Source organism: Nansenia antarctica (genome assembly GCF_963989245.1).
Source record: "Nansenia antarctica genome assembly, chromosome: 5".
Taxonomy (NCBI): domain Eukaryota; kingdom Metazoa; phylum Chordata; class Actinopteri; order Argentiniformes; family Microstomatidae; genus Nansenia; species Nansenia antarctica.
Genome location: NC_137690.1, coordinates 60,966,497 through 61,033,273, shown reverse-complemented (window position 1 = coordinate 61,033,273; position 66,777 = coordinate 60,966,497). Strand labels below are relative to the sequence as shown.

The 66,777-nt window shown below is 41.5% G+C and overlaps 8 protein-coding genes across 10 annotated transcripts in view; 5 read left to right on the top strand and 3 right to left on the bottom strand.

Moving 5' to 3' along the window:
• Positions 1–6,753: 6,753 nt before the first annotated feature.
• On the bottom strand, positions 6,754–9,964 carry chrac1 (chromatin accessibility complex subunit 1). Of its 2 annotated transcripts, none has more exons than XM_080531263.1 (3): positions 9,803–9,964; positions 9,465–9,591; positions 6,754–7,970 (listed from the first exon to the last, which is right to left on the bottom strand). In XM_080531263.1, exons 1-3 carry the CDS (start codon positions 9,956–9,958, stop codon positions 7,894–7,896), a joined length of 360 nt encoding a protein of 119 aa, XP_080387389.1. In that variant the 5' UTR covers positions 9,959–9,964; the 3' UTR covers positions 6,754–7,893. The 2 variants fall into 2 exon arrangements, with proteins under 2 accessions (XP_080387389.1, XP_080387390.1); XM_080531264.1 differs by lacking the exon at positions 6,754–7,970 and adding an exon at positions 9,048–9,218.
• A 1,070-nt stretch (positions 9,965–11,034) lies between these two features.
• Positions 11,035–13,149, top strand: gatad1 (GATA zinc finger domain containing 1; the record flags this gene model as incomplete). The annotated part of the gene is made up of 5 exons (XM_080530957.1): positions 11,035–11,214; positions 11,838–11,960; positions 12,131–12,190; positions 12,286–12,469; positions 12,611–13,149. The coding sequence occupies 5 exons, from the start codon at positions 11,035–11,037 to the stop codon at positions 12,799–12,801; spliced, it is 738 nt and encodes a 245-aa protein (XP_080387083.1). The 3' UTR covers positions 12,802–13,149.
• A 1,576-nt stretch (positions 13,150–14,725) lies between these two features.
• Positions 14,726–23,680, top strand: LOC308158206 (protein naked cuticle homolog 2; the record flags this gene model as incomplete). Its single annotated transcript, XM_080531801.1, has 9 exons — positions 14,726–14,750; positions 14,870–14,896; positions 14,995–15,077; positions 20,992–21,052; positions 21,583–21,668; positions 21,901–21,999; positions 22,487–22,550; positions 22,816–22,941; positions 23,142–23,680. 9 exons carry the CDS (start codon positions 14,726–14,728, stop codon positions 23,678–23,680), a joined length of 1,110 nt encoding a protein of 369 aa, XP_080387927.1.
• Positions 23,681–25,744: 2,064 nt separating this feature from the next.
• lrrc14b (leucine rich repeat containing 14B) lies at positions 25,745–29,683 on the top strand (the record flags this gene model as incomplete). Its single annotated transcript, XM_080531800.1, has 3 exons — positions 25,745–26,020; positions 26,351–26,979; positions 29,005–29,683. The coding sequence occupies 3 exons, from the start codon at positions 25,745–25,747 to the stop codon at positions 29,681–29,683; spliced, it is 1,584 nt and encodes a 527-aa protein (XP_080387926.1).
• Positions 29,684–30,165: 482 nt separating this feature from the next.
• Positions 30,166–32,219, bottom strand: uqcrb (ubiquinol-cytochrome c reductase binding protein). The gene is made up of 4 exons (XM_080530838.1): positions 32,195–32,219; positions 31,284–31,352; positions 30,723–30,889; positions 30,166–30,361 (listed from the first exon to the last, which is right to left on the bottom strand). Exons 1-4 carry the CDS (start codon positions 32,211–32,213, stop codon positions 30,284–30,286), a joined length of 333 nt encoding a protein of 110 aa, XP_080386964.1. The 5' UTR covers positions 32,214–32,219; the 3' UTR covers positions 30,166–30,283.
• Positions 32,220–50,247: 18,028 nt separating this feature from the next.
• Positions 50,248–52,061, top strand: LOC308159002 (E3 ubiquitin-protein ligase TRIM21-like; the record flags this gene model as incomplete). The annotated part of the gene is made up of 1 exon (XM_080532735.1): positions 50,248–52,061. One exon carries the CDS (start codon positions 50,248–50,250, stop codon positions 51,889–51,891), a length of 1,644 nt encoding a protein of 547 aa, XP_080388861.1. The 3' UTR covers positions 51,892–52,061.
• Positions 52,062–54,607: 2,546 nt separating this feature from the next.
• mterf3 (mitochondrial transcription termination factor 3) lies at positions 54,608–58,040 on the bottom strand. Of its 2 annotated transcripts, none has more exons than XM_080530933.1 (7): positions 57,722–58,040; positions 57,401–57,553; positions 57,090–57,279; positions 55,729–55,876; positions 55,396–55,467; positions 55,141–55,302; positions 54,608–54,850 (listed from the first exon to the last, which is right to left on the bottom strand). In XM_080530933.1, the coding sequence occupies exons 1-7, from the start codon at positions 57,924–57,926 to the stop codon at positions 54,656–54,658; spliced, it is 1,125 nt and encodes a 374-aa protein (XP_080387059.1). In that variant the 5' UTR covers positions 57,927–58,040; the 3' UTR covers positions 54,608–54,655. The 2 variants fall into 2 exon arrangements, with proteins under 2 accessions (XP_080387059.1, XP_080387060.1); XM_080530934.1 differs by having other exon boundaries at positions 55,729–55,861.
• Positions 58,041–61,258: 3,218 nt separating this feature from the next.
• The window catches only part of nup153 (nucleoporin 153), a gene marked incomplete at its 5' end in the record, with an annotated part of 15,206 nt that continues 9,687 nt past the window's right edge, over positions 61,259–66,777 (top strand). Inside the window, 5 exons of the mRNA XM_080532762.1 lie at positions 61,259–61,336; positions 65,159–65,375; positions 65,777–66,073; positions 66,170–66,309; positions 66,600–66,728. Of these exons, the coding sequence (XP_080388888.1) occupies positions 61,259–61,336; positions 65,159–65,375; positions 65,777–66,073; positions 66,170–66,309; positions 66,600–66,728 (861 nt within the window). The remainder of the gene's footprint in view (positions 61,337–65,158; positions 65,376–65,776; positions 66,074–66,169; positions 66,310–66,599; positions 66,729–66,777) is intronic.

The following is a 66,777-nucleotide window of genomic DNA, read 5'->3' as shown; positions in this document are numbered from 1 at the left end:
GCGCAAAACGGAGCCATTGGGGTGAAAACGGAGCCGTAGGGGTGAATTGGGATCGTGCCCATGAGTTTGGCATGAGGGCCGACATCCTGCTGGTCTCTGACAGGGACATATTGCAGGTGGAAAAAGCGCTAAGCACTGAACTGAGTAGAATCTGCATCTGGCTAGCTGACAATAAACTATCAATACACCTAGGTAAAACTGAAACCATCCTATACGGATCCCCATCTAAACTCAGAAAGGCTGTAAATTACAATATAAAAGTGGGTAACATTACTATCACAAGAAAAGAGGATATTACATACCTGGGCTCCATCTTAGAGGCAAATCTTTCCGGAGATAAAATGGCAGCAAAAGTAATCAAAAAAGTCAACCATAGAACTAGATTATTGTACAGGATATCCTCACTTGTCAGTAAAAATACACTGAGGACCCTATCAGGAGCTCTCATTCAATGTCACTTCGACTATGCCGTAACATCATGGTACTATAGAACCACAAAGGCCCTAAAAACAAGACTCCAGACAGCCCAAAATAAACTGGTTAGGCTTCTGCTAGGCCTCAACCCTAGGACACATCTAACCGCTGCTCATTTTTTGAGCCTTGATTGGCTACGAGTAGTTGACAGAGTGCAGCAGCTTGCACTGGGCCTGGTCTTCAAGATACGCTACACCACAAAGACACCCAAGTACCTGTCAACATACTTCCAAAAAGTGAACAACGTCCACACATACAATACCAGAGGAAGCTCCACGAACCACGTTCAACCGCGTTGCACCACAAACAAGGGGTTAAACTCGTTTGCAAACTATGCAGTAAAAATGTGGACCGCCCTTCCTATAATCTTAAAGGAGTGCAAAACACTGCCCACCTTCAAAACCACTCTCAAAAAACATTTACAGGAGGCTGCAATCCGTAACTGGACCCTCTAAATCAAAAATCAAATTAAAAGACTACACCCCCACCTGGACTACCCTCTATATATTCTTGTTGTTTTGTTGTTATGTCTCCCCCCCCCCCCCCCACCTGAAATACCCTCTGCACATACTAGTTGTTTTGTCCCACCCCCCTACCTGGTCTACACTCTGAGCAAACGCAATGTTATTATTAAATCTACTGGTGTTTTTGTACCCCCCCCCCCCACCATGACCACACACTGTACATACTTGTTGTTTTGTCCCCCCGCCCGAACTACCCATTGTACATATTATATGTCTGTCCCCCTGCCCGAACTACCCACTGTACATACTTTGTGTTTTGTCCCCCGCCCCCACCTGTGGTGTATGTCCCCACCTGTCCTACCCGCTGTACATACCTTATGTTTTGTTGTATTGTTCTTCCCATGTTGGATGTATGTTTATCTTGTAGATAGTACTAGTTATTTGTCTGTATTATCTTGTAGATAGTACGTGTCCGTCTTACATGAACGATGAATTGAGAATCAAGGACCCCAATTGAAATAAGCCAGTGGCTTTCTTGGGTTTTTATCCTGTTAGTTGACCTTGTATGTAATATGTACTTTCATGTACCTACTTCTGCAAATCTTCTAATAAAGTTTTCAATCAATCAATCAAAGTGGGAGCCCAGCACCGTGCAGCTCGATTGGCATTTGCCAGAGAACACCAGAATTGGCAGGTTCGCCATTGGCGCCCTGTTCTCTTCCCAGATGAGAGCAGGTTCACACTGAGCACATGTGACAGACGTGGAAGAGTCTGGAGCCGCCGTGGTGAACGTTATGCTGTCTGCAACATCATCCAGCATGACCGCTTTGGCGTGTCAGTGATGGTCTGGGGAGGCATATCCTTGAAGTGTTCCCTTCATTTCTTTGAGCAGTGTATTTGCCTGGCAGGTTTAGGAATGATATGTTCCTCCTTGAACCTGCATACAACAGGTTCCAATTACCTGCAAATAACAGGTTGTTTTGGAACTGGTTCCCAAGCAGGTTTAGAATGAAAACCTGGTAGCTGGAAGTTTAGAATTAAAACCTGGTAGCAACAGGTTTAGAAATAAAATCTGGTAGCAACAGCCTGGTTTAGAATTCAAATGTGGTAGTGACATGTTTAGAATTAAAACCTGGTAGCAGTAGGTTTAGGATAAGACAGACACTGTTTTGGCAACAAAAGGCACGGAGTATATGAAAAATAGCGACATACAACTAAACATGATTGATTTCATGATATACAGCTAACCATATAACCATAACTATGTAATGTCATAGCATGTTTTCCTTTGTATGTTTTGTATGTTTTATCCTTTAGAGCCCCTGCTACTTTGCTCTGAGTATCGACGAAAAAACGCAGCTCACAAATGTTTTCGAACATGTGTTCTGAACATAAAAACCCGAACTTGTATCTTCACTTTCTGAAGGGGGAAGGGTATGGGGCAGGAGCGGAATCGATGATGCACTAACCGCACAGTGAATGGAAGAAATGTAGCCTATGTTGTCATGAAAAGCGCTCCCAACAAAATAATATGTCAAGCTCTCAATTTAATTAACTAACTAGAAATAGTTGGTGAGTACCACTAGTCCAGGCCCACTGAATGGCATTTATCGGTAACAAATATATACAAATTGAGTCGCAGTGGAATTCGGCAAGTAAATGGTGCAGCATGTTCTGCGTTAGAGCGCGAGTCAGATTTTCCGACAGCTCGTTATATGGGGGGCTGACTTCACTCGCACACGCAGACTGAACTGGATTCGCCTCTGGGTTTTTCTCCAAAAGGTAATACCGGTATGCATGAAACCGTTTTACAATAGGCTATCACTGCATTGTGAAGGCGCCCGTAAGTATATCTTTTGCCTTAAACAGAATTTGTGAATAATCAGAATTATCCGGAGCATCTATAGGCTATAAGACATTGTTTGCAAAATAAAGCGGCTGTCAGGATCATTTATCCAGCAGAGCGGCATCGACTCGTTTGCATTAGTATTTCTTTCGGTTGCGAAAATGCATATGGTTTGGTTTAGATCTTCTTCTTTTTTTACTGAATGATTTGTATTTCTTTATCCAACTTGTCCCATTGACATTCACTAAAAGAAAATAAATGTTTGCCATACAAAAACGTAAAAAAGAGAACATTAATTAGTGAGAATCTCTATTGTTTGCCTACACTGACTTTTATGAAACGTTGACTGTCTGCAGCATATGTTGACAAGAAATAAGTAAAATAAATTCTAATGTCTAAAGCAACACTCCTATGGCTAAGTGTGAGCTCCCGTTTTAGATGATTAATTGTGTATAGACTTAGACCATGTTTGTTTCTCATCTGAATAATGTCTGATCTGAATAATCCATTATGCCTCATCCAGCCTTGTAATGCTGTTGCTCCAGAGGGGAATGAGCTGGCCATGGCTTTGCCTGTGGTACTGCCTCCTGTTGAGTGTCTGGTGCCCAGTGGAGGGGGAAGATGTGGGTCTGGGGCCAGAGTCAGAGCCTGAATCAGGGGAACCAGAGCAGGGAGATTGGGAGTGGGGCTCCGGGTCCTTGCTCCTCCAGGAACTCCTACACAGCTTCCCCGCTGACAGCCCTTTTGTGACAGAGACCCCAGGGAACCCCGTCAACTGCTCCCAGCGCTTTTGGCTGCCCCCCTCCTCGCCAGTCTGCTGGGATAACATCGCCGAGCCAGAGGAGTTTGAGCGTTCCCGTCTCCTGGTTCTGCAGAACAGGGCAGCACTCCAAGCAGTATCTGACGCCAGTGGGATGGAAGATGGGGAGGCGTCCTACAACCTGCAAGCACATGAGGATGTGGAGGGGGTCCGGGCTGACCACCTGAGTGTGCAGGAGACGCTGGAGACTATGCAGAAGGTCTTCTTCTCGCTGGAGGAGAAGAGGAGGGAAGGAAAGGAGCACTGGACCTTCTCAAGGTGAGGGGAGATATTTTCCAGCTTCTAAACCACAGATGCGTAGAAAGCCTCGAGGCCTGGTATATGGGTTTCCTGCATACAGTATATAGTAGGTGTCTCATCCATGCACTTACTGCTCTTACTTCTCCTGCTCTGCTGTGTGAGGGATGATTTTGGGGTTAAAACCGTTATTAAGCAAAACTTCTAGGATGTTGTTCCTTTTGAGTGATTGCCCAAAATATTTTTCTCCTAGCTAGAATTGCATCATATGAATGCTGTTTTACAATAGAATACATTCAATTCATACATTATGCATAGATTTTATTACATTCCAAGGCAAAGTGAACTATCATAAGGCAGATAACTCATATGCTTGAGTTAGTTGATCAAAATGCAACTGATCAGTGCAGTGAGGGAAAGAAAGACAAAGGATTATGGAACTTTTCACCAGCATTGTTGAATTCCTAGGAGTAATGCGTAATCAGCCACTAGTCAGGACCTGTTCCACTGTGTAGAGGTGTCCAAAAACAGAGTGGAAACAGTTGTCCAGATACCGCCTGAATCATTTCACATGTTTTACTTTAGCTATCTGCACATCTGGCTAAACCAAAATCTGCCACAGTAATCAGTACACATTACAATACAATGGGCTTTATAGATGTTAAAGAACAGCAACAACTAAAATCACACTTACACCTTTGACTGAACTTGCTGTTAACTCCAAACATCTGGCCAGACCCCAATACTGAAAACATTGAAAAAGCCACAATCTTTTTTCTTTCATAATCATTTAAAACAACAGAAATGATTCGTTCCAAAAAAAGGTTTAACAATGTACACACATAAATAGTTTATAAGATAAAAACCAATGGGAGTGAAAGGGATCAAACATTTCAAAAAGATTTCAAAAAGGAAAACAAAAATCTAACAAAATTCAAAAAGATTTCACATGCCCCAAATCTTTAAAATCTCTTAAAAACGAATTGTTTTTATTTACAGGCAGTGCCATGACAAGTTGCCATGCCCAAATGTAATGTCAATCAAGACATATTTTTTCACCTCCCATAGGCTTAATTAAGTGAATTGTGCCTTTTTGTTGCCTGAACCCATAACATTGAATTGGAACACAGTTTCAAACACATTTTTACACCGTAAAAGTACCATATGGGGTCTGACCAGATATTTAGGGATTCAAGATTACATTTAGGTAAAGTAGCATTATTGGATTATTAACCTGTTTATATTTAGATCACAGGTGTTTTAATGGGACTTGTTTGTCAGGTTCTGTTTAATGGTATGTCATCTTTTTTTCAGTATAAAGGAGCAAATGGCCAACACGAAGGACTCCATCAATGGGAGAGAGTATGCAGCAGACCTTCTTGAGAAGCGATTCTCCAGCCTAGAAAGGTCCCTACATATTATGCAACTACGACTTGACAAACTTATGGCACAATGATTATTTTCAGGTCTTTTCTGTTTGCTTTTTATAATGAATGTACCAGGTACCATGATTACCTCACATACCGGAAGCAATGCATGCACATTCAGAATACAAACCCCATACAAAGAATGAGGAGTAATGAATGAGGATATTAGGACACGTGTCTTTTTAGTAACACTTTTTCTCTACCTGTCTCTACCATCATGTTGTTACAAAATCATTTTGTATTATTTGCTTTGTAGTAATGCTTTTTTAAAACCATACTGTACATGTATGTTATTAGTAATTACTATATCTCTATGAAAAAACATGTTATCAATGTTGTCACCAGAATGATTACAGCATTACTATACAACAGTATTCTCCCTATTTCTTAGTTTAGCTTGTGTGTATTTCAGCCTAATGTATCTGTATACCCCTTACTGCATACACATATTGATGAACATAAGGCAATAAAATCTATTTTTATACTCCCAGCCTGCAGACTTGGTCCATAAAGAAATGTAACAAATGTTTTTATTGAATCAAGCCAGCAAGTACAACTTTATGACATGTAGTGCTTGGGATATAATGGGGAAGGTTATTATACAGATAATCTAAAACACATATTGTACAATTTAGAAATGTAAATACTACTGTAGATCTCTCCAACGTGGTGCTGCAACACGGGAGGGGCATCATAAATACAGTCACTTCCATGTGTCTGAACAGTGGAACATTTTAGCTCAAATGATGACTACAGCAAAAGTACCGGTACAGAATATGAATGAATGAATGAATGGTCTTTATTGTCATTGATATAGTACAGGTACCAAACAACGAAATTTGGGAGGGGGGCTCCCCTGTGCTAGGAAAAAAAAACTAAAAACAAGAAGGGAAAAGAGCTGGTTTACATAAATAAAGGCTAGTTGAGTGTATTGGCATACATACTGTATCTGTTTTAACTTAAGAAGATTTACATTTACATTTTTGCCATTTAACAAATGCCTTAATCCGAGATGGAGAGCAACACTATCATAGAATCTCGACGACAGTTGTTGGCAGTACATTGGCTGTGACTTTACTGTAACTTAAGCCACCACTAACAAAAATACAATGGGAATGATTGGGGTGCAACAAAAATGGTTCAACATTTGTGGCCAAATCATATGAAACTATTATACTGCCAGCAGAAATTGAATTGTATTTTACAGATTGAATTGAATGAGCACAAGCTGAATTGTATTTGACAGAATCTAATTGAATTTGCTTTCAACTTGAAGTTGGGGGGTGGGGGGAGATGACTTTCAAGCTGAGGAACCTATATGTTGACCAATCCTCAACAACCCTGAACCAATTTATCCAAATACTAAATTGGGGACGTGATAGATAACATGATTATATTTCTGTTTTATATCGTAAAACAGATGCATTAAAATAACCTAAAACTTAATTTGATCTTAAACCCGAATTGCTTGTATAGTATAGCTCTGCCAAAAACGGTCTCACAATAAAGGGAGAATGACATACAATTACTAGAATGTACAAAGTTTATTTCAAATAACAAAACAAAAATAATTGTACACAACTTCTTACAAAATGAAAATGTCTCATTTGTTAGGAGGCAAAAAACCTGCTGTTACACTAGTAGGAAAAACATTCACAGCTATTAGCCTGTTAAGTTCAGTGCATTTCTTTTTTTTTGAGACAGTAGCCTACATGTAAACACTTGTAGCATCCTCTGCTTATTAGTTTACCTGCGAAAACACAGTAGCATCTATAGTATAGGCTACCTTTGATTAATTCAATCGCCATGATAAATCTGCTAGTGTGAACATGTTAAAAACAATGTGAAGTCTTCACATTAAAACCTAAATGTGATATGCAAAAACACTACAAAACTACAAAAACAAGAGGAAAATAAATTTCATAATCAGGGTTTGCTACCATTCAGGAATGATACTGTCATATGACTACGGTTGTGACACAAACAAAACAAAAAAGACAGTTAAAACATATGTAATCTAAATTCTCACCCTGCACACAGCAGAGAATAAGTCTTTCAAAGACACCTCATAACCCCTGAGACAGTCATCATGGTACCACATGTTGTCATTAGGAATGATTTTCAATGTCTAAACTTCTGCTTATCAGCAATCCATGTCAGTAACAGCACACATGATTACAAAATATCAAACAGAACGAAACCAAAGCAGAGTACTGGATGGATGCTGTTACATCATTTAAAAGCACCTGATGTGGTCATCCTTTTCTTTACAGGATATCCTTGTCGAAAGATAATGCCCAAAAGAACCTATGGAGGCCCCCATGTATGTGATTACCATCGATTTAATCTGGTAACAAAAGCAAACTTTCTTTGGCAGCAAATCATTGGTTAAATTGGGTGTTTCTGAAGTGTCTCTGTCACTGGCCATGACCATGATTACACATACAGATTTTTTTATGACACAAAAAAATGGCTGTCCAGCATCTGGATGTCTATGTAGTAAATGGAACTAATAACCTCTTGTAGCCTACATCTCAGAGATTAAGCTCTAAAATAAGCGGTATAGATTTTCTGCTGGTGTGAGAAGAAGAAAAACATTTCCCAGGCCCAAAGCAAACTCTGGGCTCAATTGTCTGCTGCTTCTTGTCCTTCCTCCAGGGTCTTCAAGTAATCTCGAGCCAAGATCTTCTTTGGTAGTATATCTGTAAAGTTAAAATGAAACATTTGCTTCATATTTAGTTACACTTATCCTCTTTTTAATTAATAGTATGTTTGATTACTCTGTAGTTTACAAAACACAGGGATGCAAACTGATGGCCCAAAAAGGTGACTTTTTTTTTAATGAAAATTCTTGACCTATTTTGAGGTAAAAACGGCTAAAACGGCTAAAAGGTGACACGTTTGCACCCCTGAAAACAGTAAAGTTCTCAGATCCAGGCTCCCAGAAAGTAAAAATGTGACTATTTGAAGTCTGACTAGGTCTGGTGTACTCCCTGTTCACCCATGACTGTTAGGGCTTTCACACCGGCAAAGAACCGTGCCGGCCCGGTTCGCATTCGCGTTCGGGAACCTCCGAACGTTGGTGCTGTCTGGCGAACGAGCCCGCATTCATACCAGTGTAACCAGAACCATCCGCGTCATCAACAATGGGTGATGAAGGGGCAGGATAAACAAAAATGTCACAACTAGATGGCAGCTACTTCACTGGAAAAGCGGATAATACCTTCCGTGTGTGTGTTTGCTGAGCAATGAGGAAGATAGAGAGAATAATGAAACTTTTGATATTGTTTTTGATCACTAATGATTAGATTACATTTTGTCTACTTCCTTATTGCTGGTCTCTGCAGCCTAGAATATAACACCCACTGACGACGTGACTGTTCTACGTTTTGGTTCGCGCTTGAGAACCACTATTATCTGGTTCCCGCTGCGAACCAACTTTTCAGGCTCCGAACCAATTGAGTTTCAGTCTGAACGCGCCAGCCCGTTCCAGACTTGGTTCGCCGCACGGTTCTTTGCCGGTGTGAACGCCCCATCAGTGGCCACGCACAGCTCTCACTCCATAATCAAGTTTGCTGATGACACCACTGTGGTTGGCCTGATCACTGACAACGATGAGACTGCCTACTGGGTCTGGGATGAGGTAAGGGCCCTGGCGGACTGGTGCCAAGATAATAATCTCTCCCTCAACATCAGAAAAACTAAGGAGCTGATCGTGGACTTCAGGATGAAACTGGGGGAGGGCCACACCCCCATCGGCAGTGCTGCAGTGACGAGTCAGCAGCTTCAAGTTCCTCAGGGTCCACTTCACTTAACATGGTCACACCACAGCCATACAGCGATCAAGAGGCTCAGGTGGTGATTTATTCCGTCATGGCCCCCCAGATCCTCACAAACGTCTACACTTCACCGCCTGGTATGGCAGCAGCACCGCCCTCGACCGTAAGGCTCTATAAAGGGTGATGAAAATGGCCCAGTTTTCATCAAGTGAGCTCCCAGCAATACACAATATCTACTCTACTCCGGGAGGTGTAAGAGGAAGGCCGGGGAAGATCATCAAGGTCCGGCCCAGAGATCATCAAGTACATCAACCCCCCTCCCCCAGAACTATAACTCAGGTCTTCCTCTCCCCCTCCCTGTGTTCTGCTACTATATACACTTTGCCAGCTTCAAACTTTGATTTATGTGTCTCTTACCTGTGAGAAACTGAAAAGTCTCTGTGTCCTCTGCAGTATGGGCCAGATCACTGTATGACAGTGTTTTCTTTTTATTACCAGACCCATTGGTGTACGAGGACTGAGCCAGATACTGAACAAACAGCTCCTATTTAAGAAAGAGAAGGAAACAGGTGCATCTTGTTAGATGTGTAACTGAAAGTCAGGAACAGGTGGTACTACAATATATAAGTTGTAATATTACCCAGTGGGCAAACACTGGTAAAAAAAACTAAGTAGCTATCTAGCTAGTAAAAGTAGCTAGCCAGAGTGGCTATGCAGCATTTGCAAGCCAGTAAACCGATTTCAAGGGAACGTACTGTTGCTTTGGTGGTTAGAAAAAGAGCCTCCTGGTTTATGCACGAGACGTCCGGAGAACTTTTCATGATCAGTTTCACGCGCGACATTGGAAGTGAGACATTATTTTTGCTATTGGCTGACTGATTAACTTTGTCTTCCACATTGTTCCCAGACATCTTGACCTGGACAGGCTTTCCTCAGGGCAACGCGGTGGTCTGACACACGCACCAACGCGAGTTTGGCGGAAGTTCTCTGACAGTTTAGAGAGGTGACGTAGGCTGTTTTTTTTCCTCCAATAAATACAAAACAAATCTTTTTGTCTGTTACAGAGAATTATCATTCTAGAAATATATTGTTTTGTATTTTATTTTGACTTTTCACAAGGCCAGAGAGCTGAGAGTTTATCAACAACTGAGAGTTTATCAACAACAGCTCTCAACCTATCACCATAATGACAGCTGTCGTACACACTCCAGCCCAGTAGAAGGCGCTGTGAATTGGTGAGGACTAATAACAGCTGAAACTCCATCTGAGGCGTTCTTCAAGTAGTTTCAACCGGTTTCAAGGACCATCATTTTGGATAGGCAACAACTTCATTAACATGAACATTAGACTTCCGGTTTTGTTTTTGTGACTTAAAAATAAAAGCGCGAGGTAAGCGATGAATGGAAAGTGATTATCACAATCATTTCATTAACATGGACTTTCTCGGGACAATGCGGTTGTCTGACTATGCTCTCTTTAGACTGCATAGGGTAAATATAAAGGATTGTACAAACATATTTTCCATTATATTTCCCCTGTGCAGCGTTTCATTATTTAATGAAAAGTTTGAGGGAAATAATGTGATCACTTTCCCTGTGTCTCCTGTTCTACTTCTCCCCTTGTACTGTTTCTCCAGTGTAATGCTTTTTTATTTTATTGTTCTTTCTTTCTTCTTCCAATGGCCCCTGGCCTGAGCTAGATTACTCTTCATGCTACGACTGGTGAATGATTTACTTTCTTAGTCTAATGTATCGATTGTAAGTCGCTTTGGAATAAGGCGTCTGCTTAAATGCCAAAAATGTAAATGTAACATTCCATTGATCGCTTACCTCCCGCTTTTATTTTGAAGTGGCAAAAAAATAAACCGGAAGTCTTAATCTGGTCATTTGTTGTTGACTATCGCTCACGGAACACAAATCTAACTAGGCTTGTGTGTATATTTGTGCATTCATTTCGTTGGCATTTTGGCACCCACTTATGCCTGGAGATGCCGCTCGGTTTAAAACCATGTTGCGCGGTCTGCAAAACAAACTCGTCCTCCATGTGGAAAAAGGGGAACCAAGGAGAGATCTTGTGCAATAACTGTACAGGGAAGAGCCTCAGCAGTGGAGCATCAGGACCCTCGGCGTCCTCCAACACACAACAGAATAATGGCGGGGGCAAGCAGGTCTGTGGTCGTCTGGAGCATACATACAGTATGACTGGGTCGCTGTCCTTATCTGGCTAACTAGGCCAGATCACTTGTGTTTGAAAGATGCTGTACTAGTTGAATGAATGAATGGTCTTTATTGTCATTGATATAGTACAGGTACCAAACAACGACATTTGGGAGGGGGGGCTCCCCTGGTGCTAGGAAAGAAAACTAAAAACAAGAAGGGAAAAGAGCTGGTTTACATAAATAAAGGCTATGTACACTATCCACTATACTATACTATACAAATAAAACACTGTGCTGTACTCTATGCTATACCTATTCTAACATTTCCTATCTCTGAACCTTATGTACCCGAGGGTTGTCATATTGCACATAGTGTTATTGCACATTCATTTAAAGTGTCGCAGTTTGCCGGTTTGAAATGTTCACAGTTGTGTTTCAGTATTGCACTTGATTTCAATCTAGTAGCTGCCATCAAATTGTCTAGATTGTCCAGGGCCTAGAACCTAGGTCTTTGCTGTGTTCAGGGCCTGAATCTAGGATAAATGTCAACTGAGTATCCAGATGCATACTACTCCTGACTGTTGTATCGTTATGTTGTGTTGTTGAATGAAAACACGGACTTGTTTCTCCAGTCGAAACAGGAGATCCATAGAAGGTCGGCACGGTTGAGAAGTACCAAGTACAAAGCACCCGCCTCCGAGAAGAAGGTCTCCACGAAAGGAAAGGGAAGGAGACACATCTTCAAACTCAAAAACGTAAGTTGAATCATGCAGAAGGTTTCATGTGTCCTTTCACATTCATTCATTAGACATCATATCATGTGTATCCTGTGGAATATTTATGATCAAAACTCAGTACTACCAAAGCTTCTATATACAATCTCTGGTAATACTAAAATCATTTCAATGTGACATTTCCTCAACAGCCAATCAAAGCACCAGAATCTGTTTCCACTATTATCACATCAGAATCAGTCTTTTATAAGGTATGTTTGATTCCATTTCTCTCTACCCTCTGTCAAAGTTGTCAGCAGTTTCATGCCACTAACACAAAGTTGTGCATTGGTTTGTCTTTGTGCAGGGTGTGTATTATCAGATAGGAGATGTCATCAAAGTAACAGACGAGGAGGATGGGAGGCCTTACTATGCACAGATCAGAGGTTTCGTCCAAGACCAGTACTGTGAGAAGAGTGCAGCATTGACGTGGTTGATACCAACCCAGGCCAGCCCCAAAGACCAGTTTGATCCTGGCACATACATTGTGGGTAAGCGATAACACTGAAGTAACTGTGCAGTTTATGCTGGACAATGTTTCATTAGAGCTCACCAAATGTTGTCATTCGTGTCACAATCGTGAACACTTGTGTTGGGGAGAGTATGCTGAATGATGGGATTGTTTTGTTTAGGTCCAGAAGAGGATCTACCCCGAAAAATGGAGTACCTTGAATTTGTGTGCCATGCTCCCTCTGAATACTTCAAGTCCAGGAGCTGTCCGTTCCCCACGATTCCCATTCGTCCAGAGAAAGGCTACATCTGGACCCATATTGGACCCACGCCTGCCATTGCAATCAAAGAATCTGTTGGCAATAGCAATTAGCTGGACTATTTATTTACAGTGATATGGACTTTTTCCTGTTGGATTGCTAACAGACACATGTACATTTATGGAATGTAATGAAGCCAAGTTAGATGTCTGTGTAAGACAGTAATAGCCTTTTACGATGAAAAATGTTTGTAATTTGACGTTTACAATCTCCCAAATGCCACATCTTGTACTTGGCAAGGTGAAGCCAAGAATTGATGATGTTAAGAAAATACTCTATTTGAATTTTGTATTTAGTAATAACGGACACATTTTTTAATGTAAAAAAGATTATTGTTCTTAAACAGTCCTGTTGGTACCCTATACACATCAGTGCAATAGATGTGTTGTTCCTTATTCGATTGAAACCAACTGTTTCCGAAGAATAAAGTTGCTCATACGGTACTTTTGATCTTTTTTCACGTTGGGTATATTTTATTGAAAAGCTTTTTTTATTGAAACCTAAATATCAATAATCAGCTAGACTTAGAAACGGAATCCACCATCTGTCATATTACACTGTCAATGTTGATATGAATGGCATGCGTGTGCAAAATGTATCAGCACAATGGTTTATGAAAACACCAGTAATGTGTGTGATGCTCTCCTGGTGAGTGAGTGCTACTGTGGTCCCATATCTGATCCATGTCTGGAAGCAGACGGGTGGTGCTCAGAGTTTCCCATGGACAGCCTCTTAGCTGCATGCCGCATGCCCATTTGGAACAGGGCAGGGGACGCTGTGCCTGAGTCTATTACATGAGCCTGAAACACAGAGACAATACTGACATTCAGAGAGTGAACAGATGTAGTCATAATGTGTTGATCGGTAGATATAAATTCCTGATTGTATGCATTTCCAAATCTCAGTATACATTTCCAAATGTCTGCTCTCTGACCTTAGTCTGGACAGCATGTCCCCTGTGCGGCCAATGGCAATCTGGTTCTTTAGCAGGTTGTCCTGAAGGGTTGCAGCAATCTGGTTCCTCATAATCACCTCCTGCTCTTGCTCCCTGTTGAATGAGAGGTTGCGCACCTCTTCCACAATGCTGCACGAATAAACACATACTATGTTCACACACAGTGAAATATGGGTTCTTGTTTTGGAAAGGGAAGCGGCTTTGGAATTAAAAACAAAAAATGTGCAAGATCCCCTCTTGATCTTTGTTTTTACGGTTTAAAACACCATGGCTGTAATAATTGTATTATCCTTGTTTTTATATATCAGGTTGTTGTGTTGCATCTATGTACAGTATGAAATGTGTTATATAAATAAAGTTTGATTCCATTTTATTGTTTTGTTTTTCTTCCTAAATGATCAAGCTAGGGACTACAGGCTGGTGTGACGGTACCTCTCCAGCTCCTGACTTATCTCCCTGTAGGCCACCATATTCTTCTGCATAGCAGACAGCACCAGAATCAGCTCCTCAAAGGTGTCCATGGTCAGGTTCTCCAGGCCAGTGGCCTTCCAGGGCTTCTGAAGGCGGGTAATGTCGGTGTTGGCCACAACCTCCTCCATGCGGATCATGCACTGGTCCCTGGAGAGGCCTCCATTGTCCGCTGGCAGCAGCTGTTTAGTGATTAGGTTGGTTATAGAGGATGATGTAATGAGAGGCAGTGTACTGTGTGTACAGTTACTTACTTACTGCTTTCTCTTGATCATATTTCCATCATAGTTCTCCCTAATGACCAGCAGGGGGTACTGTCCGCCATGTAATAGGCGTCATGTATTCTGCCCAATGTAGTGCGTTCTCTCCGAAAGCGTCTGGGATTGTTTTCAACCTCATCAAACTCAAGACTAACCCTTAAACATTGTTCTTGGTGGAAACATGCATCTGTCCGCTTCATACTTTTCCTACTGGATGCGCCTTACTCACTCTCTTGGTATGAATGGGAAATTATAAAGTTGTGTTGATGCGCATAAAAGGGAATATCGAGGAATATGGGCAAACTCCAATCTAAACATGGTAATAACAAGACACATTTAATTAAGTCAATTTTATGTATAATATATGAATTTCTGCTTGTCAACATAAACGACACTTTCTCTTTTGTTTATCTTTGTATGTATGTATGATTTGGATAGCCTGCAAACTCAGAGAGAATCCAGAGGGTAAGATCCAACATTTAAAACAATGTCATTATTTTTTGTCATATTTACAATGTCAAAACTGCAGATTGTTTCCATACGTTTAACCCTAACCCTTTCAGGTGGTAGTTTTGCTACAAACGCTCTCACCTGTCACAGAGAATTGGACCATGCAGACTTTCACACCCACAGCAAATTGAAACAGGTACAGTGTTGAATATTAGTATTTTATATTAATTATAGTTAATATAATGTTATATTATTTATATATTTTGCTTGGCAGAGACAGCTTTTCAAACAGACATGCTAAGAGTGGTGTGTGTGTGTGTGTGTGTGTGTGTGTGTGTGTGTGTGTGTGTGTGTGTGTGTCATTAATTATTTTTAGGATAGCTAACTGGAAAGAGTTTAATTGTTTAGCAAGCTTCCTCTGTATTATCAGGGTTGTTTGCAACCTGGGGGATTGGCCATGTTTAGGTTCCCATATGCTTCAGGGTTTTGTGTTGCTTGTAAACTGATGGTAGGATAGACACATGTGGAACATTAGAGGACATTTTAATAGGAGGGGCATGAACCTGGTTAATGATGTTAATGGGAACCAGGATGGTGGAGTCATGGGATGGAATGGGACTGAGGAACCTAATGAAAAGTTGAATGACCAGATGAATACAGAATGTTGTCTATACATCTTTATGGCTAAGGCATATTTTCTGTCACATTTCTTCCAATTAAGACACAACAAATGTACATAATCGTCAAATTGTCCAACTAGCAGCTGTCGTGTTATTACCCCGATTCAACCATCAATAAAATGGATAGACACAGTTGATCACCCCATAGTTTCTACATCCAGACTCAAATTCTGTTCACATGGGTTTACATTTGGGTTCCATCACCCCGAATGTCCTTTATGTTTCAGGTCAGACACTGGATGATACACTAGCCAGACATGGCCCCTCCCAGCTAAGCCAATCATCACAGGATGAACAGAGGAACTCACAGCTAGGGACTTGAAAGGTGTTTGGAGAGTTATAGTTTTTTCTTTGCTCCTTCCTTTGCTCTCTCTGTGAGAGAAGGCGACCATGTCTGTGTGAAGTGCATTGGCCGCCTTTCTGAACAGCGGGGTCTTTCAGTGATGCCACACTGAAACCAAACATCTGGTACTGCTTTTCTGCAACAGAGACAGGCTGTGCTGGGAAGAAAACGTTAGAGGGGGACTGAGGGGTTGGTTGGTTGCAGTTGGATTGGGGAAGGAGGTGTGGTAGGAAGAGCTTTTAGTGGAAAGTACACCTCACGTGACTATTTATTTTTGTTGAGATGGTCACAGTTGGGTGGATACCTGTTGGCATTCCTGTTCCTTTCTCTTAATAATAATAATAATAATAATAATAATAATAATAATAATAATACATTTTATTTATAAAAGCACTTTACATAAGACATCTCAAAGTGCTACAATTAAAAACAAGAAGATAAAACAATAAACATTTTCAATTAAAAGGCTAAAAAAAAGATGATTATATCCAATATGATTGATTGATGATCGCCACACAGGGATGAGTAAAGCATTTAAAATAATTTATTAACCATAAAATATATTTTGGAGTCAGATATAACATAATGTGAACTTATGTTATTTTGTCATCTGGCCACTTGTGTAGAGTTAGCTTCATCATGTCCATAACCGTCTGAAGTTGTAGCCTACTTGGGAATACATTTATGTTTTATTCTTAACCCGCCCTCTATTCCTCTTTTTTATTTCCGATTCTTCAACAGGATGTGCAACAATTTCAGACTTGTAGAACAATTAACCTCAATGTTGACATACTGTGTCTGTCAAATTACAGAGACTTGGGGCGGGGTGTTGACAATATCACCTGATGACATAACAAAGGCACCTTTCATGATCAAAACTGTTTGTCTAAGGCAGAGCTGGATGGGGTTCTAGTTCAGAGTGTGTCAGGACAGTCAGTGTGTGTTAAATTTAAGAAATGTACAGACTGTTATAAAATGAATATAAGTTGCTCCTATTGTATTGTATATTGTAATTACGATTGCATTACTCTAGTAAGGTATTTAATCCACTTGTGTTGTAACACAAACTACTGAATTACAGCATTTTACTACGATGTTATTACTATAGTTGCAGAGTTACTACATAGGTATACTGTAGACAGATTGATATTAAAAGAGATCTCAAATTCTGCAGCCAAGCCCATCAGAGGGATGTTTATTGTCTTCTATAAGAACTGGTTTCTGTCTTAGTCCATTGTTTACTGTACTCTATGTATGGATTTGTAACTGCAGCATTGAGGTGAGCCAACAATTCTGTTTTGTTTGGACAAGGAATCCTCTTAAACACCCCATGTTATTGTTACCACCAAGGTGTTTCTCTCCTGTTTGTTCACCTAGATTTTGTGTTTGTTATTATAACTGCTGGAGACTGTTCAGACTCTGTGTGATCATAGAGGGCTCAAATTGCCTCCTAGAACATTCCAGGTTTAAGCCAGGGAAGCTGGTTTTACCAAACACGTATTGGATTGTTCAGTGGCACCCTTTCGTGTTTTGTTACTTGGAGAAGCTTCAAGTATTTTAGAAAAACAATTGTTTACTGTTTAAGCTCTGACAAACAATATTTATATATGTTCGGACATGCAAATTGTGTGTACTGTAAATATTAGATTAGATTAGATTTGATTCAACTTTATTGTCATCGCAGTGTACAAGTACTGTACAATGAAACGCAGTTTAGCATCCAACCAAAAATGGCAAATAGTGATATAAGGGCATGATATAAATAGAACAAGAATTGTAGTGAAAGGTAACTTATACAGTATGTTCTGAGGTAGTATTGTAAACATCAGTTTAGTTTAGAGGTATATACAGTTATGAGCTATGTACAGTTAGGTAGATAGTACAGTGAGGTAGTTTATGTACAGTATATAATGTGCAGAAGTATAAAATAAGCTTTATCAGGAGACATGTGCAATGTGCAATATACAGTATGTTCAAAGGTAGTAATGTAAACATCAGTAGTGCAAAGGTAGGTTATAGAGTGATCACATTAACCAGGGATGAGCAGCCAACAAAGTATTGTATATACGTAGATATTGAAACAACCCTGTATAAGGCAAGCTAGCATCTCCACTAATGGAGTTAATTATCCTGGGACAGAAACTAGCGGGGCAGGTTGGCAAGTGGAAGGTTGTGAGTTTGATCCCCTCGGGCAAGCTATTTTACTCTGCCTTTTACTACATTATGCTAACTGGAAGGAGGTTTGTAGGGAAATCTGGCAAGGCCTGTATTAAGTGTGTCCTGTATTAAGTGTGTGTGTGTGTGTGTGTGTGTGTGTGAGAGAGAGAGAGAGAGAGAGATATAGAGAGAGAGAAAGAGAGAGAGTCTCCACCGTGTCATCGGATTGTGAGCAGAGTCCTTACACTTCCTGCCTCAATGATCTGAATATTCACACTGCGATAGCAAGGCCAGCACATCTGACTGGCCAATTGGGGAGTTGCACGATTCTATCTAGCCAACAAAGACCTGGACACTGGAGGTGTTTGCTTTCTTTTATTCCTCAGAAATTAACTGGGTTTCATCAGCCAAACAAACCACCCGTCCAGAATGCTGCATTTCCTCACCCAACCACAGCTCATCATCGACATCCCTCCTCCAACTCCCTTCTTCTAGGAATCCCTCACATCTGGTTTCTGTGAGCCCAGACCTCTGGAAATTAGGATTTCTTAATGATTACTCTCTGTCTTTACTCTGCTTGGTTGGAAAACAACCTCTTGCTCGTGTCCCTGGCCTCTTTCAGTTTGCACATCCGACATGTAATGGGATGGGATATCTGTTTTCCCAATATGGTGATGTTTGGCAATCTTCCTCTATTGGGTGACTTAGTGTAACCTTCTGTAACATAAAATAAATTACAGCCAACAGGAGTAGTTATGTATATCACACAACACTATTGTGTCATTTCTTGTATTGTGTTGTTACTATCAAAACTGCCAACAACCATACACAGATGTATTTACTGATTTAGGATTGGTTAAATCGAGAGAAACAGACTCGCATAAGCTCAGTAATGAAGCAACTATCCTTCCCCAGCCCCACCCCCCTAACTGTGAAACTACCTATCCAGGTATTAGTTCACACAACTTGAAACAAAGCCCTGAACTGTTCCCAGGACTCTTGTGTTGAGCTAAAGAGGAGATGGGGAGGGGGGGGGGAGGGGGTACAGGATGCTAGCTGTGACACCCAGTTCAGGCAAGGAAAAGTGCTCCACCCCCCTCTCTGCTTGTAACCCTACCCCACATGAAAGCTCCACAGCAGGCCACGCGTGGCAAAGGATGGTGGGGGTTTGGCAGTGATGTTGGGTGAAACCATCGACAGGCAGAGTTGTCTGTCAGTGCGATTCTCTCCTTTGTTGCTCATCTCCATCTGGGCTAGGGGCGCAAGGCCTTTTTTGTGGGGGAGTGGTGTCATGCCTCTTAATGTTGTTTCAGACTTGTTGCAACACAGGGTGTGATATATGCAAAATAGAATGCATTCTGGTTGAATACATCCAAAAAGACACAGTGGACATACTGTACAGAGCACAGCAAAGGTTAGTACCTGCCTGTACATATAGACAATGTACATAGCTGTGTCCAAGTGTCTGCTCTCCAACAACGTCACTATTGTAGAATCAGTTTGAAGTTGACCAGATATTAATGCTCCCCTCCCATGTACAGCACTCCCTTCATGCAGATGCTATACTCCATTGTTCCCATGTTTATCAATTATCAGAATAGCAAGAAGTGTTGGTGCACCACTGACTGAATGTAAGGGAATGTGCAATATCTATTATGTAGATGGCTATATGCAAAGTGCGTATGGTGTATGTTAAATATGTAATGTATAGTGTCTATTTTTTATACAGCGTTGTGTGTCCCTTTGGGACATGATTTCATCCTATTCTATACAGATCAGTCATCAGTGTAGTTTAGTTTCATATCACTCTTTTGTTATAAGGTTAATAATATACATGCCAAATTCTGAGAAGATTTAAGGTTGATCAGGTTGGCCCAAATATCCACTCATGGTTTATAGCATTAATGCATTGATAACAAAGATTTAGTTACGACCAATAAGATGCTATCATATCCAAAGGTTTCAGTGTCAATAATATTTTGAAAAGTCTGTTAAATCAGTGTGTTATTGTTTCCATATAGTATGCTTAGTCTTGCTCATATATGAGAACAGTGGGTGATATTACTGTATTTTATTACCATGTGACTAAATGGATTTCATTTGACAGCTTAGAGAGTGATGTCAAAGCTGGCATGGCGGGCAATGTCTGCCTGCTGAGGTATGCCTTAGGTAGTCATCAAGGAGGGGAATATTGAATATTTATAAAGCTTACATGTTCTTATATATGATACTTTTTATGCTCCTGTATGGCATAAATATGATATTATTCTGTCTTTGATGTAAACTACATAATTACAGTATGTTAGAGAGTGTTAGCAAATGTCTATACCTGAATTGGACTGTACTATTTTGCTCTTCAAATGTTAGGAAAACAGACACTGGCAGATTTAATCTCTCCCTAAGGTCAACTGGGAAACAAGAGAGGGAGAGAGATGGACAGAAAAGGTCTCTGTGGCTCCTGTGTGCTGGGGTGTGACAAATTGACCTTTCTAATTAAGTTTAACTGACCCAAAACACTAGAATAAGACACTCTCTCACTGTGTGGATGAGGTCAGGGGTGAAATATATAGAGAGGTTCAGCTTTCATCCCTAAGGGGAAATTAGTTAGGTCTTGTGCTAGTTACTTGTATATAGTGTGTGTATGTGTGTATGTGTGTGTGTGTGTGTGTGTGTGTGTGTGTGTGTGTGTTTGTGAGCACTATCTGGGTTGATTGTGCCCTGAGTATTTTTCACATAGGTATTAGGTAGTAACACAGCAGGCAATCCATCTCGACAGGCAATTTGTTTCTCTGTATCAGTCAATGAGCAGGAGATTCATTGTATCACTTACTATCTCTCTGCCTGTCTTTCTCCTTCTCCCTCTGTCTGTCCTCCCGCTCTTTCATGACTTCATGGTCTCTCCTTTATGCTGTTTCCCCCTCTTCCGACAGGAGTTGTGTAGGAGAGAGGTGAGAGATGAACAGCACCTGGACCATGACCGCCCCCTAGAGGGTAAGTAGAGAGATACTCTCTACAGTACATCAAATTCATGTTAAGCTTAGCTAAATGTGAAGTGAAACTCATCACAGAGCTATTATTCAGAGGGTTTATATAGAAGTATTTGATTCAGGAGTTGGATGATTCCTAGCTTCACTACAGATGCCATTTGCTTGCCTGGGAAAGAGGAAATTGCTAACATGTCCACATCTGTTTGATATTTGTTTGGGAATGTCTGAATCCAAGGATGCTTGTGCCATTCAACCAATACAGTTGAGATTAAGAGAAAGGTTACATTTTCCTAATACCTTGCTGTGGTATAGTAAAAGTGATCAACTCTATTGCAGGATAACACTAAAACAATGTGTCGCAGTTCTTTAGAAGTCCTCAAATGAGAATATGTGCACAGGATATATCTATATCTGATATAGTTATGTATATCAGAATTGTAGCAATTGTTTTGACAGTACTGTATCTATTCTCTTAAGTAAGACACTTGCATGTCTTACTGCAGGACTGATGATAACACACTGCATGTTTTTCAGTGGCACTGCCGCCAGATAGGGGAGCAGAGAAGGAGAAACACAATGTTCCCAACAGACACTCCAGGAAGAGGAATAGCCATGTTGATGTGAGTCCACTCCATTCTTACTGCACAGCTCAATGTACAATAGCACTGCAATGGGATGTAATGTTATGAGTATAGTAAGGTTTCATTTGATGTCCAATAGTGTTGCAGGCTGCAGCAAAAGTGACATATGTAGCTAACATTGTTGCATCTGATCATCTTCAGTTTGGCATTGCTTAGAATTTCAGTTACGTCCGTGCAGTCATGTGATTGTCTCATGTCGTTATGGTTACAGCAGGACATGGAGTGCAACATGGTGTTGGAGGATGACACTCAGCAAGAGTGGGTCTTCACATTGTATGACATTGACAACAGTGGCAAAGTCACCAAGGAGGTACAGGCGCCCTCTTTCAGCAAGCAACTGCCAATCTTCCCCCCTCTTCCCCCCCCCCCCCCCCCCCACACACACACACACACACACACACACACACACACACACACACACACAAGGTCTTTCTTTTGAACAGCTCTAGAACTAGCACATGCTGCTGTCTGGGAATCACAGATGTAGTAGAGCTGGGTCAGAGTGCAAAAACTCTCTTGGACGTATTTTAACTGGGTATGAGACATTTTAGGAAGTAAACACAGACTTTGCATTTCAATAGCTATGATGCAGCTGTATGTGAAATGGTGATAATGTGAGGTGGTATGCATTGTGGATTGACCAGGAATACACATGAAAATGTATCCAGCATAAACCTCCCCTTAAAGATTATGTAAGACGAGTCTGTAGCCCTGCTAACAGTGTGTGTTTTGTGTGTGTGTGTGTGTATGTGTATTGGTGGTGGTGGTGTGTATATGTGTGAATATGCACATTGCAGGATATGTCCAGTCTAATGCACTCCATTAATGAAGTGCTTGAGGCATCAGTCAAGCAGCCTTCCTGTAATAGAACAGCCCTGGGACTCAAATTCGTTGTGACCTCATCAATGAACACAGTACAGAGCACCAGAACAGGTCAGCTGAAAGAAAATCACCATTTAGCACTTCACTGGTAATAACCGAGGATTAAATCATAACTTGAGATTGTCTGATAAACTCAGATTTTTTTAAATTCAGCCTCCAAAAAACGGTTCCTTGTTAACCAACTGACTGGGAATTGCTTAAGTTAGTTACTTATGATAATGCTATTTTCTTTTCACTGGTCCAGCCCAGCAGGAGGAAGCAGGGAGCCGTGAGAGGACGTTTTACTGTCTGGATGAAAACACAGAACGTAGGAATCACTATCTGGACCTGGCTGGTATAGAAAACTACTCCTCCAAGTTTGACGACACAGGTACACTATAATAATTCATTTGCAACTTCTATTCTATACAGTTACATCAACATGGTTTTATTGCAACTACAACAAAAAAGGAATAGCATTAGCAATAGAAAACCATGTCATTGCTACATCTGTTCAATATATAGACAATAGTTTCTATATTTCACTAGAATCATTCAGAAGAATCAAAACCAAACATGTTCCTCTCCCAGACTCCCCCTCACAGGAGCCTAGACAAGACTCTCACTCAGCTCAGCAGCGGCGCTCAGTGGGGATGGGGGAGAACTGCCGCTCATCTGAATCCCGAGAGAGGGGCCTCTCTTTCCTAAGGCCCCGCCGTGGCCAGGCCAAGGCAGCATGGGGAGACGGAGGAGGTGGTGGAGGAAAAACAACCAAGATCCATGGCCACCACCCCACCTTGTGGTTCCACCCCTCCCAGCCCCAGCCCCAGCCCCAGCCCCAGCCCCAGCCCCAGCCCCAGCTCCATCTTCAGCCCATGCTCCACTTACAGCACAGCCACAGGCTTCGCTCCAGGACCAGAGAGGCTGGTTCCCCTTCTAGAACCCCCCTGGATCAGCCTGGTTCCCAAGCCCAGTCAGGAGGAGCAAGGGACACCCTGGCTAACCTGCCTGCCTCTCATGGGGGCTTTTTCCCTGTGGCCCAGAGGCATGAGCACCACCACCACCATGAGCATCATCACCACCATCACCACCACCACCATCACCACCACCACCACTATCACCCGGCATGACTGGACTGCTCTCAAGGCCTCTCTGTGGTATACTGTTGGACTGTGAAACACCACTGCCCTCCACTGTATTTAATGAAAGCAAACTCCTCCAAAACTGAACTGCTAAATCCTGTAGGTCTAATGATAACTGCCTTTCAGGTTGAATGTGCCATGTTGAATATGTATAATGCTAATCACCTACTAAACTGGACTGCAATATCTTCTCAGGTTTCTATAGATTATCATAACATGAAAATCTTAAAAGTGGTAACGAATAGCTTCATGAATGGAATACAATGGAATGGACTTTATTTTGTCATTGCTACAGTACAGGTACCAAACAACGAAATTTAGGAACTAGAATCTAGAATGCAAAGGTTCATACAGTCTAGGTATAAGAGTTTATGCTATTTAATTGGACTGTAATTTCATGAAAGAGTTAGATAGCATTTGCTCTTGGTTATTACATAATATCAATTGAAAATCCTCATGTCCTAGTGAAGGTGGATGTTTTCATATTTGTAAAGACATACACACATCATCAAAGTATGTAATAAAATAATGAATGTTTCTATGTAGTGACCCAAATAAAACCTTGTAACATGATATGACTGTATGGAACAATATTGAATGGATGTTCTATTTCACTCTCATTAAATGCATAAAGTTTCTGTAGCTGCTGGTCGTGTTACACAAGAGCATTAGTGGCCTGACCCGTGATTGCTATGCTCTTGATCGGGATGTAAGCTTCCAGGAAATCTATATAGTTTTGGTGTTGGCAGACTTCCAATGTTGCAGTGCAACCACAGTACAAAGTCACATGTTATGCCTTGTTGTGTCTGCAGTGCCATGTCTATCTTTATTGGCTTTATTGAATTACTACAAGGTTAAAGTAGAGATTCTCAGATTTTATTTGATGGTATTTGTGTACATATTGGTTTCACCATTCAGAAATTACAACACTTTTTATGCATATCTCTATTTGAGGCTACCCAAAAGTAATGGGACAGATGTATCAAATGTCCAAATACTTGGCTAATCAACAACTTTACACTTTTTGGCCCTGAAAAACTATTGTTGCAAAAACCAATGAGTCTGGAGACATTTGCTTGTACTTGGGCTGTCAAGATGTTTCTGTACACTTCATCCTGCTGCTACTGTCAGCAGTTACATCATCAATGAAGACAAGTGATCCAGTTCTAGTGTAAGCCATACCCCCCCCTCCATCATATTCAGATACGGTGTTATGCTGTAGATATTGGGTATCTCTTTTTCTCTCTCAGTCCACAATTAACTCTTTCCATCTTTCTGGTACATAATAGTGAAGTGAAGTGAAGTGAAACTTTATCATCTGTCCACAAAACCTTTTTCCAGAACTATGCAGGCTCTTTTAGGTACTTTTTAGCCAACTGTAACCTGGCCATCCTGTTATTGTGGCTAACTAGTGGTTTGCACCTTTTATCTCATTTTCTCCTTTCTCTTTTCTGTCTCTGGTGGCCACTTCTTTGTGCAAGCATGCAAAAACAGCTAATGTCCAACACTGCAAGTCCATTTCGGGGGTGGTTATATTATAATTTGGGAGGATGTTGTTTGAAAATACAAACACAACTTTGCCACGGTGGACAGAGGAGGCAGATTTCCAACAAACATACTGCTTTTAAGCTTTTAATCTGCTTCAACACTTCAGAATAACAGCTATGAATAGAACAATGTTTACACTGGTGCTTATATATAGCCTCCAGACAGGTCATTTGAATGATGAGGGATGGAGGAGGGAGGCGTCATTTTGTAAGCGGTTGTTGTTGCACGACCCGTGGTGAAAGTTGCAAATAGAATCCCGTGGGGCGAAGTGCATGAGACAGCTGTTTCTAAAAATACCTACCACGTGTCTGAGTCTCACTCCTACCATACCACAGCAAACACAGTCCCAGACACTCACCCAGATAGACTCTTGGAGGGAGACAACATCAAAACACAGGGGCACTCTGATTGCTCAGCACACAAGCACACCCAGCCACAAGAACGGGGCTGATTGATACCAGTTCCGTGAGCTCAAGACCTTGAGGAGTGGGAGAACACAGAACCATGAAGACCTTGAGGTTCCTCGCTGCTGAGGGCTTTGCCCAGAGCGGCATGAGCGCCAGTGAGAACCTCAACTGTGTGTCGTTCAACCTCTACCCTCTCCTGTTCAAAGCCTGCTACCTGCGTGAGGAGGCTCACCTGCTTCACAACCTAGTCCAGACCTGGCCCCTCCCCGAACTCAACCTGCAAAGGCTCCTGGGAAGCACGGCAGACTGCCAGGAGGACCTTACCTCACGCACCTGCCGTCTGTGTCTGGAGGCTCTGTTAACTGGCCTGAAGGTAGAGAATCTATGCATGCTGGGGCAATTGTTTTAAAAGAAATATTTGCTAAGCCACAAGCCAGGGTTACAATTCTCAGGTTTTCAATGGTTTTAATTGAATGATTATGATTAATATGACGTGTAACCTTTAAGAGAGCAGTGCAAGTGCTTACTTAGCAGTGCAAGTTACTTCATAACTAAGGTAATAAGGACGTGTTACTGTTATAGTTGTTATAGTTTTTTGTCAACAGAAGATTTTGTAAAGGCATCCCTGCCCTCACAGTATAATTACCATGTTTTGATGTGAAATTTCAATATGGGCAATAAAGTTCAGTCCTATCACCCTAAGGCCTACGTGCTGCGCCCCCAAACCACCTATGCCAAGATCCTCCGTGTGGTTGACCTGACTGGGCTGAAGGACACTGAGCATCAGGCCTGTTCCTGTGGGGCCACCCTGGGCCGCTGGGGGCGCACCCAGCTGCTCACCAAGATGTGCTATGAGACCATGGTGGCCATGCAGGCGGACGACACCTCTCCCTCCGCCTTCGAGACTACAGTGGATGTGCGGTTGAACGGGTTCGTCACTGGGCGGAACTACGAGATGGTGTCCCAGGCCTTCATGCTCCTCCATGATTGCCCCCTCAAGCTGCGTTTCGTGGGCTTCCGTGCCGACTCCCTGGCCCTGAAGCAGCTGTTCTACGTGCTGCGACTGGCTGAGCCGGAGTACATGAGGAAATTAGAGGTGGTCCACAATGTGCATCTGGAGGCCCCTCATCTGGAGGTGCTGCTTTCGCGGGTGAAGTTTACCAAGCTGCAGTCCCTTACTCTGCCTGCAGGTGCGCTGGACGTGCGCAGACTGGGCTCTGACGAGGAGGACCTGCTGGCGATCATCGGGGAGCTGCTGAGCCATCTGACTGAGTTGTCTGAGCTCTCCATGGGCTTCTCTACCATCACCGGACACCTGCGCAGACTGCTAAAGTGAGGGACTCACCTGCATGTGTACGTGTGTGCATGTGTGTGTATGGGGCAGATTACAGTATATCTCCCAATCCCTTCGGATTTGAAATGTTTGCTGGTGTCTCTGAGTTTGCCACCTTACGAACTGCAGAATGTAAAACGATATACTACGGGGCGAGACTAGAAAGCCAGCTCATACTGTACTTATCATTTCATAACTGTACATATCCTATCCTAATATCCTATCCCTATTGCGTATGTAACTTTTGGACTATAGGATAGTAGTTAGGATAGGATATGTAGTGTCTGAGGAGAGTCCACACTCTGAATTTGACCAGTGTGTAAAGCGGGTAGCCTACGGCGTATCCCCAAATGGAACTCTGAAAGGAGACTTCTGTAAGTAACCAACACTGGATCTTGAACAAAACACACATTTTTGCGGGTTTGCAGATTATATATATATATATTTTAAAAAAAATCCCAGATTTTATCCCTTTTTCACCCAATTTGGTAGCCCATTGAACCCAACCTAGCATCCAATTATCCCCTGCCTATTGCGAAGGATCCGCCGCACGACCCCATGGCCGGCAGTCCCAGAGGAGGCCGCCAGGCAGACTAGCTGACTGGCTCCTCGAGCCCAGCACCCCGGGGGCGCTGTTGCGCGACGGATCCTTGTCCGGAACTACTCCTATACCGCCCTCGGGAGCGGCCGCCCAATATGCCGCTCCCCGTGTGTGCCCCAGCCATATCCGGATCTGGCGAGCTGGGATACGATCCCAGTCCCCGGTGGGCAGCTTGCACTAGTGGCCAGTGCTTAGACCGCTACACCACCGCGGGGCACGGGTTTGCAGATTTTGTACCAGGGTTTAACGACAGTTCGGCTGCATGCTTGCCTACAATGCCTATTTGGGTCACCTGCTCGGCTGACTTTTATTTGATCACTAATTTTTTTAGGTTTATCCAATAATTAATAATTAATAATAATTAATTTTGCCATTTAGCAGACGCTTTTATCCAAAGCGACTTACAATTACGAATTACAGGGACATTCCCCCTGGAGTAACTGAGGGCTGAGTGCCTTACCCAAGGGCACACTAGTAGTGGTGTGGCTTCAGGCGGGATTTGAACTCACAACCTTCCGATCACAAGTCCAACTCACTATCCACTAGACCACCACTACCCCACCATTATCCCTCCTATATGTCACATTTCTTCAATCATGAATTAGATTTTGACTACAATAACATTCAATGCGATTTACGCATGAAATGTTCATGCTAGCAGATGTTTTAATATAAAAAGGCCATGCCAACATAAAAGCTATAGCTGACTTGTGAGCTTGCATCAACCTTAATGCTAAATGCATTCAAGTGTGAGATGATTACATTTGTCAAACCAATTTAAGATACACCACATTAATCTGTGGTAGTGAGCACACAGTGAGTGGTGGAATGTCTGGAATACCCGTCGGCATAACCACGGCGTTTGATTACACCACCCGGACACATTTTGGCACACAGACACTATTTGCCATGACAGCAACATAAATCGTAAACTGATTTTCCTCCACCTTCTGCCATTCTCGCTCTGTGCGGAAGGTACCGCTGCAGCACAGTGATAAGAGGATCCAGAGAGTTCACTCGACATCCATTTCCGTCAGCGGTCTGTAAAAAATAAGCAGACCTGGCCGGATTGTCAATACTGGTAAAATAAAAGAGTGATTATTTCGTTAATCCTTATTGATGAGCTAAACATGTGTGTCTAGGATCATACAATATTTTTGCCACACAAAATGGAACAAGTTAGTAAACGTAATTTTGTACAAAATAAATATTTTACTTTGTTTAAGGAGAGTGACTGCTGTCCTTGTGAATAATAATTAATTATTAAATTATTACATTTTATAGAATACATTCCTAACCCTGCATAACCGTATAGCCTATCATCTGCACCCATCATCACTTCTTAGTAACTTAAGAGACTGCGAACTATGGAACAATCACAGTATATTACACTGATTATCCCTTTAATGTCTCCACTCTACAGTCCCCTGACCACTCCACTACAGTGTCTGGACCTTGCATACTGTAACTTGAACCGTGTAGACATGGTCTACCTGGCCAACAGCCTGCACAGTGAGTACCTGGTCCGTCTGGACTTAAGTGGGCACGACGTGGCTGCCCTATTCCCCACCACCTTCCACAAGCTCCTCCAACGCAGCTCTGCCACCCTGGCCAGTCTGGCCCTGGAGGAGTGTGGCCTGGAGGACGAGCACATGGACATCCTGACCCAGGCTCTGGCCCCCTGCCACTGCCTGGAGGAGCTCAAGATCCTTGGGAACCCATTAAGCTCCATCGCCCTTCGCCGGCTCTTCTCTACCCTAGCCACAGGGTTCCCGGCCCTCAGGTATGTGGAACTGCCAGTGCCCCGTGACTGTTACCCCACGGATGTCACCTACCCTCTGGATGAGAATGTGCTGCAACAGTACAACATAGAGATGTTCCAGGAGGTGAGGGGTCAGCTGATGGGGATCCTGCAGGGGGCCGGGAAGGGGAACGTGGAGGTGTGCAGCCCCCTACTGGGGGCTTATGACCCAGAGATCAACGAGACCGGCAACGAATTAAGCGTGTCCATGCTGACCTCCTTTAATAGTGTTATTGGGAACTTTATTGAAACCATAACAACCGTTGACAACAGGCGATCTCAAAGAGAGTGCTCTTCTTAGAAAGGAGCCAGTGAGAACTGTAAAACACCACTTCTATCTGACGTACATAGCCCTTGATTTACACACAACAATCATGTTGCATTTTATTACAGACTAGCGAGATCCAGGGCCAGTCTGACTAAAAATCTATCCATGTCATAATTTATACTGATTTATCAGTATTTCTAGCAGATATTTTGACTGCCGCTGCCTCTTATCTGGTTATCTTTTGCAAGACAAATTATTTGAGTTACTACTTGCTAATTGAACATGTGTATATATTCTGGCTTACATGGTTTTGTATCTTCTTGAATATGTGATTTGTATATTAGTAAAGGTTTCATATGAGTGAGTGAATTTCACCATGAATTAAAGTGCATTTATGATTGTGGGACGAGCGCAAAGCACAATGATTTCCACTAGCGGTTTCCGTAAATAAAACCATGTGAGAATTCTGCACACAGCATAAACATCACAGACTATTGTACAGCTTTTCCAAAACAGTAAACATTTTAATAAAACAGACACTTTGAACAGGTTACATTTTATTTTAAATATTACAATAGAGGACAATCATACAACAGACCAGAGAGAAGTGGCATCAGCTCCTCCAAACCCATCTCATTTCTTTTGCCACTCCTCTATTTCTTTCCTTTCTCGGATGACCTCAACCAGGTAAGGCTCCAGGTAATGAACATCCTGTGTGGTAATAAACAGAGTTGTATTCAGCCAGCACACCCATACATATAATTATAATATTTGCTAAGATCTTGATTTCTGCATTAATTTACATCTTAATGCAAACCTTTTATGTATTCCAGTTACTCATCTCAAACTGTATTCAATACAAGTGCAATTAGCACATGTCATATTGAATCAGTGATCCTTGATCATGGTCCTGGTTACAGCTTAGCAGTGAAGCACCTAATTCAGCTAAGGTTTTAAAGATCAGTTGATATGTGGAATCAGGTGTTATAGCCCAAACGCCTGCATAAACTGCAGCTCTCAAGTGCCAGGATTGAGGATCATTGATTCAGTATGGTTATTATAAGAAGCTTACCTTTTCGTATTGAGTCCATTGATCTTTTGGCAGAATCTGCTGCTTCAGACTGAGATCAAGGGCTCTCTTCACCCGGAACATCCTGTCGTTGTACACGGTCTCTGGGAGCCTCCGGAGGGCCTCTTTCACATCATCGTCCTCATGGATGGTGTCGTCACGCATTAATCCTGGGACACACAAGCATCAACAAACAATATCAATGTGCCCCAAATAGATATCAGGTACATATTGAGTCGCCAAAACAATAATCACCATTTTGCACAAAGACTCCATTTAGTCAATGGTCAACGTTTAACAGACATAGACGTGCAATGGGGAAGTACAGTACTCAAAGACACAACATAAGCCGTCTCAAAAGCTCCACGTTGATTTAAAGAGGTGCAGTGTTTGTGTGGGACATTGTCCTAAAAACAGTACAGGAACATAGACAGACGCAGTTCTCTATTCCTCCATCTACCATTATATTGACATATTGTGTTCACTCTGTTTTGTAATGCTTCTGATGACGTTGAGTACATTTCTCAGGCAATATGCATTATTGGGTACAAGACAGACACTTACCTATTTTGTTGAAACCGCAGGCATTGTAGTACCATTTCTTGAAGCCTACCAGGAGTCTTCCAGTAGCCGCTGTGTAGTAGAGCAAAAGCAGAGTTAAAGGTTGACTAGATATGAAGTCAATAGGACAACAGTGGGGCGACGCTACCAGAGATCATTTCAAAAGAGGAGACGATCAATTCTGGCACGGATATGCCGCCATCTCAGGAATGCCTAGCGTTGGTGATCTCAGGAGTGCCTAGCGTTGGTGATGTCTACTTATGTTCTGTTCGTTTGGGTTCTCCAGAACTCGCAGTTCCTAGTTGGTGAAGACAACATGCATTCAAGTGCTTTTGAAGTGGGAACGACTCTTCAACCAATCGAATTAAGTTTGCAATTCATAATGAACGTAAAAAAAACTACAAACATAGATAGATATATACGTTTGTTGTTAACTGTTCACCATTTGGATAAATAAGACGAAATTGTACAGAAAGATCAACACTGCTGAACAACAGACCGCTGGTCTACATGGCTGTAGAGATAGCCTAGCTGTGCTTTGACCAATTGGAGTTTGAAGGTTGACGACAACACCTAATGGTTAGCCTATTTATCGTGCATTTTCCGGCAGCTAAGGAGAAGCCCCTGAACATGTCAGAATACATTTCATTACAATCCAATAATAATCAAATATAGTTTTGTCTTCATTCAAAGATTGTCCTAATTCGACCCTAGCGCTGGGGACAATCTGGCGACGACACTCAGATAGAGGACACAAGAGCTATACGTCATTATATAAGGTTAAACACACCAAAACACACCACATTGTCTTTCCATGATTCAGAAAGATATGATCCCACCGTTGACAACAATGTATTGAATGTATCATGTCGATTTAAGGCTAAATAAATGCCTAAAACGGGTGTGTATATTACCTGGTGCCCTCGACGCCATTTTTTCGTATGGGTAAGAACGAGGTGAATTGTGGGTAGAAATTACATACTAGGAAATGGGCTGTGTTCGGAATGGCATACTAGTATACTACTCATACTAGATATGACGTAGATGAGTATGCGAGAGCGTTCACACTGTACAGTATGCGAAATTTGAGTATGCGAGAAATGTAGTATATATGTTACGGTACATGTGGGAATACGGTACATGTGGGAAAACTAGGATTAGGGTTAGGTGCTACGTTATGGTGACCAGACGCCCCCGATTTCCGGGGTCAGTCCCCGGTTTGGATGACCTGTCCCCGGCAACAAACGGTCCCCGGAAAAGTCCCAGTTTCAAGCATTTCTTTTTTTAAATTTTATTTTATTTTTTTGGTGTAAAAAGCAAATTACAGAATTCAGAAATATTAAAACGGAAAAAACGGAATTTGGGAAAAAATAAAATGCCTAATTTCCATCAAGCATACAGCCGGTCCTCCACCAAGTGCATCAGCCGCCCGCCAAACTTTACCTGCTGAATAAACTGTGGTAAGTGCTGTGAATCTTGATGACAGTAAGCACCAGAATGTTCATGACACGTTATAAATACAGAATAATCTGCTGATTTTGAGCTGACAATGCTTCGTGGTGTTTGTAAAGAGCATTGATCATTTACTTTAGCTAGTGATCACTTAACCAGCCTAATATTGGTAGCTATAACTATAACTGCCAGTGCAGGTGTTCCCAGTGTCACCACCTTCTTTAAAAGGGTAGAGCCTACCCAACATGAGTATGATCTGGCCATAAAGGAGGGAATCTTGGCATATCATACATTGAAACATAATCATAGTCACCGCTCCCTCGACTGCACTGCTCAACTGACAAGGAAGCTTTATGAGCCGAAGTTTACCTGTGCCAGGACAAAAGGTGATGCTATTATTCAGAATGTTTTTGCACCTTGGGCAACCACTATGGTAACACAGGACCTAGATAGAGTTGAATTTGTGTCCATTTCAACTGATGCTTCAAATCATGGACATGTTAAGCTGATGCCAGTACTAGTCAGGTACTGCAAAATATATGATGGGAGCCTGTCAGTAGAAACAAAGCTACTTGATTTTGTTGAGCTTAAGGGGGAAACAGCAGAGCAACTGGCAGCTGAGATCCTTGTTGTCATAGAGAAATACACTCTTCAGAACAAAGTGGTGGCATTATACTATGCTTACCCGGAAGTAATGCACCCGTAGAGAGGGTGTTCTCTCTTATGAATGATATATGGACTGATAGTAGGAATAGATTCACAGTGGACACAGTCAAGGCCATGCTTACTGTCAAGACAAACATCAACCTTCCCTGTCATGAGTTCATGGATCTCCTATCCAAAGACAAGGCCATCCAGAGGAAAATACATTCTTCTGAGAAGTATGATTAGGTAAGGGGTGAGTGAGAGAGATTCTCTATACAGAAGCTGTGAATATGTTTCTCTGATGAGTGAATCTTACCAGTGCTAGTTATGAATGTTTTTTTTTAAATTGAATACATTACCATTATGTTGTTTGACCTTTCTGGTGCTATTGCATGGTTAAATTAGTTAATGGTACATTTCAAATCACTATTCTCTCAGTTTTGCACTCATGTTCTCTCCTACTGTGATTCTATCCATTCCAGACTACCAGGACCCAGTGGCGTGTCTAGGAGGTGGCCTAGGGTGGCACGTGAGCAGTGGTGTCTTCCACATTAGTTTGACAGTTCCATTTATAGTTGTAAAATAGTTTGCCATGGAAAGTGAAAGTGCTATCTGGGGCCACAGGCGAGCTCTTGTTCTGAGAAGTCTGTTACTCTAGAGCAGGGGTCACCAACTACATTTGTCCAAGGGCCAGAATTTTTCGAAGCTTACACTGTGGGGACCGGACTTGTTTTTATTTATTCTATTTAGGCATAATTAGCATATTATTGTTTAATATCTTCACTTTCTTACAAAATGTATGTTATTGATTTATTATCAGTGTTAACAGACTCCTGACACCTATACTGCAGCCAGCCACCCGGGGGCGATCAAGATATTTTGGCTTCACTTCATTGTAATCATTTTCAGTTATCAATCAAGCAAAATGTCACTCTCAAAGAACCTGAAGCGTAAAATTGATGTGGAAAAACGCAGCTTTAATGAGGAATGGACTGACAAGTACACATTCATCTGCCAACATTTAGTAACGCAAAACCTGTATTTCACATCATTATTTTGTTCACTGCAATAAAAACATTTTTAAAAATTATAATAATTATCACAACATACACAACCAGTACAGGCCCGCCAGTGACATCTCCGAGTTGTGCATCCAACCAACCAGCCACCCAGCCATGAATTCATTCATCAATTCATTCATGCCTTCATTAGTCTCGTTAATCTCTCTCTCTCTCTCTCTCTCTCTCTCTCTCTCTCTCTCTCTCTCTCTCTCTCTCTCTCTCTCTCTCTCTCTCTCTCTCTCTCTCTCTCTCTCGTATTATTAAGCAATATATAAACATATTTTGTTTAGGCCATTTTTACTCGGAACATTCCATTCAATAGAATTTAAACAATGTGGGCTTGTAGTCAAATGGCATGCAATTATAAATATAGCAATTATAGATAGCATCGCCTACGTATTTATACAGAGAAAATGCAACTGACTAGAATTTTATTTTTTACATTTAGCATGAATTTCAGAATTATGTGAACATATTACTGAAATCCTGTATTGCTTATTGGTTACATGGTGCATGAGTACCGTAGAATTAGTCTCAATTCGGCTATCGAAGCCTATGCCCCTGGCACATCATGTATCTGAAAAGGTTGGAAATAAAGCCACAAGTTAATAGCTTTGCATTGCCCTCTAAAAGGTTAAATGTAATCATTTGGCATTGGCCAAGAAATATCGCATTCTACTCCATAACACACTAGTTGATCCACGCAGGACGTTCATATAGTTTTGCCAAACAGGTGGCTCAAAATTGTAAACGTTTATTCACACCGTAGCGCTGAATATGATATTTCAGTCCATCCCTTTCCTGATATAGTATGCTTCTGTAAAGGGATAGTACAAGCAAAATTCAATTAAAAGTTTGTGGGGTGTTATGTTATGTTATGTTATGTTATGTTAAGTTATGTCCAGCAGATGTTGGTTCTATATATGTTTTAAAATGCATTTTATTTTTGTAAATAACAACCGTACCTCTCTATTGCCTATCATCTCTATATATTTCAACACCCACAAAATAATAACGATTGATATTTTTCCTTTTTTCAATATTATAATATATATATTCTATTTTTTCATTAATTAAATATATTAATTAATTAAATATATATATATTTTATATTTTATATCTTTTATATCTTTTTTGTTTATAAAAACGTTAGCAACGTGACATTTGGACACCTAGACCATTGGTCCATTCAGATTTGTGGTGCAATGAAAAAAATTTGTTTTCCTCAAAATGTCATACAATTGTGCCCTCTAGTGGTTAAATCTACTAAAACTCTAGACCAGTCAGACTTCAATCATCTCCACTACTTCCTGAAAGGCACCTTGCATGAACATATCCTGTCTCACTCTATTGGTTTAATTTATTACTACATGAATCATGTAGATGTTCAGTAGATCAGTCAAAACTATCTTTTTGGGAGTTTACAAATATTAACAAACAAAAAAGTAACCCTACATTATGCTGTCTGGCTGTGATGTCATAATGGGTGATCATAGTGGAGTTAGAGTCTTGGGTGTGCCAACATTTTGGAAGACAGGCAGTTGCAGAAAGATGGCACCTTGGTAAGTACTGCATCAACTTGTCTTATATATATATATATATATATATATATATATATATATATATATATATATATATATATATATATAATAACATCTGTGACCAAGCCATTGATTGGATGTTTTTTGGGGAAAAATACAATTCTATCTATTTTGACACTAAACAGAGAATATTCAAGTTGTTCTGTCGGTGTAAATTAACATTCCCAAGACCAAATAATTGGTAAACATGAGTTTCTCATGAGACTTTCCTTAACTTAGGTGGCTGATAAGGTTCAAATGGATAGCTATGTTTTCAGGTTATTTATTATCTGATATGGCCCATACGCAACATTTAGTTTTACTTTGGGCTGACTAGGTAGGATAAGGAGAAGTTTGTATAATTGTTTGGTTACACATGAGTGGATTACTTGAATACTCTTGTTGGCCTCTAATAGTATTTTTTCAACACTGAAAATGTTTATGTATGTAAAGCCTACTGTAGTTGTACTACATAAGCGTCTTTGAGTGTCTAGAAAAGGGCTATTTAAGTCTAATGTATTATTATTATTATTATTATTATTATCAAGTCAAGTCAAGTCAAAAGTCACTTTATTGTCCCAAGCACTGGGAAATTTGTATTGGGCTTGCACCCCACAGCAGCCAACAAAGAGCAACAGACAATACAGAATGTTAACACACAAACAGAAGGCAGTCCTGATTAAAACAAGAGTGGAAATAAAACGATAAGCAAGATATGTTCACATTCATCTGGTGCAGTTTAAAAGTTTAACAGAAACGGGAATAAAAGATTTTTAAAATCTATTTAATCTAGCGTGGGGGACTCTGAACCTCCTCCCAGAGGGCAGCAGTTCATACTCTGCATGTAGGACATGGGAGGGATTCATGAGAATTCTATTAGCCTGTCTGAGAGTAGCCTGTTCAAAAATAGACTGCAGGGATGAGTGGTCTTTCACCCCTATGATCTTCCATGCAGTCTGTATCAGTCGGACCAGTTTGGACCTTAGTTGTACAGATAGGTTACCAAACCAAGATGTAATGCCGTATCTGATGAGACTCTCTAAGACAGACTGGTAGAAGAGTAGCATACATTTTTGGTCAACACCATGAACTCTAAGGCGGCGTAGGAAGTGTAGTCGTTGTTGTAATCTGCTACAAAGGCTGTCTACATGAGTGCTCCAGGTGAGTGAGTTGTCAATGAAAACCCCAAGATACTTGTAAGAGGCGACCTGAGAGATGGATTGTTTGTGGATGACCACAGGCCTGTGGTTCCCAACACCTCTGGGGTCGAACACCATCTCCTCAATCTTCTTAACATTTAAAACCAGGCAGTTAACATCACACCATTTAACAAACCTCTGGATTTCAGAATAATAGTCAATTAGGTCACTGTCACTTCCGGTAATGGCGGCGTGCTGAGAAGACTGGTTTTCTCACCTCCACTAAAATCGTCAAACAAATTCTGTTACAAACCTAGCTAAAGTCAACGAAAATCAGCCATACCACTCGTAAAAGATGTCGTCTACACAAGGGAAACCGAGTACCCGAAAGAACCCACAAGTACAATCTAAAATTATGGACTTCAGCTCTCCTAAAAACAAGGACGATGCTAAAGCTAACTCGAGCAGCGCGGGGATCACAGAAACTGCCGAGGAAGACGGGGGAAAATATGACAGGATTCTGGAAGCTATCAGAGAATTGGGGTCCGAGTCTGCAAACCGACATGAAGAAATGTTGGTCGCAATTGATGGACTGAGGAAAGATATGGGAGAATGTACGGAACGAATTACACATGCAGAGGTCCGTATTTCCAACATGGAGGATGAGGTGAATGTCCTCCAGGCTAAGGTCCACTCTCTGGAGGGAAAGAAACACGAGCTAGAAGACAAGGTGACAGACCTAGAATCAAGAGCCAGGCGGTCTAATCTGAGACTCGTTGGCCTGCGGGAGGGAGAGGAGGGAGACGACGCCTGCACCTTTCTCGAGAGTTGGATACCGGAGACACTGGGGCTCACAGCACTAAGATCCAAACTCACACTGGAGAGAGCTCATCGCATTGGTCAGAGACGGGAACCCAACGCGCCTCCGAGAACGATGATCATGAAATTCCTGAACGACAGAGATAAGGTGACTGTATTAAGAGCAGCCAGAGCCCGAAAACAAATCCTACACAAGGACAAACCAGTACGTTTCTACCCCGACCTAGCGACAGGAGAACACAAGAAGCAGAAGGAATTCGACTCGGCCAGACAGAAATTACGTAGCATGGGGATAAAACATGGCATGTTGATCCCGGCTAGATTGCTGGTGACACACAAGGACAAAACACAAACTTTTGGCACACCGACAGAAGTGGAAAGTTTCATCAAACGAATCCAAGAAGAGAACGGTAGTGGATGAGTATATGAGACACTACTGCTGGCTTTGATAACGAGCAACGTCATGTTAGACCTCTAACACTGGTTTATATTGTTCTTTTTTCTTATATGTTTATTTGCAAACCAGTTAAACTGTGTGTGTCTAGGTGATTTAACATACTATTATGTTTTCGGAGAAAATATTGGGGTCATTCAGTTGAGAGTAGTTCAGAAATTAGCACGTTAAGACTCAATGTCCCAAAATGCACTACTCGAACACAGTTCACCGTCAACAATGATTCAATGCTACGCTAGACCCATGATACGGGTTTACAATGTTATTTCACAGTTATTCGTTTTTTCAAGTTACATGAAACAAGTTGAATTGTGTCTATTTAAGCGATTAATATGCCAATGTGTTTCCCTTGAGGATATTAGAGTAGATGGGTAGGTCAGAAAGTAACAAAAAAAGTACACTAAAACTCATAATCCCACAATGCACTATTCGAGCAGCACTGTTTCCTGAACAACGGAGATAGAATGGAGAGAAAACAGCCCTGAACGAACCTCAGATCAGATTGGCAACATATCATTTTGGTTACTAAATTCAACCAGGGGGCCAGGAAATTTTCATAATAGGGCATGTTAAGCACTGTGTATGTGTGTGTGGGTGTGGGTGTGGGTGTGTGTGTGTGTGTGTGTGTGTGTGTGTGTGTGTGTGTGTGTGTGTGTGTGTGTGTGTGTGTGTGTGTGTGTGTGTGTGTGTACTATAACAGCAACACCCCATAACATGCCGCTCAAACTCAGTTTGGGCTCAGTTATTTTCAGGGTGTCAACTGCTGATCCACATTCTTTAGTTATTATAATATACAATTCACAATGGGCTTCTATACTTAACATTTAGTGGTGGTTGACCAATATACCAACTTTGTTAATTAGGTTTTTATTTCACATTTAGTGGAGGGAGAAGGTTACTCTTTATAAGGAGATTAATCAGTTCAGCCTCACTACTCCTCACTCGGTGTGGAGTAGTTTTCAGCGTTATGGGAGTGAACAGGTGGGTGGGGGGAATGCTCAGTTCTGGAGCATTGGGGGGGTCTCGGTTAGTTTGTTGAGAGACCCAGTTTGTTTGTTTGTTTTTCTTCGTTTTTCTCTTTTGACCTCTTTTTTTTTCTTCTTTACATTATTGCACAATGATACAAGGAATTTACAAATGTATTGCTATCTATGACTGGTAAATTAGACATCAAGTTCACATCCTGGAACTGCAGAGGGCTACAAAAAATAAAAAAGGTAAAGCAGGTGATGGGGAGATTAAAAAGTATTAATTCCCAAATAATTTTTCTTCAAGAAACACATCTTTCAAAAGACAAAGACATTGGGATTAGGAGGAGGTGGCAGGGTAAGGTATTCTCAGCGCCCTTTAACACTCAAGCAAGAGGGGTCATGACTCTTGTACATAAATCTATTCCTCTTAATGTCACAAAGATAATTGCTGATACGGCAGGTAGATACCTAATAATTCAAGGCATGCTTCTGACAGAACTTCTCAACCTGGTCAACATTTATGCGCCAAATAATGATGACCCTGAATTTTTCAGTAATTTGTTTTTCACTCTATCAACCCTCAAAGGTCAATATATAATAGCAGGAGATTTCAACTGTACACTAGATCCCTCTAAAGATAGGTTAACACATATTGATAAGTCCCATAATAAAAGCAGAGGAATTATACATCAGTTTATCAAGACATTAAATCTTAGAGATATATGGAGAGACAGAAACCCTGAGGTATTATTCTATTCGTGTTTTTCCAGTACACATAAAACATACTCCCGAATTGATTATTTCTTAATTTCTGTAGGCCTGGTGTCTAGAATCAAGGAATGTAATTATGACAGTATTCTGATATCAGATCATGCCCCAAATAATTTGTGTTATGTAGACCCAGGCTTGAAAAAGGATCCACCAAAATGGAGATTGCAGCAAAGTTGGCTACGGGACCCAGATCTAATCTCTTTCCTTGAGGTACAAATTGATGTATTTTTCATAATCAACACAGATGAGACTTCTGCAAGCACCAGATGGGAAGCTTTTAAAGCTTACATTAGGGGCCAGATTATTAGTTTTACAAGTTCTAAATCTAAAAGAGCTAAACAAAAATTTACATTGTTAGAGTCAAAAATCAAAGTTTTGGAGAGAAATTATTATCAAAATCCCGATCCAAAAACTCACCAGGAATTGTTATTGTTGAGAACACAGTATAATGAAATGTCAACTGCAAAAGCTACAGATAATCTCTTAAAACTTAAACAAACTATATTTGACCAAGGGGAAAAATCAGGAAAAATCTTGGCATGGCGCTTAAAACAACTTCAAACCGAAAGAGCTATTACCAACCTCAAGACTCATAATGATGACTCTATTATAGATCCTATTAAAATTAATGAGGCATTTAGAGAATATTATGGAAAACTATATAGCTCCGAAAGAGCTCCAGAATTACCAGACCAAAAGCTATTCCTAAATAATATTGATATCCCTAGTATATCAGAGGAAGAAAGGATGGAACTGGGTGACGACTTATCCTTAGAAGACATCACTATGGCAATAAAGAGCATGAAATCTGGGAAGGTGGCAGGACCAGACGGCCTACCCATCGATTTGTATAAGAAATTTGAATCTAAATTAAGGAAACCTCTTCTTGAGATGTTTAATGAATCATTTCGGGAAGGGATCCTCCCTCCCTCCTTGAGAGGGGCTTTGATTACTCTCCTTCCTAAACCTGGAAAATCAAATGATAAATGCGAAAACATGAGGCCAATCAGCCTCCTCAACTCAGATTTAAAAGTACTCTGCAAAATTCTAGCAAAAAGATTAGAGATTATTCTACCAGATATCATAAAGGGAGACCAAAATGGGTTCATTGTGGGTCGTCAGGGATTTCATAACGTAAGAAGGGTTTTAAATATCTTACATTCCCAAAGAGAGTTACCAGATACAGCTTTCCTGTCATTGGATGCTGAGAAAGCATTTGACAGGGTGGAATGGGCATACCTGTTTGAGCTTCTCGAACGATTTGGGCTGGGAGAAAACTTTTGTAAATGGGTGAAATTATTATATAAAGAACCATATGCAGAAATAATTACTAACAACAATATATCTATGCCAATTAAAATCAACAGGGGATGCAGACAGGGGTGTCCATTGAGCCCTCTCATATTTACGATGGCAATTGAGCCCTTAGCAATTGCAATACGAAATCACACATCAATATCAGGCATACCTATAGGTCAACTTGAACATCGCATAGCTCTCTATGCGGATGACGTAATCCTGTTCCTTAAAAATCTGGGAGAATCGATCCCGGCTCTTATGGACCTCATTAAAAGATTCGGCAATATTTCTGGGTACAAAGTTAATAGCCATAAATCTGCCATATTACTGCTTAATTCGAATGAGAGAGAGAACCCACCCAATTATATTGGTCACTTTAAGTCAGTTGACAGCTTTACATATTTAGGAATACAAATTACTCACAGGTTAGAAGAAGTGGTACAGACTAATTATAGCCCTGTTGTAAATTCTATTTGCGAATCAATTGATAGATGGTCATCTCTTCCTATTTCCCAGATAGGCAGAATTAATATATTGAAAATGAACACTCTCCCAAAGCTATTATATCTCTTTCAAAACATCCCCTTGCCGCCTCCCCCAAACTTATTTCCTAGACTAAGGACATTATTCACGAACTTTATATGGAAAAATAGACGCCCCAGACTTCGCCTGTCTCTTCTGTATTTACCTTATGACAGAGGTGGCCTACAATGCCCAAACATGTTGTGGTATTACTGGGCAACTCAAATCAGAACTATGAGGTTTTACTACTCGACAGAAGGACTACTTTCACCAGCATGGAAAGACATTGAGTGTAACTCTATAGGGCTCCAACTGCCGACATATATATACTCTGATAATCCGAAAAACCTTAAAAGGAAAACATCGAACCCTATATTGAGAAACATGATTTCTGTATGGTATGAGGTACAAAAATACTTGTCGGAAACACCTGTTCTCTCTCGCTATAGTCCCATTTGGGGCAATAATTACTTTGTGCCAGGTAGGGCAGACGGGGGCTTTAAATTATGGGCTGACAAAGGAATAACACAAATTAATGACATATTCGACTCAAAGGATGAGCATATGGAATCATTTGAAATTCTAGTAAACAAACATTCTATCCCTCGCAAGCATTTCTTTAAGTACTTACAGCTCAGGAACTTTATTTATTCTAATCAAAATCACTCCCTGGCCATACCCGCTCTATCCTCATTGGAGAAAGTTTTAATTAAAAATCCTTTCGGAAAGGGAATTATTTCGGATGTATATGATTTGTTGATTGCTAGATCACTAGAATCTTCAGAACCCAAATTGAAAGCATGGAGGAGTGACCTTCAAGAGGATATATCAGTGGAAAAATGGAACAAGGCATGCAAAAGAGCTCAAACCCAGACCGCTAACACTCGTTTAAAGCTTCTACAGTACAATTGGATAATGAGAGTATATATAACACCAGAAAAACTCAATAAATTTAACCCCAACATTCCAGACTTATGTAACAGGTGTAGAGAGGACAAGGGTACATTCTTTCATTGTATATGGGAATGTCCAAGAATTCAAGAATTCTGGGAAGAACTTGGAATAATAATACAGGACATTCTGTCAATTAAAATTACTGTTGAGCCTAAGCTGTTTATTCTTGGCATTTATCCAGAGGGACACAGGATGAAATGCAGTGAACAGATCTTTATGGATATGTGTATTTTACAGGCCAAAAGATCAATAGCACTAACGTGGAAAAGCACAGGTAAACCAAGTATTGTGCAATGGTTTAGGGAGATGTCTCGGTGTCTACCATTAGAGAAAATTTCATACACACTCAAAGACAGGCAGGAAAGATTCCAAAGTATTTGGGGCCCATTCATAAAATATCTGGAGGACAAGGACTTATCACACTGGATGGACGAACCTGGGCGTGAACAAATGTAAACTCTGCAATAAACCATTTGAACAGGTGTGTGAATTGACCAGGAGTAGAGTAGGAGTTGGATATAATTAATGTATCTGTTGCAATGTACCCTTTTCTTTATTATATATATAATTATATTTTTTATTTTTATTTTTTTTTACAGTTTCATGTTTTTATTATTACCTTCATTTTATTTTTTCTCTCCCTTTTATTTTGTATGTGTATATATGAGCTCAGTTATATGATTGCCTCTCCATCAATGTACGTACTATATATAGGCCTACATGTGTATGGCAATTCTGGTGAGTTATCTGCTTGTATGTACAGTATATACATATATCATTATTACTAATTATTTATTGTTATATTATTGTTTTATCTTTTTCAAAAACTCAATAAATATATTGTTGAAAAAAAAATTAGGTCACTGTCCTTTTTAATTAAAGCAAGGATGGCAGTGTCATCCGAACATTTTATGATGCGATTGCTAGGGTAGGTGCTTCTGCACTCGTTTGTGTATAAAGTAAAGAGCACAGGGGAACTGACTACACCCTGTGGAGCACCAGTGCTTATGGTTCTGGGTTCCGAAAGAGTGCCATTAACACTGACCCGCTGTGTGCGGTTAGTTAAAAAGGAGTGATACCATTTTATAATGAGGGGGGGGACATTAAGCCCATTTAACTTCTCAATTAAAAGGTGCGGCTGTATCGTGTTAAAAGCAGAACTGAAATCAACAAATAGGAGTCAGACATAGGAGGTAGGGTCCTCTAAGTGCTTAGATATGAAGTAGATAGATATTATTATTACAATGAATTTGAGGAACTTGTTGCAGTTATGACACTTCCTCCATCTTTTAGCAATAATAACCATGTCATTTTGACAACCCAGAAAATTATAAATTGTGTTTACATTTTGCTGGGTTGTCATGGTAACATTAGGCTACATGTCAGAGTGACATCATTGGAGGGTTCCAAGGGTGCATTGGGTGCAGGAAGGTCCTGACAGAGTGATGATGTCATAATGGGGTTGCCAGGTGATATTCTAGAAGGTGAGAGTAGAACAACAGATGGTTTTAGCAGTTGGTACAGAGACACTGAAGAGGTTACGTGAGTACGATATCTTTGGATAATGATTATGTAACAGGTTATAAATAGGCGAACTAGTTTGGTGATGGTGAAATTCCTGCTAAAAATGTGAATGTTAGTCTCAGGAATGTGTTCAAACAGCGACATCTACTGGTAGTAGAACATCTATGAAGTGATTTATAAATTGTTCAGTTGTTCAAGATTATGCTGTGGTAAGTCTAACCAAAAATGTATAAGTACATTTACTTATGTTTCATAGACTATCAGTAGCTGCTACCAATGTTATTTGTTGTACTGAACACATTCCTGCAGGTGAGATAAAAAAAATGTAATACCTCGTGTTGAACTGCTAGTGTGAGAGGTCTGTTGTATTTTTCTATTACCACTAGATGGCGTTGTTTAGTTCGATTAATAATTGCATAATTTATTTATTTTTACAAACGATGTACTTTATTTTCTATAGGTTCTATATGTTCTATTTCTTATATATATATATATATATATATATATATATATATATATATATATATATATATATATATATATATACAGTACAGGCCAAACGTTTGGACACACCTTCTCATTCAATGTGTTTCCTTTATTTTCATGACTATTTATATTGTAGATTCTCACTGAAGGCATCAAAACGATGAATGAACACATGTGGAATGATGTACTTAAGCAGGCAAATCCTGCTAGGCTGAAGGAGGACAGCCCTACTGTAAGTGTAACCATCACTATTAGCACACACATTCCTGCAGTTATACCAGTGTTGTGTAACCATGTAGCCATGAATGATGCCACACCTCCTCTGTTCTGCTCCTGCAGGCCTGTGACAGGGCCACCAAAGCCTCTGTGGCCACGGCTGCCCCCATCACGGCTGCCCCCATCGCAGCCGCACCCGGGGGCAACGACCAGGACTGGACGACTGGTGCGTAAATTACCGGAGAGTCTTGAGTTAGAGATTTGCGCATTAGAATTTTTCCTTGACTAGTAAAAGTCTGTCCCGCAATCTCAATACTTTTGCAGCTGAAACAGCCTCACAGTCATCCGTGAACTCATAGGGGACAAGTAATTATATAATAATATATAAATATACGTCATTTTCACATTCGCTTCCTTGTTTTTCATATTGTAGCAACGAACAGGAGGAAGGCAAAGAAGCAAGAGAAGCAAGAGGTCCAGAGAGAAGCCTTCCAGGTCCAGAGAGAAGCCTTCCAGGAACAGAGAGCAGCCTGGGCTCAGACAGCAGCCCGCCGGGCCCAGAGAGCAGCCCGCCTGGCCCAGACAGCACCCCAGGACCATAGAGCAGCCTTGGTTCAGAAAGCAGCCGACCTGGCTCGGAGAGCAGCCTGGGCTCAGAAAGTAGCCTGCCAGGCCCAGGGAGCAGTGCCCCAGAGAGCAGCACCACAGAGAGCAGCGCCCCAGGCCCAGAGAGCAGCGCCACAGGTCCACAGGTCCACAGGCCTCCTCCGTGACCACAAGAAGGATAGGCGCCAGGCCCTCACTGCCCAGCAAAAGACTGAGGAGAGCCTGGCCGAGGTCAGGGCGACCCTCGCCAACACCACCAGGGAGGCAGTGGACAAGATCAGGGTCCTGGAGAGTGACAAGGCAGCAGCTGAGGAGGCTCTGGTGCGTTGCAGGGAGAAGGTGAAGGAGGAGAGCGGGCTCCAAGACACTGAGGGGAGCCTGGCTGAGGTCAGGGCGACCCTCGCCAACACCACCAGGGAGGCAGAGGACACGATCAGGGTCCTGGAGAGTGAGGCCCTGGTGGCCAAGGCAGCAGCTGAGGAGGCTCTGGAGCTTTGCAGGGAGGAGGTGAAGGAGGTACAGGTGAAGGAGAGCGACCTTCACCAAAAGCTCCATGATATGGAGCAGGAGAAGAAGAGCCTCCTCCACGACAACTCCAACCTGGAGAAGGAGAGGCGCCAGGCCCTCGCTACACAGGGAGAAAGGGAGGGGAGCCTGGCCGAGGTCAGGGCGACCCTCGCCAACGCCACCAGGGAGGCAGAGGACAAGATCAGGGTCCTGGAGAGTGAGGCCCTGGTGGCCAAGGCAGCAGCTGAGGAGGCTCTGGAGCTTTGCAGGGAGGAGGTGAAGGAGGTACAGGTGAAGGAGAGCGACCTTCACCAAAAGCTCCATGATATGGAGCAGGAGAAGAAGAGCCTCCTCCACGACAACTCCAACCTGGAGAAGGAGAGGTACCAGGCCCTCGCTGCACTCCTGGACCTGGAGAAGAGCAGGGACGAGGCCCGCACCAAGCTCCAGGAGGACAAAGACCAGTGGGGGAAGGAGAAGGCCTCCCTCACAGCCGCCCATCTGCAGGCCCTAGCTGACGCCAAGAAGCTGGAGGAGAAGGAGAGAGCTTTCGCCCTAAACTCCCATCAGGTGCAGATGGAGCAGCGCACCGCTGAGGCTGAGGAGAGAAGCAGGGCGCAGGTCGAGGTGCAGAAGATGGTCACCATCGACCTGGTCACCTGTCGTCAGCAGCTCTCCCTCTCCCAGACCAAGCTGCAGCAGGAGGAGGTCCAGAGCACGGAGCTGAAGCTGCAGTTGGAGGTCATGAGGGAAGAGTCAGAAAAGAAAGAGGAGAAGAAGAAATCCATAGTTCCCTACTTTAAGTGGTTAGGGTTAGGGTTAGGGTTAGGGTTAGGGTTAGGGTTTGGGTTAGCACATTTACACCGTGTTTGAAAAAAGAAAGAAAAAGACTCAGAAAAGAGAGGAGAAGTTCCCTACTAAAGGGTTTGGGTTAGCACACCGTGTTTGAAAAAAGAAAGAAAAGGACTCAGAAAAGAGAGGAGAAAAAAATAAAAAATAAATCAAATTCAAATAAAATTTTATTTGTATAGCGCATTTCTTACAAGATGCAACTCAATGCGCTTCACATAATGAACATTCTCAGTCAATAAATCAATCAATCAATCAATACTGACAGAGCCGCAAGCAGGCAAAAGTAAAAACCTTAAATCCATTAATAATAATAATAATAATAATAATAATAATTACAATTTACAATACAAATACAACAATTGGGGGTCCCTCAAAAAAATTTGTACTGTATAACATGATAGCCATCTACCGGTATGAGCAATGCACTGTATATAAGATGATGACCGAGGGTCTTTCTGCTGCTGACCATGAGTCCTGTTGATGGAGCCCAATTTTCTTTTAGAGTCTGTAGGCTACTGTATTTGTTTATTAACATTCATAAATATGATATATTGTCTGAATTTTTGTCTTCTTTTATAAAATGTAAATTATTTTAATTTCTTGTGCTGGTTTATTATGAACAACATGTAAAATTGCAGGAAACTAGTACAAATAATTGGGTGGGAGAGAGGGGCCGCCGCTGCCAAAACGTGTACACTAGAGTCTAGACGATGAAGATTTCCAAAAGCATAAGTGCCTAATTGTCAATATGTTGTATTTAAACCCAATGTTAATAAAGCTGCTGGAACCTCAATTTGCTGTCCCAATTCTGGGGTTTGTCATAACATTAATATTTAACACCTATGCTCTGTGCTGCAGTCCTGGAATTGGAATAGTTCAATCTAATCAGACTAGTGGAGAAGAGCTTATGGGGTGCCCTGGTGGCTATTATTATTAATAAGATAATACAATGAAATATATGCAGTGGGTGTATAAAGTTGTTTTAAATTATTAATAAAAATACAATACAATATACAGAATTTTGACAACATCATTAGTCTTATGTTAGGCTTAAACATTATGTTAGGCTTAAAGTATGAGTAGGGTAATTAAGTGTTAAATCCTCTTTTTTTCTGGGGGAGGACCCCCAGGCCCCCCGCTTGGTTGATGGTTGGCTCGTCAACCTGAACAGTTCTAAGAATTACTTTTAATACCACTTACAGTACACTGACACTAATGTTGAGAGGCACATTCCAGTTGTTACACTTGAGTATTCTTGCTTGAATGTGTATACATTGGTCAAAATAAGGTCAAAATAAATGAAACAGCAATTGTCCCCGTTTCTGTATTTCATCATGATAAAATGTACACATTTTTCCTAAAAAGTTGGAAATGTCCCCAGATTGCATCTGAGAAATCTGGTCACCTTATGCTACGTCCACTTGGTACATGCTGGCATGTCTAACCCTACCCCTAACCCTAATCCTAACCCTACCCCTACCCCTACCCCTAACCCTAACCGTAACACCCGAGCACCTAACCCTAGTTTTCCCACATGTATACTAGATTTGGCCAAATCTTTGAGTAAGCGATCCATACATGCTATTCCTACTCAACATCCCCAAAATGCATTGCGCGTCTCTTCAGTCTCGTCAAACTGCGTCATACAAACTCGATACAGCTGTTGTTTACACTGTCGATAGCCTGGAGATCGAAAGCTTGCAATAAACATAGTTTTTTGCACAGATTTGAGTGTGCAGATGCTGTTTTTTTGCACTCTATTTGATACTCTTCAGCTGCTATATTGGGAATCTACATGGTGAAATGCATTCTTAGACATGTCTACGTCGTCATGATTACAAAGATGCCACTTGAAATGCATGAAATCCACGTTTATTCGTGTCCTACACACACGTTCGCCTAGTATTTGACTGCCTGTAGCCCAGTCACGAATGATCCCAGTATTGTAGCTTCAGACGGATGTTGGTTGTTATTGTGCTTGCTGCAGCAAGCCCACGATATGTTATTGCTCATATATATATTTATTTTAATCCTGTTCTTTTACCAAATGCCAAGACAACAATATAGTAAGTTAGTTACTCGAGCTAGCTAAAGATATTGGCCCCCCACATCATTTTACAACTTGTTTAGCAATTATGTTATGATGTTTCTGTCGAACTCGACAGTGAAGGTATCTAAGCAACGTAGGGTGCTTTCGTAATTGCTCTGAGAGCGCCGGAGCGCACACTGGGTTCATCGTCATAATGGGACCAGGTAATTTGATTGGACAAGAGGCATTCCATGAGTGCTGATCAGATTTCCAGGTCGAATTTACGAACGCAGCCGTAATGTAGCTAGCGAACAGAAGAGGGAAAAAAACGTCAGATCAGATATATAAACTGGTTATTTTGATAAACTGGACACATTTTGGGAATATATATGGTTACTTTCTCGCCTGAAAACAGATTAAAACTTGGGTTTAAAATGGCAGATTTAAATTCCCTGCTGCCGGTCGGTGCGAAATGCATTCTGGGAGGCAGTATGCATACTGCAGTGTAAACGGTCGGCTGGTTTTGGCATACATATTATGAATTTAGTAGGCAGTATGCAGTGTTGAGTATGCTATGCAGTATGCTAGTATGCCATTTCGAACACAGTCCTTGTCTTCCGCGATTGCGCAACACCAGGTTGTGTTCCAAAATGCCATCATGCTGTAGATAGAGTGCAAGAACGCATTTTGGAACACAGCCACAGTATACAGTATCGTGGACAAGGGCAGACTCTCTCAAACTTGTTAGATATCGTCCTCAAACAGGCATCTATCACACCTACAGTAGAAAGGACAGAGACAGCATCCACACTCTCACAGAATCACAGACAGGTGAGTTGAGAGACTACAGTGACATGTCAAGATAAACTATTGTGTTCACACTCTTTTTATAGACGGTTCAGTATGTTAAAAGTATTGATTTGGTTGAAGGAATATTTCCTATGTGATGTAGAATAATGTTATCATTATTGGTCGCTGTATAATCCCATAAGGCAGTCTTGACAGCTCCATAGCTGAAACTATTGAGATCTGATTGATTCCATGAAATGCTTTATGGTGTCTCTTCTGGTCTCTCTAGATATGGCTTCCTCCAGCAGTCTCCTGTCTGAGGAGCAGTTCCTGTGTTCTGTCTGTCTGGATGTGTTCACTGACCCTGTCTCTATTCAATGTGGACACAACTTCTGCATGGCCTGTATCAGAAAGTACTGGGACAGCAATGACCTGTGTCAGTGTCCAATGTGTAAAAAAGCATTTGATAAGAGACCAGATCTCTTTGTCAATACTTTCATCTCTGAGATGGCCGCTCAGTTTAGGAAGTCAGTTGAAGTGAAGGCAACCAGCAGCCCAGCCCCAGACACACCTGTCAAACCTAGAGAAGTGTCCTGTGACATCTGCACTGGGACGAAGCTCAAGGCTCTGAAGTCCTGCCTGGTGTGTCAGACCTCTTACTGTGAGACTCACCTGGAGCCTCATCAGAGAGTCGCAGCCTTAAAGAGACACAAGCTGATCGACCCTGTGGAGAACCTGGAAGACAGGATGTGTAAGAAGCACGACAGACTCCTGGAGCTGTTCTGTAGGAGTGATGAAATGTGTGTGTGTTGGCTGTGCATGAAAACAGACCACAAGACCCATGACACCGTCCCCATAGAGGAGGAGTATGGAGAGAGGAAGGCTCAGCTGGGGAAGACAGAGGCAGATGTTCAGCAGATGATCCAGGAGCGACTGCAGAAGGTTTCAGAGATCAAACACTCAGTAGATCTCAGTAAGAAAGATGCACAGAGAGAGAAAGCAGACAGCGTACAGGTCTTCACTGCTTTGGTGGACTCCATGAAGAGAAGCCAGGCTGAGCTCCTTGACGTGATCGAGGAGAAGCAGAAAGCAGCAGAGAGGCGGGCTGAAGGGCTGATTAAAGAGCTGGAGCAGGAAATCACTGAGCTACAGAGGAGAAGCACTGAGCTGGAGCAGCTCTCACACACTGAGGACCACCTCCACCTCCTCCAGAGCTTCCCTTCCCTGTCCACCCCTCCACACACCAAGGACTGGTCTGAGGTCAGCGTCCACAGTGATCTGAATGTCGAGTCTGTGAGGAGAGTTCTGTCTGAGCTGGAGGAGACACTGAATACAGAGATGGAGAAGCTGCCTGAAGTCAAGCTGAAGAGAAGTCAGCAGTATGCAGTGGACGTGACTCTGGACCCTGATACAGCACATCCCTGTCTCATTCTGTCTGAGGATGGGAAACAAGTTAGACATGGACACACAAGAAAGAATCTCCCTGATAACGCAGAGAGGTTTTCCCGGGTTGTCTGTGTTCTAGGAAAGGAGGGTTTCTCCTCAGGGAGGTTTTACTATGAAGTGGAGGTGAAGGAGAAGACTAGGTGGGATGTAGGAGTGGCCAGAGAGTCCATCAACAGGAAGGGGAAGATAACACTGAGCCCTGAGGATGGATACTGGACTGTCTGGTTGAGGAATGGAAATGAGTACCAGGCAGCTGCTGACCCTCCTGTCCCCCTGTCCCTGAGAGAGACGCCCCAGAAGGTGGGGGTGTTTGTGGATTATGAGGAGGGCCAGGTCTCCTTTTATGATGTGGAGGCCAGGTCTCTGATCTACTCTTTCACTGGCTGCACCTTCACTGAGAAACTCTATCCATACTTCGGCCCCTGTACTAATGATGATGGTGAAAACTCTGCCCCTCTGATCATCTCCCCTGTCAATCACTCTGACTGATTTTTAACCTTCAACTCTGACCAAGCAGAAAAATAAGCACATTTAGAATTATATTTATAGTTATCATTTTAACGTCTTCTTTAAATGTAAAGTATTTGGGGGATTTTGAGTGTAATGGGTGTGTACAGAGTGAAATTGGGGATGTTCAGACAATTAAATTCACTTGGATTGATCAGATCCATTGATCACATTAATAATCAGTCTAGTCCAGGTCCCAGAGCTTTAGAATGGTGATGGTGAGGTAGCAGACTGGCTGTCTGGCTTATTAAAACACACACACACAAGTTGTCCTTCAGTCTCTGCATGTGTGCGACGTAATTACATTTAACAGAATGTACGTTTGATAATAATGTTATTGATTTAATGGCTTGCAAAGGGAATCAGATGCTTTAAAAATGGTTTAATAAGGGTGACTGTGATGGTGAGAGAGAGATAGATCTTCTCTATGTGATATTATACGTTTGTCTAATGGTCTGTTTCTGTGGTGGTTTTATCATCACTGCATATCAAACATCAACACCTGATGAATAAAGTCCCTGTTACCTGACACCTGTGAATGAGTGAGTGATTAATTTATCACAGAGGTGAATAAAGTCGCCCACATTGTCAACATCCTAGACTGCCAAGGGAGACTCTATTCACCAGAAATGCATCAATTATGACGCTTCATTTTGTAGCCAATCAAAGTGTTATTGCTAGGTAGATACCACATAAAACACTGGACACTCTAGTCTTCATTCCGTCCTCAGGCTGTGTTCAATACCTAACCCTGGAGCCAATCAGAGTGTTGTTGCTAGGTATGAATGAATGAATGAATGAAAGCTTTATTTCGAACATGTGAAAAAAGAAATAGTTATAACAACAAAAAACAAGAAAAAACAAAACAAAACAAAAAAACACTATTTACTTAACATGTCCGAAAAGGAGTAGGAAGAAGCATAAACTTATTTAATCCTACCCCTTCTCCAATACTCAGAGATTAATAATTAATAATCTACCGTTAACTTCAATATTAATATAATATGTTTTTAATTCAATCAAATTTATTTACGTATTTACATATTTACCAACAATAGAAAACAGATAATGTAAATAAACAAATAATCTGTGAAAACACTATTAGTTTAGTCTAATCCACAAACCCTATCGGCCTCATACCCTCATCTGTCTCCTCTCCTTTCTAGCATCGACTGGTCGCGTCTGTTAAGTAGAAACACGTGTGCGTACCGGAAGTGGGTGAGACACCCTCCAACCCGGGTCAGACACCCTCCAGCCAGGCCCCTAGGACCCTGGCAGGCCGTCACAATGACACGGTAAAGTCGATCAAAAACCTCCTCCAAGTTATACTCCAGACAGATGTGTTCTTAGAAGATAGTTTTGAGCATTTGAGCTCAACTTTAAGATCAGACAGGTTATTTTTTCCTGGCTCAAAATCAGGCTTAGGTGGTTAGAAGTGGAGATGAAGCGAGTTTAGTTGTTGCATGCACACAGACAAACACACTGGTCTTATAATCGTGGTGGTGAAATGATTGATGTGTACGCCTGTGTAAGTCTTTTAAATGCAGAGAAACACCCTCCACGTGGCTCTGTGTCCCTCACACTGAATAATTCATTTTTAAAGTTCTCATTCCGACCCCACAAAGGCCAAAAATAAACAAAAACAAACAGCTCGAACGTCCAACATTCTAGTTGTCGTTTACTATGTCTGTTGTATTTATTGTTTTTATTTCATTCGTTTTGTTGTGTGTCCTGAAGTACTTTGCGTGATTTGTCTACATAACAAGTCATTTAGTTGCTAAATATACAGCTTGTGTTGTTGATGCTTTTTTTTTAACTTAGTTTTCTTGGCTGAGACAACGTGTCGTGATGCCTGTGTGTGGGTGGTGTGAATATTTGTGTGTGTGTGGACTCGTTCCTGGTCTGTTGTGTATAGTGGAAAACCAGAACTGTTCAAAAGCGTGCCGAAGCGAGCCGACCCGACCCGAGCCGGGCCGATAGTGGAAAAGCGCCAAAAGAATGTGAGTATGCAACACTGGTCCCACACAAAATATCGTCAATGTAAGGGAAGTCACCTTTATCTCTCTTCTTTATCCCAAACTGTACTATGTTTTCATTTAAAAAAAAGTTTTACATTTTTATTTTACAATGTTCATGGTAAGGTGGGAGGGAGATAAAGGTTAGTTGTCTTAAATCATACATTGGCAATATTTTGTGTGGGACGAGTGTTGCATACTCTCTTGGTACTACTTTCTTTGGTGGGGGTGGAAATAAAAGGAGTGTTCTATATTATAGTACTATAATATGATAGACAATAATATGAACTGTTATTAAATGTAAATAATAATCATTATAGCACCCATTTTAAAAGTGTTAGGACAAGGATTAGAATAGAACATATCAGCAATATTATATTTGTTAAAATCCAATTTGGGTAAAGGAATAGTTCACCCATATTACAATATCACATTGTGGTTCCTTACCCTGGAGAGTCTATGGACAAGGACAGACTTCAATTCACACTTTAGTTCTGTTAATCTGGTTGTGGATATAGTAAAATATTTGGGTCAGTTTCCTCTTGTTGATTGAAGTGTGTCCCTGTACATGTGATTTTGTAATCTTTAACAATTTGTGGAGAAATAAGTATTTTAGAGGTGCATACACAGGCTTATTCAAGTAAAGTATACTACTAGCTACAATATAACACTTTATTGATGAAATCTCACATTTATACAAAACATCAACATTAAGGACAGCCAACTTGAAATTACAATGTCTTCTGAAACATTTCAAAGTCTTCCAGTGTGGCCAATGCCATGTCAGTGCAGAAGACCTCATCAGGGAGGGAGACCAGCCTGTCCAAGGATATGTAGTTTGGCTTGGAAGGGTCATACTGGGCCTTCCCCAGATACTGCATGAACAGGTGTCTCTCTCTGATACGAAGATACTTGGAATTTAGAACCTGTTGTGACGACAAATCACCTTGGTGAAACAATGTGAAACAACAGAACACTGACAACGACAGAGCCAAATGTTTTAGCACTGAGTGGCCATCATCCTAGATCTCCTTGAATTTCCTTGTGTTCTACCACCTCAACAAAACCTACATTTTAGTCATACCGTGGCCATGTCCAAAGAGGAATAAGCAGATCAACAAGTGGGTATTAATACAGATTGTGGGAAACACTAGCATATCTGTTTCCTAAGGATGTGCAATAAGAGTATAGTAAATACAGTAGAGGTTAAATGTACCTGAGGGAACTTGACAATCAGGGAGTGGGGGATCTTCATAGTGTTGTGGATATAGTCAAATATTTGGGTAAGTTTCCACTTGTTGGCTGTTAGGACTTTGGGGATTGTGGTGACGATGTGCTGTATATCATTGTCATGAAAGCCAAACTCCAGTTTGCACATCTAGATAGATGAAAATGAATCAATTATGGCTTTTCTTTCAGGGTTTAGGGTAAGCAACATCCCAGGATATTATATACAGAGTACTTTTTATACCTGAAGATTCTCTTTTATAGGCTCCAAACTACCACACAGAAGTCTGGGAAGACGAGCCACAACATCCCGTGTCTGAAAGAACACAAACAAATCCTTTTCTGATTTTCCTATAGACACTTTGGCACTTCGACTCCATTGCCACATAGGAAAGGTATACAGAACAATGACAACGTGCTAATGTGTTATGAATGTTGGGTTACTTGGATAACTTCATGTGTAACTTACATCAAACTTTAATAATTAATCTGTAATTTCTGTGTCCTCTTGACTAATTAGATTTCACCAAACCAAACACTAACATCATCAAATGGTTTCATTCGTTTCATAGCATACCTTTTGAGGGTTGAGGCCTAACTGTTGTTGGAAAAATTCCAGTCGGTTGTCAAGTCTTTTAACACTAAAGTTCAGTAAGTAGGGAGCTCTGGACACCATAGAGGCTACAGCATCAGAGCTGAACTTCTTTGACCTAAGATATGCCACCCTTCCATAAGAAAGAGAAAGATCATGTCATTACAGTAATTAAACAATTAAGTGTTTAACAATACAAAGGAGGTACAAGAATTGAGAGGTCTTCAAATGTCAAATGCCCGCATTTACATTTACATTGTTTACATTTAGCAGATGTCTTTATCCAAAGCGACTTACAACAAATACATTTGTCTAAGGCCTAGGCTACACGACAACAAAACGCAATTTCGATCTCTGGCCACACAAGCGTTCTCATTGTCGTGCAAAATAATCTCTGGCCACATGGAACTGCGTATTCAGGTACACTGGGCATGCGCGTACTGGTAGACCCAGAAAATGATTAAAATGTAATTCAGACAATACCATAAAATAATAGAAATTCATTCATTTTCATTCATTCGGTAGTATTGTCAACTCCCGATCAATCTTCTCTCCACTTACATTACGTCTGCATCCAAGATATGGCATGTATACGTTATTCATCTGTGTAAATTTAGGTTGTATAAAAAGAGCTGATGCATAATAAACTTTATGATAATTGTTATAAGATGTTTCTAAGACGATAAATAATATCACAGCACTGGTTTATCAAGTGTAGGCTATTTATAGCACAAGACTTGCGCTGAATGGTTGGGTCGCACGCAATGCGCACATACATCAATCAATCAAACTTTATTTATACAGCAGATGGATGTTACGTGCCTAATGCCTAGACCTTTGATGCGCACACTTGTTATTTGCCGCTTTCATAATTTTATTTAGCCTATATAGCACAAGTCATGCATTGAATGTAACCAAGTGCTGAACAGTAAGTAAACCACAATTCATTTGTGGGTGTCCGCGTCATCGTTATCGAAAAACGCACCCAATTGCCAACCACACGACTCCGAAAAAGAAATGAAAACACCCTCCCAGCGTTATCGTCTCAGCTCATGAAATCGGCGGAGTCGTGTAGCCGTGAGGTGCAAATGATCAAAACTTCACAGTTTCAGACAAATCCGGCGCCGTGTAGCCTATGCCTAAGATTTTGTCTAAGATTATTTGTCTAAGATTAATTATACCTCCAGACATACCAGTTAGAAACACCAAGTGAACTTTGTTCATCACACAGCATGTCTTTAAGAATCAACCTAATGTGCTGATGACTGTTGGAACGCGTTATTTATTTCCTTATCTCTCTCAATGCCAGAAGTCAAATCTTTGGAGTTCCTATGTTCCTCATATACCTGGCATGGAGGTTCTCCAGGCTCTCTGTGAGGATGAAGGGGTTGTGGGAAATCAGGTAGCCAAGCCGAGAGTCTTCCACTCCAATCTCCTTCAGGAAGACTAGCCGGGGAGCCACATCTGTCTGGAAGTCAAGCCGTAGCAGCATGGAGCCCACATTGGACCTCTGCTGCACTTTCCATATGTTAACACCTAATAGACAAACAGAAGATTCAAACCAGAGGCATACAACAGTATACATCTACATCTATGGAATAATGAAATTACACATATGCTCATATATGGATCCAAACACAACCTAACATGGCATTACCTAGCTGCACAAGCTTGCTTAGAGTCTCTGACTTATTGACATAATCACTGAGGGAAATAGACAATGGAGGCAAGGTGGACGGCACTTCTATACGGATGGCTTCCTCATCAGTGATCTCTTCAAGTGGAGATAGTCGCGGCGCACCATCCAAATCTACGGACAAACGTGTTGAAGTCATATTTGATTTCTGTTTAAATACAGCCAATGATTTAATCTCAGAAATTATGAAAGCAGAAATGTGCCTCTGTATGTTATGACTGTGTGTGTGTGTGTGTGTGTGTGTGTGTGGGTGGGGGGGGGGGGGTTGGGTAGCATACATACCAAAAGCTGTCCGGAGATGTTTCAGGGGCATTCCTCCATCACAGAGTTGTTGGGAGATAGGATTCTTATGTAGTACTATGTCAACTCCAGACAACTCACCAGTATCACTGTATTTTGCTTCAGTTGTTTGAGCTTTGGCATGAGAGTTACAGTAAGTACGCACTCCTAGTATGCACCTAGGATGCACCTGGCTCCTGAGGGCCATGGGACACCCAACGGGGACATTAACAGAGTTCTGCAGCGCGGCAGGGCAATGCCGGACATTGGTGGAATACTGGAGGGCAAGATCGACAGTCTTTGAACGCAGTACACTTGGGCATCTTGGCCACAGCTTCAAACAGGTTGACGCCATGGGGATATCTGGTTAAAAAAAGAAAGATGAGATTGTAAGATGGAAGCCCAGGGTTAACAAAGTCTAACATTGTCAAAATAGCTTACACCTCCAGTGTTAAGATATTGTTCCAGCTTGACACTAGTTAACACATTACTAATCAACTAATAAAGCCCTAATCAATACGTGATTAATTAATCCTAGTGAGCTATGATTGGCAAAGCCATGGATGAATATCAGGGACTGTGTTTTGTAGTCATCTATCCCAACCCAATCTTCTATGAATGAATGAATGAATGGTCTTTATTGTCATTTATACAGTACAGGTACCATACAACAAAATTTCTACACTTCGTCTGAGCTAGCAAGTTAGCATAGAGCTAACACAGAGGTGGTAATTCAATATAAGACAATATATATGTTGAACATGGACAGAACTATGCACTTTACTTACAAAATGTAGGTCAACACGTAATCCCTGGCGTGTTTTCAGTTCCAGAGGTTCTATGCAATGTCAACAGCTCACATGTTCACTCCAGTTCACTGACGAAAAATGTATACGGAAGTGACGTCACTCTTGGCGTATACTAAAATAATTGTACTGTAGGGAAGCCATCATTCCAAAAGTATTACAATTTCCAGATGAGCAAGACCAAAAATGTCACCTTTGTTTTTAGATTGTTAAGGTAAAATTATATTAATTAAAAACATATTTCTCAATTTATTTGATATTGAATTAATTAGTTGGTATTACAATATAACAATCCCACACCCCCCCCTATATGTTGACCAGTTGGTTGCTCCGTTCCTGGGTTCACAGACAGATTTGACAGCAGGACAGTCAGTCTCTATGAAATATGAAGTATAAGAAACTCCACTGCCACTGAAGCTATGGCACATACTATCCGGTCTTTGACGCTGATTTAAGATGTACATTTAAAAAATGGTTGGACTTAGTAGTCCCATAGCTATAACTATAGCTCATTTCCAGGTAGAACTGATGTGTCTTGCACGGGGAAGGCATGAATGTTCATTATAGTGTCAGAAACCAGAACATCAATGGTCACAGGAAGTTCAGGTCCTTCGTGATCTTCCATGATCCCAAACCAGACTGTGGACACCGCTTCCTGCCATTTGAAAAGAATTTGAACCAGAGTATATATGCAATATATAATCATATAAAATAATATAAAAAATAATATATATAAAATATATAATATATATATATATAAAATATATATAATATAAAAGTATATAAAAAATATTCCCTAGAGTAAATGGGAAATCAACCTGATGATAATACATTTGTGTTTGATCATCTATTCAATCTATTTCCTGTATACTCCTTCTCCTTCTTCTTCTGTTAGATTTAACGGCAGCTTGCATCCTTTTAACGTTGCACTACTGCCATCTTCTGGATTGATCAAATTCCTACAGTTCTCTTGAGGAAGCTCCGACTGCTTCTCCACCCCCTCCCCTTCCTCTTGTCTCATCTGCCTCTGCCTCGCTTGTGCCTCCTGCAGGAATATACAGTGAACTGGGAATGTTGTTTCCTAATGTTCTCACACATTTTGAGCATTTTGCATTTTAGAACATTGTTCCTTTGTTTGTCTTCCTTAGGTGAGAGGGAGTTTTGGAATAATGAACACCCATCTAAACGAAGGAGAGGCTTAGGGAGAAACCAAACTGTCAATGAACATGGGGGTAAAAACCAATAAGGACCAGACATGGGGCTACTTTTCCTCCACCCTGGGCATTTAGACACCCACTTCTGTGCACTCAACCTACTCCAGATTGTGTTAGTGTTGGTTCATTTTGGTAAGTTACCTTTCCCCTGTGGCAACGAGATGACAGACAATCAACCTGCAACAAAAAACCTGCAACAAAAACACTTTGTTTGAACCAGAATTGAGGTCAGTACGGTATCTTCTTTGCATTAATCAGAACAATTGTGATTTGTTACTATCCACCCAGCACCTACCCAAAGGGATGTGCATATGACAACTTTACTTCATAGTATATGTACATTAATTCCAGCAATAAGGTACACTTCCCTATTCCAATTCAATGTTGTTTGTTTGAGCAAAAACGAAACTTAAGAAAGATCAAGAATTGTGTTCAATACAGATCAGTTACTGTGGAACAAAACACCAAATATACCAACTGCAGACTGGTTAGCACAGCATCAGCCATATCAAAGTTGATCGTTTAGTAGTCAAATTATGAAACTTCTACATACAGTATGTATTCATCTTGTTCATTTATTTACTGACAAGAATTTAAATGAAATTGTCATTAACCTGGTTTTCATTTGGAAGTTAGTTCCGGGTTATAAATATTACATATTATGATAATGTTATGTCCTGCTGTAATTCACTTGAGCTTTTATAGACAATAAAATCATACCAACGTTTGTTTTTGTTAAAGTTCTGTGAAGAACCATCCGTTTCAAGAAAGTATAAAAGAGCACAGCTTTCAAATAAATACACGAAATGTCTTGTCGTGTCTGTGATTTACAGTACTATTCAGTGAATACCATAAAAACATTTCTACAACGGGTTGCAGTAGATAATAGACAGGCCTACAGTGTGGTCCTACATATTTATTATCAATGGTCATCAAAGTTTCATGCCTATGCTCTTTTGTACGCTAAGGGTATGAAATGAATGTATTCCGTGTACAATTAAGCACACAGACACAACGTGCTGTGCGGCTATTTTAAATATATATAGGAAATCATAAATGGACTAGTTTCCTTTGTATGGCGTCCTGATATCATAAAGATGATTGTGTGTGTATCATATCGAGTGTACACTGTGCAGGGCTGCCAAGTTTCACCAAAACTTTGGAGTGAGATTTTTAAAATATTATTATTATTATTATTATTATTAATATTTTTATTTTTTTGCTAGTTTCCTACAATTTTACAACATAATAAACCAGCACAAGAAATGAAAACAATTGGAAAATGGTATAAAACAAGATTTATTATCATCTATCTATAAATACATCAATCATGTAACATCAGAATAACTCTTTTAACTGTGCGCTACTGCTATACGCTAAACTTCATTTCCCACAATTCACTGGTGGCGCCGCACGAAATGTGTGCTGGTGTGCTGGCGGCCCGAGCGTGTGTAGCTCTATGGTGTGTGCTATGACAGGACAGCCGCGGCACCGAGGCGATCTGTTCAATCTACACAACCATGGCGGCCACGGGTGGAGGGAAAATCAGAAGCAGAAGATATCATATCGCCTCTAAACCTTACGCCAAAAGCAAACAGGTAAACGGAACGGCCGCATTTGTTTGAATACACCCTCTTTCAGAGACAACATCGTTGACTTTGATGACAGTTGTCTCGCTGGATTTGTGTTATTGTTTTCTTGGAGACATTTTGTGCAGGCCTAGTCTTAGGTAGGCCTCCACGCTGTGTCAGAGAAACGAGCTAGGTAGCGAAACGAGTCTGATATTTTGCCGAGTTTGCGACACTACTGTCATTTTTCAAAGTAACTATTTCGCGTTGCCAGGGGTTATAGCTCCCCGTTCTGCGCTTTCTAGATAGCGAGAGCACGTTAGCTAGCTAGCCAGCATGCTAGCTTAGCTAGCTAGCGCAGTACAGTCGGTGGCTAGCGCCCAGGCTAGCTTTGTACGCGCCAGCTATTGTCTCTGAACTCATATAGAAGTCAACACTGACTTGTAAAATCGCAGGCTGCGGCTTTGTATCGTTTTTGTTAGTGTCACGAGCAAATGCCTTGCTTCGTTTTTATTATCGCAGACACTGAGATAGTCTGGTCAATGGGGGTTATTGACATTAGCTAGTAGCCAGTTAGCGTAGCTTGCTCCATGTTGCGCCGTAGTGACTCTGTCATCACTGGTCAGAGCCTGGACCCGGCACATGGTTGACTGGGCAGACTTGGAGCTAGAGAGTAACTTGGTTACATAGATGTTCACAAACTACTGATTCAAACAGACAATGTTATACAGCTGTATATATGATTTACACCAACTGTACATTTTACTTAATTGTGTTCATGTCTACATAGCAGGGGAGCGAGCTTGGTGCGTGCGTGAACGTTGCTATCTTAAGCTAGCCTGTATATCTAGCTAGCCAGCTAACCCAACTCATGAGCTTGGCTAGCTGCAATTAGCTAGGGGGGGGGGGGCATGGAGTTCCTTTAAGGACATACGAAAAGGAAAGGCGGGATCCATCTAATACACAGCAAGGTTCTATCATCACATCTAGATTTGAAATTAACTGAGGCGCAAGCAGCGGCGAGCTGACCTGGCCGCCCCAGATGTGAACCGCGCTTGTGACGTCACGTCATTCTGAACGGAACGTTCACTTGCAGACTTGATCCTTTTTGACCAGAATGTGTCCATGTGTCGTTCCCAGTCACATACATACATAGCCTAACATTTTTATAGGAACATAAAGAACAATTGTAGCTATGCATCCACCACAATATCTAAATGACTATCCACATTTCGGTGTATTCTACTTTAGGTTGACACTATTTCTATTTAGATTGGGTTTTCAAATAAGTGCACTGCGTATGTTATGGAGTGGTCGTTTCAGTATCAGGGCAGGGAAAGGGAAGAGCCCAGCCATAACAAACAGTGATTCATTTCATACAAAGCAAACTAGTGGAATATTTGACCGCAGTTCACTTCGAATCAATGAACCTGAACTCCCAATTGGGTTTTTGTTTGTGCATGTGTGAATGTCAGCTGCACATTCCACTTGTTGGTACCCCTGCATGTATACATGGTGCCTCTCTCTGCTGTCAATTGAGAAATGGGTGAGAAGCTTAGTCATTGGTGCTATGAACTGTATCATGCCAGGTGTTTTCAAGTTACTACCAGTGGTGGTAGAGGGCAAAACTAAACAAAATGGCATTCATTACTATTAGGATTTGTCCCGCACCTATGATCTGAGACAGGCATTTTGCCGGGTCAGGGAACAGAGGTATTGTCTCTGTTCCTGTAGTCAGGAAGTGAATTATACTGCTGCTTACTGCCCCCGATTGAGGGGCCATTAGTGGGTGTAGTAGGTGTGCCTGTGATATTAGCAATTAGTAACCTCGGTTTTTTTGGTAAGTTTTATTGGCAGTGTGTGAGGTGATGGTTTTCAGCTATTTTAATCACTCAACAAGAGTCATATAGTTATCCTCTTAAATTAAATAACATTTTCACAGGTTGTCACCATGACTCAACAGTAAGTGTTTTTTGTTGTCTACAGTAAATAGCCAGTAAAATAACAATGAAGTAAAAAAGAGCATTTTTAATTGGACCAGAAAGTCATATATCCAGACGATGAACTCCTACAAAAAAGACAAATCTCTTGATATATTTTTTTTTATCCTTGATGAGGCTTAACATAAAGTTCAAATACACATCTTATTCAAATAAACAGTCTGCATTTACAATGTAGGCCTACTTCAAGTAATTTCTATTTCTGTTTGATAGAAATAAACTGTAATTGTAAAGGTTGTGTTCTATGAGTGGCTAGACTACTTTGTTTGGAGTTTTGCCCTAACAATGTAGATAGCTGAAGCAAGCGCACAGTTTTTTTCTATGAAAGTAAATCAAGTTAAATTGATGTGTCAGCCTTCATGCTATACATTTAGTATATCATTAAGTCAATATACCGCCCAGCCATACTATGCACTAGCATGGTGCTTATGGATGTAAAGTTTAACAAACCAGGCAGTAGCTAATTTGGAAACGATAACCACACTCCTCACTAGGGATGTGAATATGTAGCCTACTTGATTACACAAGTACTTGTACCTGGACTAATAATTAGGCTACTCATTGTAGTTTTCAAAAACCATGTGATTAACCCCAAATACGTCACTCAGGGTAAACTTCTCAAACTAGTGATACCTAGCTTTTGATCTACAGAACGCATTTGGAAGCTGGTTCCACATGCCCACACGTTTGTAAGCTGATATTGAGGTGTCCCTTTTTAGTCTTTGGTCTTTGTAGACTTCTCTAAAATGGAGCTTCTCATTTTTATTCACACATTTGATTGTGTACTTTATTTTGGTACATTTTTGCACACTTGGTTTATTGTGTGCTATATAGTCAACAGCTACTCGGATTCACAAGTCCACAGAACACCATCAGACCAGATGTTCATCACATCTCACTGTGTACTAAATCCAACAGGAGTGCTTCCTGGGAGAACAATAAGACTAGCATTCTGGCTCAGTCTTTTGGTCTCATGGCCCCATTCACAGGAGAAATGCAGCGTCCTTAAATCCTTATAATCACAAGAGCTATGTTCAACTATGAGCAGTGAGCACTAACTAGCCTACCGAGAGCTCTGAGGGAGGCTGTGACATTAGTTAGACCTAGCCAGGGGCTGTGTGCAGTGGTCTGTGTAAAGTGAAATGGTGTGAATTTCTGTGTGCGGACAGGTTGAAGAGCAGGCGTGTGGCTGGTGTATTTACAGATAAGCAGAAGTTGGATTAGCGCAAATGGTTGTTATCAGGAGGTGAAAGCTCTCGATGATGTGTGTGTGTGTGTGAAGTGATGTGCACTAGGCCTACCTCTCTTCTCCCTCCTTCTGTCCTCTCCCTCCTTTCTACTGCTGCAGCAAAAATGAACTCAAGCAGCTTGTCTGGAACTATTCTAAAAGGACGTTCAAATGTTGTAGTTAGCGTAGCTGTGTGACACCCAGGGACAATCTTTTAGTAATATTGGTTTAAAATGAATGCGGTGTCCCCCTTGTGTCTTCTGACTAATAGACCTAGGAAGGTCTATTCTAGTGGCAGCTTGTGGTAAAAGTATGGACCTGCGCCACTCAGTGCTGCTGCATAGACAGACTGACCCACTTTCCACTGTGAGCTTCAGCAGGGCTTTGCGCTCAGGACCAATTACCTCTCTGTGCCCTGTCATTCAGTCCTTGGCATATTCATCAGTGCTTACAGGATCTTTGTATTATAAACAATATTAGTGATACAATTTGTAGTTTTGTTAGGCCTATTTGTAGTTCTTTTTCTTTTTCCTTTTTGTTGTTTTGTAGTTGTAAATCCAGGATTGCATTTACCAAAAAGGTGATCAATGTTTTATTATATATATATCTCTCTCTCTCTCTCAGCAGCAGCCAGGTCTGATCAGTCGAGTCACAGACACGGTGAAGAGCATTGTTCCATCCTGGCTACAGAAATACTTCAGGAGCGAGGATGCTGTAGGAGGGGGAGGGACCACACCAGGGGTGGAGCAGAACAACCAGGCCCCTCCCCCCAATGGCAGTGAGGAGTTAGCCCCTCTGCCCCACGGGCGGGACTCTCCAGAGCCCAGCACCAGTAATACAGGTGATATACCTTAAGGCTTAAAGTTTTTCCTGGTTAGGTCCTGACCTTGGCTGGATGATGCTGAATGATAAGCCCAGACAGTTTTTACTTGCATATTTAGCTTCCTTAGATACTGCGAAGTTATATTTGGGCCTCCAAGGACCCCCTTCATTCTGGAAATGTGTCCAAAACACCTCGTAGACACTCCAATCCAAATTATATTGTGACAGAATCCCCTTCTGAAGACGGATGGTCTGCTTTAGAAAAGTCACTCTACCAAGCTGTAATCCATTTCATCTAAGGTCAGGGCCAAACCAGGGAAATTCTAATTAATGGGACATTACTTTAAATGAAAACCCATGGATTTCAATACCATGGAAATATGGACTAACATGCACTAACCCTGCCTGTTATTCCTTCAGAGCCTTCCACAAGCAGGGCATCTCTGAACTTTCAGGATGTTCTGTCGAGGCCTCCCCTCAATCGCACCCACCTCCACTTCCCCTCCCTGGACGCCTCCCCGGCATTGAGGGGCTCCAGCTCCCTGTTTTCCCAGCCCTCCACCTCCTCCGCCCCCTTCTCCCCCTTCTCTGGGGGTGTCTTTGCTGGGGCTTCTTCACACTTTTCCCTGGTGAAGGAGATCAAAGACGCGAGCTCCCAGCACGAGGACGACAACATCTCCACTACCAGCGGCTTCTCATCCCGCGCATCAGAAAAAGGTAAAGTCTGTGCGTGTGTGTTTCCCTGGTCGAAAATCGTCAGTCATGTCATAGTTGTATTAGATAATCACATCAAATGTGTCTCTTTATCTCCAGATGTGCCTAACTCTAAGACTGCCTCGCTACCCCAGCTGTGGTCCCCAGAGACAGATAGGACACACTCTGGCCCTCAGCCGTCTCAGTCCAGTCTCAAAAAGCCTGCCTTCAACCTGTCTGTCTTTGGGACATCCTCCACTGTAAGTGTCAGTCAAGGTCATCTGTCTGCTGTCAGACACTTTCCAGGCATGGGGTTTTTGTCTAAGGGCAGTTGGATGACGATGACGCCTGCCAATGTAAATGTGATGGTATTCAATCGAAAGAGATCCGGTCTGCGTGCTCGGCTTGCAACTGCTGTTGAAATCTACTGTAGCCTCACTTACTCTTTGGTTCTGAGTGCCAAGTCTGAGGCAGTGAGGTTGTGAGTGCAAGTCTGAAGCTGTGAGGTTTTGCCTCTAAATTCAGTGTTTTTCTTTTCTTTCTTTGCTAGTCACCAATGAACAGTTCAGTGCTGAACACCAGTCAGTTGGGGAATTCCCCCTTCTACCCAGGGAAGACCACCTACGGAGGAGCAGCTGCTGTCAGGTCTGCCCGCTCTCGCCCTGCCACACCTTACCAGGTGAGTCTTTACTACACCACGGCTGCAGTTAGATTCTCTGTCCATCTCC

Coding starts and splice junctions, on each gene's coding strand:
- chrac1 (XM_080531263.1), bottom strand. CDS start 9,958: ATGTCTGGGAACAATGTGGAAGACAAAGTTAATCAGTCAGCCAATAGC. Junction 9,592..9,802: donor TTCTAACCACCAAAGCAACA/GTACGTTCCCTT, acceptor TTTCTTAAATAG/GAGCTGTTTGTTCAGTATCT. Junction 7,971..9,464: donor GACTTTTCAGTTTCTCACAG/GTAAGAGACACA, acceptor TTAACTTTACAG/ATATACTACCAAAGAAGATC.
- uqcrb (XM_080530838.1), bottom strand. Junction 30,890..31,283: donor CTGCGGTTTCAACAAAATAG/GTAAGTGTCTGT, acceptor TGTGTGTCCCAG/GATTAATGCGTGACGACACC. Junction 30,362..30,722: donor AATGGACTCAATACGAAAAG/GTAAGCTTCTTA, acceptor ATTACCACACAG/GATGTTCATTACCTGGAGCC.
- mterf3 (XM_080530933.1), bottom strand. CDS start 57,926: ATGGCCCTCAGGAGCCAGGTGCATCCTAGGTGCATACTAGGAGTGCGT. Junction 57,554..57,721: donor ACATCTCCGGACAGCTTTTG/GTATGTATGCTA, acceptor GTTTGTCCGTAG/ATTTGGATGGTGCGCCGCGA. Junction 54,851..55,140: donor TGATTGTCAAGTTCCCTCAG/GTACATTTAACC, acceptor TCGTCACAACAG/GTTCTAAATTCCAAGTATCT.